Below are 69755 nucleotides of genomic sequence, written 5' to 3'. Positions count from 1 at the left end.
TTATATGTATAATTAGTTTTTTAATATAATTTGTATTTGGTAAATTGAAAAATATTGCACATTAATTTTCTCAATTTTTTATTTAGTTGGTGTAAAAGTATGTGGAATTTTTTTGTACGAAGTGACTTTATGAGAATACAAATCTAATTTATCGGACAATACTAGTTATGAAGCATAAATATCATATAACTCGGCACAAAGTTTATATACACTAATAAACATTACATGGGACATGAGATTTTTCATCGCTGCACAAATGAACCATAACCGTAAAGAGATGACAACAAATGTTGGTATGTATGGTACGCCTAAAGACTAGTATAATAGCATGTTGCTGTTAAACCTAACATGTCTTAAGGAATAAAAACAAGTCAGGGTATAATACATGCTCTCTACTGAGTCCACCTAGAATATTTGCCCTTTCTAATTACTAAAATATACGTATAAACATGATCTAATTGTTGAACTACATCTAATCCTAATTCTAAACCTAGATCTATATTTTATACTACTTCTAGTGGCTATATTACCAGTTATATAAAACAAAATCTAGATATAACATCTAACCTATATCAAAATCTAATACTAATTGCTATCCTACCGGATTTGTAAAAAAAAAATTACCTCTTTTTTCAGCAGGGTTTAATCGTACAAATCTCCCTCCCCTCCCACCCCTCTCCTCTCTCGACTGAATGAGTGTCTAATGAAGTGTTGACGTCGGCAGAGCCGGTCAGGCTGGCCTAAATACTTAAAAGGTCTCGACTGCTCAACGGACGAGACTTTTTAGTGAGCCCGCACGACGTCGCAGCCACGAAGGTCTCATCTGTTCAGCGTGCGAGTGTCTTGTCCACTGAATGAGCGAGACATTCTTCTCCCTGATTATTAAATGTACTGCCAACCGGGGCCCATAAGATGTCACTCGTTCAACGGGTGAAACCTTATTCTCGCACGTTAAATGAGCGACGGTAGGGTAGACTTTATTATTTTTAAAATAGATATGTAATCTTGAATTTTTTTAAAATAAAAATAAAAAAAAATCTATGTTTTCTAGTGTGTTTTCAGCATGGAGCGTCTTCCATGATGGGCTGGAAGCCTCGAGCCCGGAACACTGGACCCCACTTTTTGTGCTATTTCTTTTGCCAATGAATGGTGTAGTTAAAAGCATCTTCAAAAGGCTCTTTAAAATATATCTCTATATAAAAATAAAGGGAGATTTCTTAATAATATTTCTCTTCTAAATCTATTTCATCTCTAACATACTCTGGATACTCATTTCTTATATTTTCTCTTATATCACTAATAAAATAGGCCCCACCTGCTATCTTTCCCCTCCCCCCCCCCCCCCCCCCCCTTCTTTTCTTTTCACGAGCAAAAGAGAACACTCGATTCTTGGTGCTCATGATCGTCCGTGTTGTCGAAGAAGCCGACTTTGTGTCGTTGTTCCGCTCAGCTTCCGAGCTCACCGGGGCCTAGTGTGGCTGGGGCCCGGATCTGGACTGCGTCCACGAGTCCCGAGATAGCATAACGGGCGACATGGCCACGTCCTCCTCCGGTGTCACGTCAGAGACGCTGCTCGCCGGCTGCTCAGGATCCAGGGCCGTCGGTGGTGGCGCACGCTGACGTGCCCACTTCAATCAACGGCGGCTCATGGCGAACCGAGCGCCACTGCGCCGGGATCTGGTAGATGCACGAGGTAGTCGTCGTCGGTGACGCTATAGTTGTGGTGGCATGACTCCTCCTGCGTGATGGACACGACATTGGCCAGGATTCGAAAGACGCCCCTGGGCTCGATGACGATGCCGCTGGCCTGTGCCGTGCGCTACGGAGAGCGTCCCGACAACCTGTAACACCACCGCATCACCAGAACGGGCGGGGCCGAGCTCCAACGGGTGGACCTGGGGTCAGGCGTTTTGGGAGCGAGGTAGGTGTTCCCTACAAATAGATAGCAAGATGGATGATTTTAAGGCTCGATCAAGATAGAGTGTCGTATTAGGAATTTGTTAGAGTAATTTTTTAATTAAATTCTCAATATATAGCTATAGAAAGTTGGATAGAATTTCTCTTAAAGATGCTCTTAGTAGTTACTGGTTAGAAATGACGAGCATCCATGTTAAATTGAAAAATCATATGGTTCTTACTTCTTAGCAATCGAATCATTAAGCTTCTGTTACAAATCATATGGTTTTTACTTAGCCGCCTGCTGACTCGTTTCGTCATGGCTGTTCTTATCCGTCGAATCGATCATTGCACTGAAACGGGTATATAAACTGGGTGTGAAGCTCAGTGATGAGATAGTTACCATCCGGAGATGAGGTCTTACAGAGCTGTGTTGATTTAAGTAGATTAAGATAAAATAGGTTGAGGAGAGTCATATTTATTGAATTTTTTTTTATTGATTGTATTTATCTAGATAGGTTAAACTGAGTTTCTATTTGGTTCACTGAATCTGACGTTAAAAAAATAGCGTAGACAAAAAAAAAGTAGGACCAGATCATGCTAAGAGCTCAATCTTTTTTTTTTCCAAAAAAGATTGAGCCGAATGTCAATAGATCTTGAGGTACTGAAAAAAAGAACTGCAAAATCCTCCTATTCTTTTTTCTTTCAAAAGAGTAATAAGCGGATGTAAGAGTTAAGATTATAATTGATTATTTGTATGAAAATATTTTTTGATACTACTAAATGAGCTCGTCTGCATGAGCCTATATTCATTGGGCTAGACTGTTGAGTGAAGTTTGAATCAAGTTTTACTCTCGGGTTAGGATAAGATGTATATTTGTATCTGTCGAATCAGCTACTGAAACAATGATTATGAATAACTAAATATGTTTCTTCATAAAATTACACGTATTCACCGAATTAAATTGAAAGGGATTTATACAACTAATTACACTCTATTTATATGCTTCCTTTTTTCAGAGAACGACTACTCCACGTGAATGACTTCCTCTGCTGCCTACACGTACTTGAAGCGTCAGTTTTTCAGATTGTAATTCTTTGGTGTGTTTGATTTGTTAGATGAGATTTTATAGAGCTATTGAATGAAGTGATATTTTTTAAAAAAAGAAGAGTATTTGATTGGTTGCATATATTTAAACAGACTAAGCTGAGTTTTTATCTAGTTGACTGATCTGATGCTGCATAAACAGTTACAAAAAATTAAAATTATAATTAGTTACTCATACGAAAATAATTTTACGACACTAATAAGTAAACCCACTTATATAAGTGGATGTAAAATGTGTATCCACTTAAATAAGATGAGATTATATATTTACTACTATCGAACTAAACTGCAATAATGTAATACAGACAAATAAATATATTATATTCGTAATTGTACGCATCCGTTAGAGCATAATAAGAAAGATACGGGTAACTAAACCCACTCCAAGTTTATCCGATGGTACGGTTCAGGGCCAACAGCGCAGCACCCGAGCACCAGTTAGGCGGTGACACCGTGCATCCGCATGAGTCCTACCTGTCGTCCTCCTGGTTCATGCAGTCACTCGCAGAGTGGCTTTTGCTTCAGCAAATTCAGGGTCGAGACGTCAAAGGTAATCTGTGGGTGGACGGTATCTCGATACGACCCCTCCTCGCGTCGACGTCGTCATTAATTAGTTGACTCGGTTTTGACATGGATGGAGTTCTCCTCAAGTTTGGGTGACCGCAACCGCATCCGATGGCGAAAATTCGTTGCAACAACATGGTGGACCTGACCTGCCCTGGATCTTGGCGAGAAGAGACTATCGAAGCGTCGAACCAGTTTCGTTTTCCCTTGTCACTCACATAGGTTACTTGCTTTTTAAAAAAAAATAAAAACTTTATTAACTTTTATGATTATATTAAAATGATACAACTACATGCTAATAGTTTACTCTTAATTTCTACGTAGCTAAGATACACCTATCTCAAAATACATCAACATCATAAAAAGTAAGTAAAAAAATTATTAGTAGAAAAATGGAACAATAGAAACTAAGATAGACCATATCCATGGCGGGTAAATAATTTTCTAATTACCTATTTTAATCATGTGCACTCCCTTGGTACTATCTCTGAAGACTCTAGCTGCAGAAATACATATTAAATACAGAGCTATTATGCATATATATATATAAATAATCTCTATAAAAGAAGAAAATATTAATACTATATAGCTATAAGTAACAATAACATGGCTACTTGGGTTAGCGCTCCGGCATCTGATGGTGAATTCTTCGCATCAGCATGGTGGATTGGTGGACCTGACCCTAGATCTTGGTTAAAAGAGAATAGCGAGCATCCGGACGTTAGCCTGTTTGGTAAGGATAGCGCTTAAGATAATCCACGTTCAAATCCGAGCGCTCGTATAAGTATACACAAAACGATCGCGCAAAAAAGGTCTCACTCAACCCTATCTTAAAGAAAACCATACAAATAGATCTCACTATTTAAAAAATAATAGGAACCATGAACCGGTCTCGTCTTCCCTGTCACTCACAGAGGCTACTTGCTCGCGGCGAGGACGAGAGAAACGGCTACTGTATCCGCCGGTCCGCACAGCGGAGGAGAGCCGAACATGTGGCAGAGGCCGGGAGGAGGGAGTCCGTCCTACTCTACCGGAAAGCTATCTGCTCCGCCTTGCATGTCTCGCCAAACCGGTCACCACACATGCGACATGCCATTTCACAACGCTCCTCAACTGTTTCATCTGCCCGTTGCTTATCTGCATGGCTCTTGCAACTTGGTCCATCACCATTAGGCCCGAAGCTTCTTTATTGACACTGCAAACTTACTGCTGCTGTATTGCTCACCTGCGCATGTTGATTTATACAAGCACTACTTCACTAGTGACTGGTGCAGATTAAAATGCCTCAAATGCGCATATCTGGATAAAGTTAAAAGGTGTCGTCGATCAATGCCGAAGTCAAATCCACCACTGACTCCGGCTAAGGTGCACATCTCCACGCTCAAGCTAAAGAACTAAACTAGTTTTAAAACATGACGTTTTGATATCGTTCGATCAAAATTTTAAAATTTTAACTAACAATAACTTCTAAAATATTTAGTTTATAAATATTAAAAATATATGTATAAATTTATCTCGAAAAATTGATTTCATAATATCATAAGTTTATTAAATTTTATAAATAAATATTAAAAAATAATAGTTAAATGTATGCCATCTTATCTAAAACAACAAGTATCTATATTGGAGGAAATATGATTATTGCGAGTATCATCAGTCTCCCATCTTGATTAGCGTTCGAGGTAGGTCCTCCCCGGGAGATGGCACCACTATCGATCACTGACACCGTAGAATGAATGGCACGATTCCAGTCACCAGCCAAGTTTATATATACACATCAAACTCCCTTTGCGAGTTGCGACCTGCAAACCATTTCGTGCCACCCTAACACGACCTCTCTCTGCTCAGCTCACACCGATGTACTCCTGCGAACAACCAGACCACACGGCAACACGTACCACGTTCAACTCGAATTACCAGCAGCCGTGTGCCACGGCCCGCTCGCTCCACCTCTCCGCTCATCAGCCCGGACAAGCACTCCCGGCCGCCGTCGGTCCCGTGGCCACCGTGCAGCCACGGCGCGCCAAGAAGAAGCCCGCGGCTCGGCCGCCGTCGTCGCGCCACTCGTCAACCACCGTGGTGCCTACCGACGTGGCCAATTTCCGGGCCATGGTGCAGGAGCTCACCGGCTTCCCGCAGGCCGCCATCTTCCGGCCGCTGCCGCGCAGGGTGCACGCGGCCAACCCCTTCGTCGTCGCCTCGGGGCAAGGCTGTGGCGGTGAAGGGCATGGGCGTGGCTCGGAGGCGGCCAACAGTACTGCCGGCGGCAACAGCAGCCCCGACGCCCCGGCCGTGCAGCCTGTGATAGCGCAGAGCGCGCCGCCGGGCGTGTTCGACGGGCTGTCGGACCTCGGGTCGCCGGAGTTCGACTCGTGGGCCGATTTGTCCATCGAATAAGTACTTGTTGGCTGGCTAGATTAATGGATCCAAAGATGGTGAACGGTTTGGTGATTTCTTTCTGATCATGTGTTATATGCGTGTATAGGCATAGCTACACGATGGCAGCTGTGCTTGCAATTTCTTTCTGATACATGCTCATGTAATACGTATCAAATCAAGTAACTTACTCGATTTTTGTAATTGCGAAATGATCACAGTGGGCGGCCTATTCTATTGATCTCAATTATATGCCGACTGACACTTGATTTCATAGTACGACTGGACTGATGAAACTGACCAAATGTGCTGCTCAAAGTTGTCCAAATAAAGAGGCGTCCAAGAGCCTGATGCCCTCAATAGACAGCTTGTGCTACAAATGTCCGGTACTCAGGCTGCAAGATTCTTGTGATCTCTTGATGTAAACCTGTAGGTGCGCCACGCAAGAGACGTGAGTAACAAGTTGCACTGTAGTAAGTCTTGGTCATCGCGCTTGACATTGACAAGCTCGGTTGAAAATGAAACACACCACTGAAGAAGTTTTTCGTCACCAGATTGCGTCATGAGATGAATATACCATGACATTCTAGTTGTAAACTCTAGTACTAGGATTAACAGTCATGTTCATATCAAGAGGATTTTTGCACCGATTCTTACGGTCAAAATTGAATTTCCTTGCCAGAAAGGTCGAATGCTGACAGACATCCGCTGACCTAATTTGATTGTATCTTCTTTATGGTAAGATGTGCTATCTATCGACGTGTCTTTTTGTTCTACTGCCGCATGGAACCGACGTGTCTTTTTCTTTCTTTTGATGCTTGTTAAGAGAAGCAGTGTGACTGTGTTGAGTGCACAACATACGAGAAAGGACAAACAAGACAGCCACTGACGCGTGAAGATTCGTATAATTTGATAGTAGAAAATGGACTGATGAAACTAGCCAGCCCAAATGTGCTGCTCAAATTTGTCCAAATAAGAGGAGTACAAGAGCCTGACTAGACAGTTTGTGTAACAACTTTCCGGGACTCAGGTTACCCCCTTCCTGTGATCTCTCGATGTAAGCTTCTACGTGGCAGGTTGTGCTGCAGCAAGTCTTCGTCATGACACCAAAAAAAATGAATAGTCTTGATCATGACACTTGACAGGCTAGGCTGAACATGTAAAACACCTCTGAATATTCTTTTTTTTTTCATCACCGAATTGCGTCATGAGTTGAATATACTCTTACTAAGAGGTTCTTTCCAGTGATCTTATTGTGGTCAAACTAGAAATTGACTTGCCCGAAAGCTTGAATATTGGCATACATCCTCTACCACATTTCTTGTTACCAGAACAATTGATTTGGTTCGCACTACTTTTGATGACAAATGTTTGGTTGATTGACCATCATCTGGCTATTTCATGACCGTCCTAAATTACCAGGGGAACAAAAAAAAAAAAAAAATGCTGTCCCGGATGTGAGCATTTTAGAATTATGATCCAGTTTGGATGTCCTCATTAGTCAACAGGACAATCATAGTGAACCAACAGTGTTGGTTGCAGCTAAAAAATTGATAAGCCAATAAATAAAATTTATTTGACGAGCACTGTCGTGCAGGCTAGGTTACAACTTATTATTATCCAGAAACAACCACGCATTTTGCTGTTCTATGCAGCTTTATTTCGCATCAAACAAGAACGAACAGAGAGTAGAAGCTTCACTCTGCCCCTAGGAGGGCAAGGAGCATATCCTCATAATCTCTGGTTGTATCTTTAGCAACAGCGCGCTCCAGTGGCACACTGTTCCTCTTCTGGTAGGCCTCCTTTATCAGTTTCAGGTCGACCTCGGCGCGAGTAGTTATGACCCTGGTGAGAGAGTTCTCATCTGTGCCCATTCCTCCAAGAGCCAACCGAATGATTTTCTCGAAGTATCTGTCAGGGCAAGTGAAGCACCGGATGATCGCCCGCAGTGTTGCGAGGAATTCATCCTCGGGATCAGCTTTCAGATCCTATGAGAAGCAAGCACCAGACAATATTATGAACAATCTAACAATTTATCACCAAACTGTATGCAATATTATGAACAATCCCTCTTCAAGCAATATATAAAATGCACTGAATTCCAACAGATACACGAACGCACGGCAAACAATAATAGTGGCAGTGTTAATTAATGAACCAAAGTTGTACAGGCAGTAATTCCTTGCATCTCGGTTGTTGCCGGACCAAATTCATTGTTGGCGCTATACAATGCAACTCAAGGGAATACAATTTTTTCGATCATGAAAGGAGGGGCATAGGTAATAATACAGATGTTTTTGAGGTGTGTGTGTGTGTGTGTGTGTGTGTGTGTGTGTGTGTGTGTGTGCCTTCATATTTGAATGGAGAAAGGAACTTTACTAACAAGAGCTCACTTACTATTATTTACCTTAGTGATTGGATGACTGAACTGATCATTGTAGTTATTGAATGTTGCAAGTAGCTGAGCTTTGCTCCGTGTGGTGAGAATCCTTATGATCTCATCGTCACTGTAAGCCTTCTTATGGATCTTCTCATGAAGTATTTTGGCTTCAGAATGAGCCAGTGAAGTGTTCACCTCTGGGCCATCATAGCGGTATGCACTTACAAGAGGCACTAAAAGCTGAAACGAAAAAAATCATTATTCATAACTCTCTTTAACAATTTTCATGTCCAGTCTACCCGAAAAAGGATGTTCCGAATCAGTAGTTATCCAAAAAACAGAAAGCACGTCCAGCTTAATTGAAGAGTAACGTGTTGACAAACACTAAATGGTCCAATTTTCAGTGAAAGAACGAGATAAAGGAAATCAGAATCTCATTTTGACAGATATCAACCGCATAAATTCCTCATATGGGATCATCTAATATCACACTCATGCATCTAAATCACACTAGACTAGTTAAATGTATCAACAGGATCATCAGATTTGTAACATCTAGCATCTAATCTTCAGGATGTATGCACTAGACTAGTAATGGGACCAAGAGCATAACGATTTTCTACCAAAACGAAATAGTATTAAAATAAAATGTATGAACCAAGGTATCACAATCGAACATCAATACACATAGCGATCCTGTTACGAGATGAGACATAACAAGCACTGCATTTAGCAATCTGTATAACTTCGAAATGGAAAAAAAAAGAGATCAAGATAACATTTTGACAAGCGCAGATGGGATCTCCATATATGAAAACAGCAATACGTCGTGATAAGTGATGAGATCCAGAGCCGTCACCTTGCGGAAGTCGCCGGTGACGTGCGCAGCGACGTCCTCCTCGAGCGAGCGCTTGAAGCGGTCGTGGTACGCCTGCTTGGCCGCGAAGAGCTGCGCTGGCGCGCGCGCGCACGCGATCTCCACCAGCGCGCGACCCCCGGGGTGCCACTTCCTCGCCTCCTCGTTCGCCAGTACCGCGTCCCTCTCCGCGGGGTCCAGCGTCCACTGGATCACCGCCCTCTGGGAGGAAAAAACCGAATCAGACAGTCCCAATCGTAATCGGTCAACGCTCGACCGCCGCGCGCGTGCTTGTTTCCATCGACCAGTTAGTTACCTCGAACTTTCCGTGGATCTCGTCGTTAAGGGCGCGGAGCAGCTCCTCCCCGTAGGCATCGGCGTACCAGCGGCGGATCGCGCGGCGCTGCACGGCGTCGCGGTGCGCCAGGATGGAGATGATCAGCTTCTCGTTCGTGCCCCACCCTGCGATCGAAATGCAGAACGCGTCAGTTGCCAGCGCGTGCAGCGAAAACGCTGGCTCGTGCCAGTGGGGATGCGGGAGCGCGACCTTGGAAGGCCTTGCGGAGCTGCTCGCAGTCCTCTTCGACGGGCGGCACGGCGGCGGGGACGGTGAGCGTCGCCATCGCTCGGGCTCGGGCTCGGGTCTCGGTCTCTGTGTTTGCGCCGGAGGGATCTGGGAATGGGCTGGGGAAGATGCGTAGCGTTCGGGCTATGGCCGAGGCGAGCGGAGCGGTGCGCGCGGGGAGCAGACACCGTGAGGCGAGGGGGGTTTTGTGGGGGCGGGGAGGGGCTCGCGGAGCGAGATTGCCGCGCGGGTGTGTCCGCCCGGGCAGCAACGAAGCGACGTGGAGGAGTGGTTGGCATTTGGGACCCGTGGTGAAGTGTCACTACGCGTGTGTGCCCATGGCTCCGTGATGAGGGTGGCCACGCCACGACGTCTGGATACAGACGCGCAGTGATGGCAATGGTACGACTTTGAGCAGAGGCAGAGCGACGGGCACAGATGAAACCAACAGTTGCAGACATCTTGATTAGGATTCGTGGATTAGGTGTTACCAAAAGGCAGCACCATGTGTGGCAATGGTGTACTAGCTTTGATCGATGACAGCGCGATCATAGCTGCTAACTTTACGAGGGTTCGGTGCCACATGATGTGCACCTGGTCAAGCGTTGATACGACTTTATTGTTTCAAGTCTGAAGAATGCAGAAACCCAACTCAGTGAGGATCAATCGAGCCACGTAACGCGGGTCATACGTGCTCGCCTCTCCTTCACGTTCCTAACAACCCGGCAGCTTGCACGAACCAGCTCGATCGCCCAGCTGTACGAGTACCAACTTGTAAAAGTGTCTATGCCCCGGACGCGCACGCCTTCGTAGCTTGAAAAAGGCACGGTGCGCGACCACGGCGGGGCACGCCCACACGGTCAGGCCGGCGAGCGCCACGCACCGCCTGATCACCGCGCGCAGCGGACGACGGTGCTTGGAAATCGCGCTGCGCGTCGACGGGGACCGGGGGACGCTGTAGCATTTTGCCCGGCCGGCTATTTTGCTTTCTCGGACTTGCCGAATCGATCTCGGCGTCATCAGAACGAGCAAGCTATGCTCGAAAACGTTTTGCTCGCCGCATGTTACCACTAGCATTTTCCCCTCTTGGAAACCAAGTTGTGGGGTACAGGCAAAAGAGACTGGTATCTATGCTCTCTAGGCTTGACAGCTCCAGTCATCCAAGGACAAATTAACTTCTTCGAACAAGTGGCTCGTCTACATGACTAAGCTCTAGCTGGCTACCGAAGCGACAAGCAATTAGGCAGAGCTAAAAGGCCAACTCTACCCGGCCCAAAGCTCCAAACGTCTCAGTTCAATGAGATATTGTCCTGTGCCTGTACGTGCACGGCACGACGGTGGCGTCCCAAAGAGAGGATTCAAGTGATCGTGTATTGCCGTTGCCGCCTTGGAGGCCACCTGCTTCGGGTTGAACTGAACCCGTGCCGAAAATTTCCACCACACGGCAATTGCATCGCACACGTTCTAATTTTCGCATGTACGTCATGTATCGACGTCATGGCTTCCATACGATTCAGTTCGTGATCATGTTACGTAGAACAACATTCTCTACGCAACATGATCCTCCGCTATCGCTCGTCGCCACACTGGACTATCTCTGCTCGTCCTTACCCTAGTACTATTCATCGGTTGTCCTCTATCGCCTACAGTCGGCGACGTCCCGTTGCTCTGCCCCCCATGCCCGTCTCCTCCGTCGGGCTAGCCTGTCGCTGCCAATCATCATCTAAACCTACCGCCCACTGGGAATCCAATACCACCAACCCAAAACCCAACCCCGTCACTAACATGTCTGATTCATGCTCCTAATTCCAGCGTCTAAAATTTAGAAAACGTGAAAAAAAACATACAAACATTGACAACAAGTACTACGAATCACATCCAATCCACGCTAGTGGCAAGCAGATTTACACGCTCATGAGTTAGCCTGTGCACCGCCTTCCGTTCCCTGCTACGGCGCTGCAACTCACCCCAATCGCCGTATGTGAAATGCCAATTCGCACGTCAAAAGCATTGGCCAAACCGCCCGAACGAAGCACGTCGACACGTCCGCCCTCGAAAGCTCGGAACGGAGAGGCGTCCAAGCGTCAAGGCCACCACCCCAGTACCGAGTCGTCATCGTCACCGCCTCACCAGTCACCACCACTTGCCGTTCTCACGAAAGGCGCGGGAGCCAGTTCGGCGTAGGCAGCAAGCGCAAAGGCAACGGCGCAGACCAGGCGAGTGGGTAGGCTGGGCCGCCGTACGCAAAACCGGTCTGATCCGGAGCCGATTTGACGCCACATCGGCCGATCCGAGCACGTTAGCGTCCGCGCGCCCCACTTCCGTTTCTGGCGCGCACGCGCGCGTCACGTCGGCGTCGGGGCGCGGCCCAGCTGTGCCGAACAGCCATTCTCGGACAGGGAGGGGAAGAGTCTCCTCCTCCTCGCCATCGATCGCATCTAGACAAGCGTTCCGGCACTTCGGCACGCCTAAATCTCGTCCACCGAATGGTTCGGCCTTCGGCGTCCGCTCCTATTTATGCCATCACTGTACCATCAGATTCCCAGCTCTTCAAGTGCAGCGCCGCCGAACCCACGCCGTACTTCAAATCCGGCCCTGCAAGCGTCGCGCCGACAAGGTATTTCTTCGGTTCTCTGGCTTGCTGTTGTTTGCGTGGTGTGTTTTTCACTTATGATCTTGATCAACTCTGGCACTCGATAGCTCTGTAAGAACAAACTGAATGCAATCATGGAAGTGGTCGTATAATAATAGTGCATAGACTACGTTATTACCGATGTTTGTCTAAGATGTTGCATCCCTTTTCCTTTTCTTTTTTTCGAACGGTGTCCTTTTCCTTTTCAGGTTATAAGCGTCGCGATGGATGAGTTTTCTCTGATCAGTGACCACAGTGTGCTACTTCAAGGCCGTGGCATGTTCTCTGCAGGCACAGAGGCTAGCACGTTCTCTGCTGATAGATACCTTGGTCTGGGCAATTCTTCATCAGGAGGCTATACAGTCCGAACACAAGATGAACGCAAGAACAAGGGAAAAGATGTGTTTGACTGTGACTGGCTTGAGCTGGGTGGCTTCGATGATTTCGAAACAAACCTCAGGTAATCTCCTAGTTACCTTGTACCCAGCAATGGCACCTTTTTGTGAAGCCTTATTTTTTTCCTTTTATTTTTCTTTAGAAATTTCGATCCCACGTTTGAGATAGGGAGCAATTACTTTGAGGATCCACATATATGGTCTTCAATTTGCTCACCAGAAGCTCAACTTGTACCGAGCAGCTATTTTGACAATATCGATTTCTCGATTGATCGAAATGAGAGCATGGCTGATCATATATTACAGTCATCAGTTTCAGTTCCTGATGCTACTAGTGCTAAACATTCATTCATTCATCAGGTACTTCCAAAATCCATCTTCCTAATTTGTTTTCTCTCCCCCCTTTTGAAGGTCATATGATGAAAAGTATTTCCTCCCGAAGGTAGCTTCTCTTGTCAATTTGTCATGCCAGGAGTCAAGACCTTTGCCCTGTTGAATATGCATCATATCTCCAGATTCTAGGCCATATTTTCCTGCAAACAATATAGGTCCCATTAGAGAAATATTTTATTTTTTCTCTAATGGGACATGGAGTCCGATGGCAAAGCCGTCTGGTTCGGCCGCGCCCACCGGAATTCGAGTCCCGTGTGTCGCACACCCCATCAAAAAGGCTCCAACGAAACCTTCGAAAAGAGGGGCCGGTATTAAAAAAAAAAGGAGAAACATTTTAATTTTTCTCTTCACCTTCTGCAGATCAATATGAAAAATCCGACCAACACACAGCAACAATCCAGGAATGAAGTGAGGGATACACCTTTGAACTGTGAGGCACATGCCAGTTCTTCTTCCGGGGAAATCGAGCAATTCTCACACCATTCAGATGCTGAACTTTTCTGCCCCTTAGACGATATTGCAAGCGCGAACCAAATCGGTGGCTGCGAGGAGCTAGAGGCTATTCTTTGCTCGAATCGGGAAATGCGAGTCCCAACGGCATCTAGCACCATGTGCAATGATGGAACGGTACCTTCATCTACTTTCTCAGGGCCAGATCTTGTTGCTGCTCATATTCCTCGCTCTAAGAAGAAGCCGCATGTTCTGTTTCATGGGACTCCAGATATGATCCTCGAGGGAATGGCTGAAAATCCACTGGATATGTACTTTCCTCTACTGTCAGCATATGAACAGCCTGAAATGCTTATGAGTGACACAGCAGCACAAACCTATCAGTTTCCAGGCAGCGATGTTCAGAACTGTGCAGGCTCGCAGTTTTGTTCGAAGGAGATGACTTCTGCAGAGTTACATGAGCAGCCTAGCTCAACATTGATCCTGGAAGCGGTGCCAGTAAAGGATCTTGGCTTCCAGAAGCTTCAGGAAGGCATGAATCAGGTAGGCAATTTACGGTAATTGGCATAGCATTTCGTAATCATTCTCGTGATGTAATCTCTGTCATTTCTTGATGTGATAATTAGTACTTACATCACATTTTGTATCCTTTTATGTACCTTGCAGATGGATGTTGCAACCAAAGGACGCATAAGGGATGCCTTATACCGGTTGGCCAACGGTGTCGAACAAAAGCATTGTGTCGCTAGTACAAGTGGAGCAGTGGGATCATCAGGTTCAAAGAGGTATGCATGGCATATCCATGTTATCTTTTGCTGCTTTCTTGGGTGCGATGTTCAAATGTGCTTGGAAATGTTGTACTCCGATCCAGCATTTGAAGTCCTGAATTAATGTATTTTATAACATGTCAAGCAGGTTCAAATCAAGCAGATGGACCGAGACGCAGACGAACCCCGTGGATCAGTCAGTAGCGCAGCTGCTTCTGCAGAAACCGTTGTACCAAAAGACTGCCTTGCCGCACCGTGTGGCATAGATAGTCTCCAACAGACTCGTCTCTTGCATTGCATTAGTTACAGAATTGTAATCCTTCTGTATTCTCATATTTTTTTCGAGAATGTATTTGTCTTCTAATCTGAAGTACGTCATATCTGATGCAGTATGATCCTTGTCGGTGGATGAACACCGTAAGTGGGGATCCTGAGGGACCCCCTTTGAGATTCGGCCGGAGGATTAATTCTGGATCTACCTCGTACGTAGATTTAATACGAAAATATAAGATCTAGGCGGGACGGATGATCGTCAGTTAGTAGGAGTAAATGCACAAGATATTTTAGACAGGTTCGGGCCGCACGGAGCGTAATACCCTACTCCTGTGTATCTGATGTGCTATTAATGCTCTTGAAATGCCTTTCTCTGGATCTCTGTGTTACAAGATTTTTTGTCTAAGTCTTGAGCTTCGGTCTTGCTTCTTGCTTGTTGAACCTCAGCTTGGCTTCACCTTGTCTCTTCGACCCAAGTTAGCCCGACCTTCTACAAAGTGCTCCTCCCTTTTATCCTATCAGGAGTGCTCCTCCCTTTTATCCTATCAGGGGAGGCTCGGCGTGCACAGAACGGGAGCACGAGTTCCCATAAACCATAAATGGAAAACAACCATTATGGGTCTACAGTTTGATGTTACAGGGGTTTAAAATGCGCCCTTCGGCTGGTCCCGTCACTCATTACGCCCCAACTTTAGCAGGTGCAGAGGGGCCCACCCGGCAGCCGCTGAATATCCCCGCATGCCCGTCCGGTCAGAGCAGATCTGACACAGTCTGACGCGGCAGGGTGGCAGTTGATACGCCTCGAGCCCAGCGACGATATCTTCAAGTCGTTTCCTTTATGGGCCCCGCAGGGTGATGTGCGATGGGACCTGTCGCATTAATTATCCCCACGCCTTCCTGTCAGGCGGTGGCAGGGACTGACGTACTCAGTACGACAGGCGGGGGGGGGGGGGAGTGGTTGGATGTGACACGCCACGCTCCCTCTTAAATGTAGCATCGGGCCTCCCACCGATTGACACCTCACCGTGGAGCCCTTTGTGGGGTCCACCGGCAAGAGGCTTCTCAGGTTCTTAGGGAACTCTGGGTGCTCGAGGACCAACTGTTCTTGGCCCCGAGCACCCTCTCCCGGATTCGTCTCTTCTCGGGTCCTCGGGGAACACCGGGTACTCGGGGGCCAACTGTTCATGGCTCCGAGCACCCCTCCCGGAACTGGCTCTTCTTGGGTCATTGGGGAACTTCAGGTACTCGGAGGTCAACTGTTCATGGCCCCGAGCACCTCTCCCGGAACTGGCTCTTCTCGGGTCCTCGGGGAACTCTAGGTACTCGGGGACCAACTGTTTATGACCTCGAGCACCCCCTCCCGGAACTGTCTTTTCTCAGACCCTCGGGGAGATGGTCCCCGAGGGATAGTACCACGTGGCACTTTGCTGTCCTGGCCTCGGGACTTGGAAACCCTCGGTTCCCATATCACCAACAGTCCTCGACCGTTTTGATTTGAGTACACATATCTGATGCGGTATGGCCGACCTAGTAAATACTAGCGGATTGGCGCTACGCTGCGTCCGTTTTTTTTTTTTTTTTGACAGAGCATGATAAAAAAGATAAAAATAGTTTCATCAATTTTAGGCATCTCAATATTTATTTATAAGTTTATCAATATTTAAGATATTCATTTAATTATGAAAAAACAGTGATACTTTCATGTATGTACATAATTTTAACATGTAGATGACAGTAATACGTAACTAACTAAATTCGTTTCATATTCTTTTGAGTTTTAGATATTTTCTATGTATTTTAGATTATTTCAACTAATTTATCAATATAACTATTATTACTTACGCTATTTTCTGGAACTTTGCAAAAATATTATGTACACATACGCATACATATATGCATGTGCATATGTATATGTACATATAAGTATATACATGTATACGTATATGTATACACACATATAGTATGTGCACATACGTGTGACATACATCAACAGTAGCTACAATACCTTATCCTAGAATTGCTCTACATCTTAGCACTTTAATATATGTAATAGACTAGTAAATAGCGTACAGTTCCGTTGTGCTGCTTGTGCATGAAATGTTATAGCACTGCACTTCTAAGTAGATAGTAAATACTAGCAGCATGTTTTACCATCAAGGGAACTGTTATATACTAGCAGCGTGTATTGTTCGGAGACAAGGCTAAAGCTCATTGAAGTTTCAGTGTGAACATTTGTATTTACTTCACCTTTCTCTTCCTTTTATTTTCGATATGCCGATTCCATTTGAGTGAGATTTTTTTTGGATGTTGTTCCTCTTTTTTTTAGACTAAGGGCCTGTTTGGTAGAGCTCTTCAAAGCCCTGATTCTGTGGTGGGAGTGATTCTGTGGTGGGAGTGATTCTGTGACTGAAAGTGATTCTCTAGTGATTCTCTAAAAAAAATTTGCCAGAGAAAATGATTCTCAACAGAATCAGAATCAGGAGAAGCTACTTTTTTCAGCTCCCCAGAATCAGCAGAATCAGAGAATCACTCCCACGGATTCCAGCCAGGGAGCTAAAGCTTGATTCTGCTGTTTGGCAGAGCTCCCCCTGATTCCAGCTGGGAATCAGCTCTGGGAGCTCTACCAAACAGCCCCTAAGATATTTTACCCTGACTTTTATTGAAAGCAAGAGTACCAGGATACAATGGGGAAAGGTTCACTCTGAAAGTCAGTAGCATCAGCCTGGGAGACACCAAGAGGGCAGAAGCTCCAAACAGACCTCACAAAAAAAAAAACTAGTACAAGACTAAACCTCCTGAAAATACTTAATCAAGAGTGTGTATAATGGGATGTTTAGAGGTTCTTATAGAAAAAAAACATTTTTTTTCTCAATTGCACTCGTACAGGTGCTTAGTCGAAGGGCAAGGTGCTTGCTTAAGCATCACTATTTATATTAGTGCTAACAAGATAGTTAATTATATTTAAACACATGTAGTTTTTGTTTGTATTGAAAATTATAATTTTTATATAGGTGCTTAACACTTTATTTTCTTAAAGATCTCACCATAAGCATCTAGCATTGTTGTTCACACCCTAAGAAACATCTCTGATGCAAAGTGACAGCTTCAGGAATTCGCATCACTAGGGCAGCAAAGTGGCAGCTTCAGGCGGGCATGACAACTCACGTTCGTTCCTGGGGCTCTGGAGGAATCCAACGTTGTAAACCAAGGGATTTAGCGAAGGGATTCAACGATTCTCCGGGCAACGGCGACACCACCTTCTTCTATAGGTCATACACATGGAGCAGGAGATTCTTCAAGCACTTTGGAACCCGCCTCTATAGCATCTAGGCCCTTAGATAAGTGTCAAGTGTTTCTGTGATTAATGACAACCGTATTATTGTGACTAACAATTTATTTTGAAGGGTATCAAAAATTTAGTTCATAATGATAATTAGGTATTCTTGGTCCCTAAGGCAATTCTGTGGATGATCAAAGGACTTGTGCATTAAGATTAAGGATCTTCTATTTCTAAGTGTCACAAAGGAGATGAAGAAAACTTAGAGTAGTATATGTCATTTTTTTAATCTTTTGACCGTACTATAAAGAGAGACTAAGAGTAGTAGCTTGATCTACTTAAGTCTAGACTTGTTTTGATGCATATTTATGAAATTATAGCACTAGGTAGCTCATAGAAGCCTATGGTTGAGATGTCAAGAAGTTAGAGCTCAAAAAAGTTTAAATTGGACGAGCTCAGAAAAAGTTTAATTCACCGGATGATCCGGCGTCTGAAAAAGGAACCCATCGGAGCTTTATTTGTTTAGCAAGACAAAAAGTAGCTGAATATACTGGATGATCCGATGTATAAGTTGATGGATCACCGGATGATTTTTTTTTGACACGTGTCCAAAAAATTTAGAAGTGTTACACCTGATGGTTCGGTGTTAATATGGTGAAATCATTGGACTAAGTTCAGCATAAGTGAACTTGCTCAGGAAAATGGAGTTGATCTCACCGGATAATCTGGTGATGAAAGTGTGGGATCACCGGACTAATTTTTCATAGGCAAATTGAAGATGTTATACTCACAAAATGGTTCAGTGAGTTGATTAGAGACTACACTGGAGTAATATTTTCAGAGAGGGTTGTTTCGGGTGTTTTGGATTTGAACTGCTCATCGGATGGTCCGGTGAGAGTCATATATGTACACTGGAGCATTTTCTCGAGAGGAGACTATGATGGTAGAAGCAGCTCAACCCATCAGATAGTCCGGTGTTGGCTTGATGAGAGTCATTGGACTAATATTTTCAGAGAGGGTTGCACCGAATAGTTTTTGGCTGAGTTACACTCACATGATAGTCCGGTGTTGAGTGTGTGTTCACCAGATGCATACACCAGACTATTAACAGTACAACGGCTATTGACAGCTGGCGCAATGGAGGATTGAAGTTTGAACTCACCGGATTGTCTGGTGTGAGTAAGAGGATACTCACCGGATCATCCGGTGTTAACAGAAAAATTGAGTGGTTAGGCAACGGCTATAATTTGGATCTCTAGCCTATAAATACGCATCCACTTGGTTTCATTTGGTGTTCTTGCGATCCAGAGGAGTTAATACACTATGTGTATCATCAAGAAGCAAGAGAGAGAGCACATGAGTTGATTTCCAAGTTCCTAATTGAAGATTAAGGACATCATTAGTGCTTGGAGAGTAGTAAGTGTGCATCTAGCTGTAGTCTAGGTTTGATCTTGATTAAGTGAAGCTATTGGCTTGTTACTCTTGGTGGTTGGCAATACCTAGCCGGTCTTTGGTGTTTGGTGGTGTCTCGGTGATCTATTGTAGTTCTTGTGGGAGCCTCAAAAGAGATATGTACTTGGTTTGATGCTCACCAATCTGGAGATGGAAAAGATGCAATCATGAGGGAGCACTTGAGTCTTGGTAACTCAAGGGGGAACGATATCCTTGGTGGATGCTCCAACGATGACTAGGTGGAGTGCCAACTTCTCGATACCTCAGGGTAAAATTCAGTGTTCTCTTGCCCATCTCTTCACTATTCTGCAATTCAATTTGACTATTTACATTCTTGCAAGCTTTTAATTCCGTATTATTCTTAGTGTCTTTACTTGCTTGTTTAGTTCCCTTCTCCTAACTTGTTCATGTAGTCGTATTTCCTTTCTTTCACGCTAAGGTTGCTATTTGTTCTAGATTTCGGTATAAGTTTTTAATTGCCCAGTTCACCCCCCCCCCGCGCGCTCTTGGGCCATTCGATCATTTCAGCCTCCAAAGTCGCAGTGGATGATTGATGAGGAGAGGAATGAATTTGCGAGAGAAATTCGGTCGAAGTTGTTCATTCATTCATCAAGGGAGGTGGAGGGGATCGAATTGGATAAGGATGCTGATGAATTAGATCACACCATTGGGCATATTCCTAATTCGGATGCAAAATTTGATAGGATTTTGATTAGGAGGGATTATGTAACGCCCTGAATTTTAGCATATAAAAATATAGCAAAATTCGCTCCAAATTAAAACTTTTTCTAATTATTAAACTAGTATAAAATCAAGGAAGTATATATTTGATGTATATATACTCGTATGTATATATTCAAATATATTATTTTGGGCTAAGTATTTCAGAAAGCACCAAGTTAATTTCTAAATTAATCGTTGCATTGAATTGATCATGTGCATTTTGGTTTATTGGTTCTTATGGTTCTTTGCGTAGCAATTCGAATTGAATGCTTCTCAATTCGAATCTATTCTAGTTCCTTTCGGCAAACTTCTAATCTAAACCCAACCGAGAAAATCGAGCTTCCAATCCAGCTAAAATCTATAATTCAATTATTCCATTGAATTATCCCCAAATAGCTTTGGTCAACTCGAATTTGAATGTCTCTAAAGTTCGAATCCCAATCTTGATTCAATTCTTTCGAAATTCATTAAATTCAATTCTCCTGAATTCAAACGTTTCTCGAATCCCGAAGCTTCAAGTATGAATCTTTCTCCTAATTCAAATACCCTTATTTGAATTAATGCCAAACTCAGATTCGAATACTCCTATTTGAGTTTAATCCTATATATCTCAAATCCAGATTCATCAACATGCGATTCGAATCCTCGTTGCAAAGTCTTGTCAATTTCTAATTCAAATACAATTGAATTACACCACTTCAATTCAATTCGAATCTCATATCAAATCCATTTCTAATTCAAATCTAATTTGAATTATGCTAATCCAATTTAATTCAAATACAATCGTTTGAATCTTTCCAAACCCGGTTACCAATTCAAATTATACAAATTGAATTACACAATCCACTTCAAATTCAATATATTTAATTGAATTATCACAAATCCATTTGATTCAATTGCATTCAAATTGAATCAATATTCATACGCAAATATCTCTCTCTCTCACATCTCTCCTTCTCTCCAGCACCCATGCCGGCCACCACCCTTTCCAGCTCCTTCCTCTATCTCCCTGCAAAGATCACACCGACCACCGCAAGCCCATCCCCATGCCCTGCTCTCTCCCGTTCCTTCCACTGCATGGCAAACTCCATCTTCTCCTCTCCTTGCTTCACCAGTAAGCTTCCCCACACAGGCACAAGCATACATACACACAAACATGCATACATACACACAGGCAAACACGCACCAACACAGCACAGCAGCAGCACATCACACAGCCGAGCGCAGCTCCTCTACCCGCGTGCACGCCGCTGCTGAGCCTCCACCGCGCTGTCAGCTAGCTGTGCCGCGCCGCTCCCTTCACTGCCCGTGCATGCGCCGTTTCGCGCGAGCCGTCGCTGGCCAGCTCGCGCTGCCGCCCGTGCGCCCCTTCGCGCCGGCGCCATACATGCCGCTGCTCACCGGCACGTAGTCGCTCACCCGAGCCATTCCGCCGAGCCGAGCCCACCATGGCGTGCCGTCGTGCCTGCGCGCCTCGTCGTGCCGCACCGCCGCCGTCGCTCAGCCGCGTCGCGCCGTGCGCCGTCCAGGTGAGCTCCCTGCTCGGTTCGCCTTCCCCCCCCCCCTCTCTGTTCAGGGCAGCCGCCCGCGCGTCTTCCGCGCCATCGCCTTGCGCCGCTTGCGCCGCACCGTAGCGCCGCTTGCGCCTTCGTGCGCCGCGTCGCCATCCCGTGCGCGCCGTCCGCCCATGCCACCGTGCTGCTCCCTTCCTGAGCGCTGTCCGCGCGCCGCGTTCCACCACGCCGCGTGCTCGCGCCGACCCGCCCCGCCCTGCCGGCCGCTCGGTCACCGCTCCTGCGCGCCTGTCGCGCTGCTCGGCCGCGCCCAGCTGAGCCGCGCTGCGCACAGCCGCCGCCCGTGTGCGCCGTGCCGCCTGGCCACCGCGCCGTCCCCGCCGGTCACCGCCTCCCTCCGCTCCCTTCACCATCTCTCCGCCGCGCCGACCCGCATGTCCTCCGAGCCGCCGCCCTCTGCACCATCCCGACCGTCGCCGCGCTCTGCGTCCCGCGCGCGCCGCGCCGCTGGCCGCCACGCCGGTCCGCGTCGTACTGCGCCACCAGCCTGAGCCTCGCTCGGCTTGAGGCTGTCGCCGCCGGTGAGCTCCTCGCCCCGGCCAGCGAGCCTTCTCCGATCCCGGCGCTACTCCTTCTCCCTCGGCTGCGCCGCCCGCGCTGATGGCCGCCGCACCGTCGCCGCCGCCGTCGCCGCGCCGGCTACTCTTCTCCCTTCGGCGAGCTCCGGCGTCCATCCCCTCTGGCCGGTGTCTTCCTCTCTCCCGGCGCCGCCCAACTCGAGCAGCCGCGCAGCGCCGCCTTCATCGCCCCGGTCACCCCTCTTCCTCTCAGCACCGCCGCTTCTTCTCCGTCGGCCACCCCCCTCCGGTGAGCTCCGGCTCCCCCTCCTTTTTCCGGCGCCGCCGCTCGTCCCCTCTCCTCCGGAGCCGGCCGTGCCTTATCCCTTCATCCCCCCCTGCCGAGTGGGCCCACAGGCCAGTCCACCCGAGCCGGTCCATGGTGGACTAGCCGCTAGCCACCCAAGGCGGCCCCGGTCCACAGCCCATGAGCCGAGTCCACCTGAGCTCGGTCCACGGTGAACCACCCTCATTCTCCCTCCGGTTCACGAATCCCGTAGACCAAGTCTATAAAATAGTACTCCTTTTTAATTTCCAGATTTATCTTTTCGGTAAATCTTCCGATAGCCATATCTCCTCCAATTCAACTCCGATTTTGGCGATTCTTTCGTCGATATTCCTCTAAAATCATAATTTTCATCCATGCCAAATTTTGTAATTTTTGGAGTTCATTTAATTTCTCATTCAATAATTATTTCGTGTCGCAACGCTTAATCTAGATTTAGATTATCTCCTTTAATAAATAAAGTCGAGTTTAGATAATTCCATAAATGTGTTTGAGATATAATCATATTTAAGTTGCTTATATTAATCTCGCTTAAGTGTAAGTTAATCATCATATGAGTTAAAAGGTAGGTTTTAGATTAATCTTTTAATCAATGTTGCAATGTATTGTTATCTCATGTGATATTTCATGTGATGGCTTACAATTAATCTTAGCTCAATTAAGGTAATCAATTAACCCGTGTAAATGATAGATAAATAGATATTAGTCATTAGAATGTGATAGAATAATTTAATATTGGTAATTAATTAATTGAATAACCTTTTGATAATTAATTAATTAGATTCAAAGAATAGATTAGCCAAATTATTAATTGCATGTATGCTTTTATGATAGCAATAAAATATGACTTAGGTAGTGTGGCAATTAAGCAATACTAGGTAATTAAGGTTAGTTGCTAAACGACCATGTTTTAGTGCTATAGATTAGAATATTAATCTCCACACTTAAGCACAGATAATCGTTTAGAGTTATACTTACGTATATATGTATACATGCTCACATACATATAGACATGAGTATTACACATATATTCATGCATGTACACGTGTACTCACCTACACGTAGAATCTCTAGCTGTCGTCCTTCGACAGTTAATCTAATAAGAGTTCACCTAGTTAATCGTGATTTGTTCAGGTTTTCTCTTAAGTTGATAAAACAACTAGGTTAATAGCTTAGCCTAGCTTCGCTAGATTATCCCGTTATTCTCTGTGTATTAGTTTCGTATTGATTAGAGTTGTCGATTGTCTCTTCCGCTAGGTTTACCTTTCATCGTTTTCTCCGTCGTTCTTTTTTTTCGCTTTGGTATTTCTTGGTTTTGTCCTGGTGTTCATTTGCTTAGTCGTTGTGCACTTTTTGTCGTTAATATGCGTAGACTCGAAGTCAAGGTTCTAAGCAAGAACGCGAGGAAGGAACTGAAGGCAAGGTCCAACGATGAAGAAGAACCCTGGGAAACTCAAGAGACAAGACCAATCTTGAACTGACCGTTCAAGAAGGCAAGTCCTATTTTCTTGATCATATTGAACCTATGTTTTCGAATAATATATATGATCAACTAAAATCGGACTTATTATCGCATGTGCTATATATTGCATTTTCTTTCAAACTATTTGTAGTAGTTAACCCTATCAACACTGCCATGCCATACATGTCATCATCCAGAATACATATCACCTTAGGAATACCTGTTGTTAAATATATTAACGATGGACGACGTCTTGATATCTAGCATGCTTAGGATTGAATACATCTCCTCGGAGATGTCGCTTTTAAAATACGTCTCCTCGGAGATATTGCTTTTAAAACACTTCTCTTCGGAGACAAGATTTACTGTTATCAACAATAACTCATATACCATGATTCCTTGATGGTTGTGAATTCCGTGATTGTGATAAAATCCTTGATGTCGGGTGGGACATGGAAGGTGATGTGTAAAAATGGGTGAAAACTGTTTTGGCGCGGGCAGGTAGAGTGGTCCTCCGGGGAGGATGCTCATGGGGGCTTGAGTTACATGATGGTATTCATTGCCCATGAAGATGCCTAGCCCGGCCGCTTAAGGACCGAGTCTTGCGCCGTCATGCTTAGCCACCCCGTGCAACCATGCGTCCTGTATGGGCAGGACTTGATTTTCCTTCACTGGACTGAGTTGGGCATCATACCAGGAGGCTGAGAGCAACGAGCAGCCAGGGGTCTATCTGTCCCGCTGTTTGGAGGTTCAGGGACCGGCTTAGGCTTAAAAATGGAGGCTGACCTTCGGAACATGCAGCTCTGGAACTTGGCGTGTCTTGTGGAAAAGCCCGGCAGGAAAGGTGTTTGGAGAGTCTCGGTATGATTCGCTCCTCCACTTGCAACGGTTGGAGGCTGAGCATATCGTATGGGTAAAGCTGTACAACCTCTGCAGAGTGTAAACCTATTCGAATAGCCGTGTCCACGGTCATGGACATGCAAAGCATTGACCTCACTTGAATAGACTCTGGGTGTGTGAGTTTTGATGAGTGAGTGTGTGGACTAGATGTCCGTGTGATGTGGTTCCTGGCGCACTCCGCCAGAAGCTGTGTGGTACTAGAGGTACACCAGATGTGATAAAAGGGACTGCGGAGTGAGGTATAGCCCCTCCCAGGACTGAAAACCCCCCAGATACAACTTGTTACCCTGGTTTTGGTTTTAAAACTATTTCGACAGGTTTGCTATCAGGTCACCTTCTAATACGTTGGGGACTTGAGGTGATACTCAGTACCAACAGAAGATGCCTGAACCGTTTTACTTCTAAACCGTTTTGAAAGCTTTGTTATCAGGTTACCTTCTAATGCGTTGGGCACTTGAGGTGATACTCAGTACCAACAGAAGATGCCTGCCTTTGTTTTCAAAAGCTTTGTTACATTTATTCCAAAAAGGTTAACGGTGGAGAATATAACTGGATATCTGCATAAAACCTGTTTTACGCTTAAAACTATGCCGTAAAACCTTATCCTTCAAATATCCATTATGCATCTATCAACCCCCTTGAAGTAGTATAGGACTTGTTGAGTACCTTCCGTACTCAGTCTTGTTGCTTTCAGATTATTGAGTTGGAGATCAACCTCAACCCAGATGAATTCGAAGAGAAGAAGTCTAAGGTCGTGTCCGCACCTGAGTTGCCTGTGGCATTGGGTTGCATCGTCGTTTCGCTCCGCAGCGCTGTAGGCTCTTCTGCCTGGCTGGTCTGCTGTGGATTCTTGTCCACCAGACCATCTTTTCTCTTTTCAGGTATTTATTTTACTTATTTGTATTCGAAGTATGTATTTGATATCATTTTGTTGAATTCTGTGCGTATCAGCTACTTGATCCAGGGACTGATACAGGAGGCACAGGGGAACCCGGGTCCGGGGTCCTGACAGATTACGCGCAACAATCTATGGTGAGGAGTCCGGTACGGTTGCTGTCAAGGAAGACAATTGGGGTCAAAAATTCTGGAGCACAAATGAGGTTTCCGAGTATGGGCCAGGATGGATTAGGGCGAATGGGCCAAAATTTTGCTTCCAGGCCGATGACCCATTCATATGCTAGTATATATGCTCACTCCAGTCGATCGCTATCAGCGGTGTGGGTGTGGATATCCAAAGTGAGCGCATTGCAAGGGTTAGGGTTTCCCGTGAGGCCAAGCGAGATACGGCAGTTTGGGTCGCTTGCGTGTAAGGTGCGCCGCATTAGTCCTCCTCCCCCTCTCGCCCTCTCGTTTGCTCAAGTGGTTCGTGGAGAGGATATGGTCAATCGACCTGAGCACGGTCAGGGTTGTGGCCGGGGGAAGAGGAGACAAGAGGATGAGTCGTGGATGGATGAGGATGACCTACTTAGAGGTGACTCCATTTGGGAGAGGGATCTTCGCCAGAAGCTACAGAGGAGATCAAGCTCCATGGTGAGAAGGGGAAACAAGATCTATGCGTGGGAAGGTCCATAGCAAAGAGACCAAGGTGGCCATTGGAGCTCTGCTCAAGAGGGCAGAAACTTGATTCTGCAAAGTGGGTGAAGTGGTAGGCATACATCTCAAGATGCTCATGGAGGAGCCAGATTCCAGAAGGTAGAGGACCATTCGAGGCAAGACTTTGTAGATCTACGTCGAGATCCAACTCGAGGTAAGGCTCCTAAGTCGAAACAATATGACGTTATCATGTGCTTTTGATGTCAGCAAGAAGGACATCATCAGATTGATTACAGTAATGATCATGTGTTTTATAAGTGTAAGAAGTATGGGCATATGGTTGCAGAGTGTAGATCTTTATCTGCTAAGGGGAAGAAACTTAAGATGCATGGGTTTAGTATTCCAGAGCAAGATTTTTATTGTCTCAATATTCATGAATCTAAAACTAAGACTTTCTTAACCACTAGGGTGATTTCTGCCATCTAGGGCGATGCTAACGAGGAAAAGTTAGAAGCTGAACTTAAAAGGCTTATTGATCCTAATTGGAAATGGAATATTAGGATGATTGACAGCAATTAATTTCTTGTTGTTTTTTCTACAAAAGAATATTTGGAAACTCTTTCAAGGCTCTCAATGGTTGAGTTAGCTTTACATTCTCTTGTTGTTAAGATCTCAAAAATAAATATTGATCCTAGTGTGACTAACTTGCTTCAAATAGCTTGGATTAAGATTTTTGGTATACCTGATTATGCTAAAGAGGAGGAACTAGTCAAGGAGATCACCTCTCTATTGGCTGAACCTGTTGTTGTTGATGAGTTAAGTCTCATGAGAGAAGGGTCAGTTAGAGTGAAAGTGAATTGTAGAAATCCTTTGAAGATAAGGACTACTATTGAGATCTTCTTCAACAAAATAGGTAAAGAGATCACATATGTTGTTAAAACTTTTGAGGGGTAAAAGACAGGAGGATGGGCCCTTCAAACATGATCCCAAAGATCATGAGGATGATGATGAGGATAATAAGATAGCAATCCTATGAGAGGATATAAAGGAGGCTCTAACTCATGGCAAGAGGAGGCTTCTAAGGATGAAAATGTATCTAAAGTCAAGAAATGCCAATATATTGTAGCTTCAGAGGAATCAATTCCATATGAGGAGGTGAATCCCATTGCAGCCTTTGATCCCAGGGAAGGATCTATAATGGAATTTTCAGACTTTAAGAGGCACTTTGTTGGGGGTGAAATACATTTATCTATGAAGGTTGATATGAATAGTGAGAACTTAGGGTCCAAGAGTATATAGCTACATGAGGGTGAGACCTTTGATATAACCAAAATGTCACAGGATAATACAGTTGTTGTTTCTGATAGTTAGAAGGATTTGGCTCAGGTAGTCAGTGCGATTCCCAATGATAAAGAAGAACTAAAGTCTGATAAGACTGACCAAGCAAGATTGCCTAATGGTCAAATTGTGGTCCACATCTTAGAGGGTCCTTATCTGATATAGGCTGCAAGATGGCCTTCTATGATTCAGCAATATGAGAAAATTGTTGGTTTGGGAGAGGGTCAGACTGCTGTTATATCTAGGATTGAGGCTCAAAGCATACATAAATGCTCCACTCAAAGCATAAGCAAGATCATGCCTGAGTATAATGATGGTTTGAAGGGTTTGTGTTGGGGGTAATTTCATGACAATGATTCCAGGGTATATCGGACGATGGGTGTGTGATCCTTATTTGGTAAGCGTATGTTGGATTCGGCTATGTGTGTGTGTGTGTGACTCAAAATTACCGGGGTTTATCCAGGTTCAGGTCCTCTTAGGGTAATAGCCCTACATCCTGTGTATTCTTCTTCTTGTTGTCTAAGTGAGGTACGAATGATGTTCTTGATCAGCTTTCTTCTCCACCTCTTTCACCTCTAGGCCTCTTTTCCTTCTAGCCTCCATTTTTCTCCACCTCTTACAAGCCTGGTACTCCTCCCTTTATATAACAGAGGGAGGAACAATTTACATTTGAGTCAAGACATAGACTCAAGCCTAGCTAGAGCTTCCCACCTAAGCCCATCATTATTAAGAGCAGACATATCCATTTGCTTTACAGCGCTACAAAGTCTATCCCATCGTTCCACCGCCTGCGTCATCTTGGTCGCGTGGACTGCCTTGTCCTGTCCCACGCGTCGCTTGCGCACCTGTAAAAAGACCTCCTGCCACACCCATCAGGCCGTCCCGTAGCTTTTAATGCTACGGGACGGGATACGGCAGCCCTGCACCGGTCATGCTTTGGACGATCTAAAAGAGGACCTGGGGAAGAGAAATACTCGAGTGAAAAGGTATTTATTCTGATTTAGACTGTTCGGACACATACCTGCCCCGCGACCAGAGGGGATTGGTCGCAGGGATTGTTCCTGTGACCTGGGGACTGGTTGCGGAGCTTGGTCGGAGAGCTTGGTTGCATGGTTGTAGGCTGGTCGCGCGGGGCAGCTATGGTCCAGGACAAAACATGACACACGACACCTGCCGATATCGTACCGAAGTGGATCTGTCCGCGAGGGGATCCTACTATCCTTTACACCGACAGTTTGGATTTTGAGTCTCAGCCTGATGATACCTATATTGGTGATGATGATGGAGTCAATGATAATAAAGATCAAGGGTGGTCTATTCCTGTTGTTAAGAAAACAAGAAAAAAGGGTAAACATGATTTAGTTGCTATTAGATTTAGTACAAGAGCCCCTCGAGATGGTATTCCAATTCAAGAGAAGGCCATGGCTAGGGTGAACATAAAAAAACTTAGAGGATAGAGGTAATTCTTTATCTATAAATCCTTTTACCATTCTTAATAATGTTTCTAATGAACATATTAGTTCTATTATAGATCAATTAGATATAGAAGTAGAAGATGTGAATAGTACTATTTCTGCTTTTAGAACTGAGGAATATGCTAGAGATGCTATTGCTGAAGCTAATTACAAAGCTTATCTTCAATCTTTAGTTGATAAAGATATTAGGGATGAAGAGAATTTTTTGTCTGATATGACTATGGTGGTCATTGATAATAGAAATAGGGGTGTTTCTGTGGGTGATCAGTCTGGTAACACAAGGTGTGTTCCAGATAGAGCTAAAAAGAAGGGGCCAGGTAATAAAGAGATTTTAAAATGAGATTCCTTTTCTGGAATGTTAGGGGGCTGGCTAAAAAGGCTAGAAGAGGTCAGGTTAAAGAGATCATTAAATAAGAGAATTTAGATAGGATTGGGTTGCAAGAAACCATGAAATTTGAATTTGATAGCAAGGAGCTATCGCAACTGGTTAGTGGGGTAGATTTTTTTTCTGGATCTGCTTACCATCTAGAGGTCTTTCTGGGGGTATTTTGGTGGGCATCAAGGGGGATGTTCTGGAAGTTGAGAACCACTGGGTAGGGGAGTTCTATATTCGGGTAACTTTGAGAAATAGAAGGTCTAATGTTAGATGGAGTTTGGTTATAGTCTATGGTCCTGCAAATCATGATTTATCATATGACTTTATTAAAGAGCTACATGATATTTGTGACAAGGTTTCTTTCCCTATAGTTCTTGGGGTGATTTTAACTTGATTACATTTAAGGAGGATATTAATACAGGACATGTTAATCCTAAGCTGGTTGATTTGTTCGATGGTTTTATTGACCTTCATCACCTTATTGAGCTGAAGAGGAAAGGGGGAAGGTTTATTTGGGCAAATAAACAGGATAATTTGGTCATGGTGAACTTGAATAGGGTTTTGGTTTCTTGTGATTGGGATATTATTTTTCCCCTTAGCACTGTAACAAGTCTGACCAGAGTTGGTTCAGACCATACTCCCATAGTGTTATATTTAGAGGTAAAAAATTGTTCAGACAAAAGTACTTTTTTGAAAAACAGTTGTTGCTAATTGAAGGTTTCAGAGATAAAGTCTCAAAAATGGGTTGAGTGTAAGGAAAGAATGCCCGATCAGATCTATTCCTTGGATAAGTAGCATAGGTGCATGTCCAAGGCTAGACAATTCCTTTAAAGGCTGACATTTGACTTAGATTGGTGAGAATAAAAAGAGGAGAAAAGAAATTAGGATTCTTTTAAATGATTTTGACTAGAGAGCAGAGTATGTTGGTATTAGTGTTGAAGAATGGAAGCTTAGATCTAAGTTGGAGTAAGAGATGAAGCAATTTTCTCATGGATGAAACCTATTGGAAGAAGAGAGGCGGTCAGGACTGGATCCTTCAGGGGGACAATAATAATGGGTTTTTTTCATCGTTGTGCTAATGGTAGAAGAAGTAAATATCACATTATTTCTCTGGAATCTGAACATGGCCTAATTTCCAAGCAAGTTGATTTACAGAAACATGTGGTGGGTTTTTACAAAACCCTGTTTGGTTCTAATACAGAAAATCACAAAATATCAAGGAAAACTTTTGGAGCATCAATAGATCCAAAATCAAGATAGGGAATCCTTGATCAAGGCGATAACTGAAGATGATATGAAGGGTGTGGTGTTTAATATGAAGTTAGACATTGCATCTGGACCAAATGGTTTTAGGGTATCTTTCTTCAGAAATTACTAGGATGTGATAAAAAAAGATATTATGGATATGGTGAGAGATTTTCAAAAGGGGAGTCTTGATCTTAAGAGATTAAACTATAGGGTTATCATTTGGTTCCTAAAGTTAAAGATGAAATCAACATAAAATAATTTAGGCCTATTTGTTTGTTGAATGTGGACTATAAGTTGTTCACCAAGATGATGACAGATAGGATTAGCTCTTTGACTGACCAACTGATTAAGCAGCAGCAAACAACCTTCATCAAAGGAAGAAACATTTTAGAAGGGGTTGTGATCTTGCATGAAGTTGTGCATGAACTCAAACATAGTAAAAGACAAGGTGTTATTTTAAAAATTGATTTTGAGAAAGCTTATGATAAAGTCAAATAGAACTTTCTTCAGGAGGTGTTGGAGAGAAAATGTTTTCCTGTCTTATGGATCAAATGGGTTATACAATATGTCCAAGGAGATCAAATTTGTATAAATATAAATAGGCAAATGAGCACATATTTTAAGACTTAACAAGATTTAAGACAAGGAGATCCTTTATCTCCCATTCTGTTCAATTTGGTGGCTGATATTGTTGGAGAATTGATTTATAAGGTAGCGGATAAAGGGCTTATTACTCGGGTGGTGGATCACTTATTATCAAAAGGGTTGTCTCACATTCAATATATTGATGATACTATTATTATGTTTGATAGAAGTGACTAGTCAATTCTTAATTTGAAGGTGATCCTTTACTGCTTTGAGTGGTTATCAGGTCTTAAGATTAATTTCCACAAAAAGTGAAGTTTTGGTTTTTGGGTGTGATCAAGAAGGCAAAGAAAAAATTGTAATATGCTGAATTGTAAATTGTATGTCTTTCCTATCAGTTATCTGGGTATTCCCATATCTAATCAGTACCTTGGTGTGAGAGATTTTGATCCTGCAAATATAAGGTTGTATAAAAGGTTAGCCCCTTGGAGAGAGAAGACTATGTCTTTAGGAGGTAGGTTGACTTTAACTAACTCATGCTTAAGTAGTATCCCCGTCTATAATATGGATTTCTACCTATTGCCAGCAGGGGTGCATGACAAGATGGACTCCACTAGAGCAAATTTTTTTAGCAAGGTGGAGATGACAAGTTTAAATATCATATGGTGATATAGGAGACAGTTTGTAGACCTAAGGAGTTTGGTGGGCTAGGTATTGCAAACACTAAGATTCGAAATGAGTGACTGCTGGTGAAATGGATCTGGAAGATCATTAGGAACAATGAGGAGATATGGTGTCAAATTCTAAAATCTAAATACATGCCTAATGATCTGTTCTTTAGTTCTAAGAAGAGAGGAATATCCCAATTTGGCAGGAGCTTTATAAAGTCAAGCATCTCTTTAAGTAGGGTGTTTATTATAAAGTCAATCGGAGGGCAAGGTTGTCTTCTGGAAAGATATTTGATTAGGGGAGACTCCACTCTATATTCAATATCTTGACTTGTATAAACTCTACAATAATCCTAATATTTTAGTTGAGGATTGTGTCATGGATAATAACTTGAGTGTCCTATTTAGAAGGTCTAAAACCTGAGTGAGCAGGAAAATTTAAAGAAGCTTTATGAGAGACTTCATAAGGTGGATTTGAATGGTAATGATGATGAGGTGTTGTGGGCTCTAGAAAAAACTAGAAACTTTATAACTATATCTCTATATAGGTTTACCACCTTTGAAGGTGTTATCAGCAAGGGGGCTGATGTGATCTGGAATAGCAAACTGTCTCTGAAAATCAAGATTTTCCTGTGGCAGGCTTTCCACAACAGATCAATCTGTTGATCTGTTGTGTCACTGGGAAAAAAAGGGATTGGAAAGGAACTAAGAATTGCTGTCTTTATGGGTAGTTGGAAAATACTAATCATATTCTTTTTTATTGTCCCTTAGCTCATTTTGTTTGGTGTTGTCTCATGGAGTGTTTTGATCGGAGGACTTAGCCCAAATCTATTGTAGATTTTCTGTCCATTTGGCTTGGTTTGTTTTTTAAAGGCTCGAAAAAACTAGGTGTATTTCTTTTTACAGGTTTAGTTTGGGCGGTTTAGAGAGCTCGCAATAGGATGACGATAGAAAAGAAATTTCCTACGCTTCCCATTAATATGATTTTTTCTGGGATTTCGTATTTGCAGAAATAGAAGATTTTTCTCACTTTAGAGAATAGAAAGTCTTCGTAGGCAGTATTATCCAAGGTACTCCAGTGGATTTCGACGTCCAATATGAACCAGTCTCGTCTCTAGTTTATGACATAGTGGAATTTTAAAATCCGGCTTTATTATCATTTTAGTTTGATGTCTGTGTCTTTACTGTATCTAACTCATGGGTGAGCTGTTTAGTCAGTTGGATATTTGATTCTGATGGTCTCCTGTTAGCTAGGTCTCTCTAGTTTTGTGTTTTGTTTTTTTTCTTTTTTATTATGAACTATATGGCTGTAAGACTCTATATTAGTTTTTAATAAAAACTGAGTAAATCTCGTTTCTAAAAACAAGTGTCAGCTTCAGGAATTCGCATCAGAAGAGCAGCTCCGGCCTGCGCTCCTGGTCCCGCAATCTCCAGGAGCCAGCATTGGTTTTCTACTATCATTGCGCTTTCCATTCCGTATAATCGCACAAGGTACGACGTTTCCATCCTCTTTTCTTCGTGGGACGTTCAAAAGTGTGCATACGTTTCTGACAAGTGGGGCCGCCGACTTGTACCTGTCGTCTCCCCCGGGCGCCCTGCCCGCGCACGGTGCTTCAGGTGTCGCTGCCCGCCAACCGCCGCGGGCAACGCCACAACGCTGCTGAATCCAGCAGACTCGCCACCAAACAGCACAAGCGTCTCCAGCCTCGAAGCCGCTCCGATCCGCCGTCTCCGCATTCCCCCACCCGAGCAGAAACCCCGAACCCAACCCAAGGGGGCTCCAGAAGCATCAGGGGCTCGCGGCGGCGCCTTCCACATTCAGCAGCCACGCGGGGCGCGGGGCGCGCCCCCCGGAAGCGTAGCCGCGTGGCGTGGCGTGGCGTGGCGTGGACCGATGGGGTACCTGCCGTCCCTTGGCAGCAAGGCGGCGCACTTCGTGTCCGACCTCACCACCGTCATCCTCAACCCCGTCTCCGAGCGCGAGACTTCACACCTCCCCGTGAGACCCGGGATCCCCCTCCCTGGCGTCGCGTCCCCTCTCACGTAGGCGATTCGGTCCGGTTTTGAATTTGGGTGTCGCTTGCGTTCTCGATTCGTGCGATTGGGCGAGGCCGGTGGAGACATTCGCTTGGGTTGGAGTGATTTCGCAGCTGGGGCGTGCTACCGTTAGGGTTTGGTGTCCGATTCCTGGGGTTTTTAGGGTTGTTCGCTGTTGCGTGCTGCTAGTTAGAACCTGCTTTGGTTGGTGAAAACTGTACGTAGCTTGTCAAGCCCTCTTGTTTTGTTCGTGCAGAGGATTTGCCTCATCGGGGATGAATTTATGCATACTGGGGAGCTCCAAGACAGATAGGGCTCTTCACTTGGTCGGGTAATTTTTTGTGTTTTCGAGATATAGGTTTAGTCTGAGTGTTCGGACGCCTACGATGTTAGGAGAGAACACTGAATTAGGCTGATTTCGTCAACGTGTCTTGCATTTCCTGTGTTCACATGCCATGCTGGAAACTTCTGATGGAATCCGAGTTCTATGCAATTTTGATTGTTAGCTGCAGTGGAGTTAGTGTTTTTTCAGGATGTGATTAACTGATAGTTGTAGCTGCAATGGTTAAGTTAATTAGGTGACCCTTGGAAGCTTTCCGATGCTTGATTCTTTGTCTTTCATTGTAATACGTTGCATTCGGCCAAATTTTAGGGATGGTTCTACACATGTGTTTGATTCCAGTTGGTGATAGCACTTACATGTTCATTTCAATCACCAGCCTGTGTTCTGGAAAGTTTACTTTTGTTCATTTGCATGTTGCAGGAGGTAGACGAAGTGCAAGAAAGTTCAGAGAATGATGAAGACTCTGAACACAATTCTGACATTCTTGATGGCCCTGACACATCTTCCTTCAGAGCATTCTTGATCTCATTTTTGTCGTCATCTAGCTCTAATAACGATTCAATGGAGATGATTCCTGAGCAGAATGGGGACATGGGATACCCAACTTTAACACCATTGGGGAAGGGAAGCAAGGGAAGGACAGGTCTGCTAAGTAGAGGGAAGCATTCCATTGGAAAAATCATTAACAAGGCTGCTAGGATTGGTGGTTTCAAACAAACTACTGCAGAGCCTAAAGTTGACAGAGAGACAGTAAATCATACTGAATCAGTTGCACCTGTATTGGAGCCTGAGGAATCAAAGGAAGTTGCTTCCTTCAGTAGTTTGCCAATTATGTCGGAACCATCTGTTCTATTGTCAGAAATGATGCAATCGATTCTTTATGCCTCTCTCCCTGTTCTTGCCCAGGGAAGGAACTGGGTCTTGCTATACAGGTTTAAGAAGCCTCTTATTCTGATATGTTCTGACCTTCAATCATGTGTGCCTACTGCTATCTAATGTTTTGTGCAGCACATGGAGGCATGGCATATCTTTATCTACTTTATATAGAAGGAGCATGCTTTGCCCTGGTTACTCACTTTTGGTATGTTCATGTTTCCTAAGTAGCTCGATGATGTTCTGTTTGTTATGATTTCACTACTACTTAAAAGATGGCAGCCCATTTTAATGCTCAGTATCGTTATTATATAGTTCCAAACACTATGTTCATACTTTTAAGTGATAAATCTTATTTCACTCCAACAAGTTGCTATGTTGTTGTCGATGGGGATTTTTATGGGCCTATATAATCTCACTTCTTTTTAGTTTTTTGCCATTTCATGCTAATTGATAACTTTCCATTCGTCCTTTATTGATGTGTTATGTTACAGGTAGTTGGGGATAAAAAAGGGACTGTTTTTGGTGGTTTAGTAGAGGCCCCATTGCAGCCAACCAGTGCCAAGAAGTATCAGGTTTCGCCTACACATCCTGATTTTTTTTTGGTTACATATTTACCTATTGATTATTAATTTGGAAATTAATCTTGCAGGGGACCAATAATTGCTTTGTTTTCACTAATCTGCACAACCGCCCTGTTATATATCGGCCAACCGGTAATGTTCGCTTTATTCATTTTATGGTGCTTGCTTGAGAATATCAAAATAGGGGGAAATAACTTTTGCGTTATTTTCCATGCTTATATATACAGTTGCCAGCGCTGTAATGACTTTTTTGGTTTTTCCCAATAATAATGCAATATTAGAATAATTTATATGTAAGTTGTGATTAATCCTTTTGCCGCATATGTTCTTGTTAGGATCCATTTGCGTTGTGACCGTAAGCAACAAAAGAGGGCTCCAAAATGTGCATTCTTAGATCTTTTTTGTTTGTGTTGCCTCGTGCTTGTAAGCTATTGAAAACGCTTGTTGTAGGTGCAAATAACTATTTCACCATGTGCGCCACCGACTATTTGGCTCTCGGAGGAGGAGGTCATTTCGCACTTTATCTAGATGGAGACCTGTAATATCTCTCTCTCGGCCTTTTACCGCTACTAAGTCATTGTTAATGCCCCTCAGACCCTCATCTTTTTGTACACCACGCTACTCTTTGCAGTTTGAGTGGTTCAAGTTCCAATTCAGAGACTTTTAACAACGAGTGCTTATCACATTCCCCGGACTTCGCAGTGAAAAATGTTGAGGTATTTGGAAATACTGTGGCAGTATGTTCTCTGCTTTGTTTCCTTGTGAACATAATTATGTCCATGTTGAATGTAGCAACGCCCGACTGTAGCTTAACCGCTTAACTCAAGAAATTGGGCTATCTGGGTTGGCGGCCTTGCAACTGTAACAATAACAGCTTAGTTGGGATTTCTTAGCCTTTTAAGATCGATCAACAAATTTTTGCAAGTCCATAAAAGATTCATTTGTGTGGACGTCACGCTTCTGCAAATTAGGGAGAGAGATAATTTAACTGTTCCTTTCTTGTTTAATGCAGCTGTGGGGCTTCGTCTATCCGTCCAAGTACGAGGAAATGCTTACACTCTGCCGAACTGAGAAGCAGGGAATTTGTCGATGGTGATCGTCCGATAGTTTGAGCTGCCGACCATAGGCATGTTACATCTGTACAGTTTTATTAGGCTTTGTGAGTTGACATAATTTTTGTGAGCAGGACCCAAGTAGTGCAGTGCTGGGAGATGCTTTTCTCAAGCGAGTTCGCTCAGATTTGTAAATACTGTAATTTTGTTGCTGCCACTTAGCGGAACATGGACGTAGCGGTGTTTTTTTTCTCCCAGTGTTGTCATTTTAAGTTTAACTGTCACAGGCCGATCAGGCCTCCGCTAGGGTGCAACCGGCGTCATCCGGTTCACGGCCGTCCTGGCTCTGTACCAGTTACCACAAGCTCAGTCAGACTGGTGAGTGATGAGTAACGGGAATTCTGAAGTGCTTGTACACCCTCGCGATTCGCTCCCTTCGCCTAAGGTATCACACTTCAGTAGAAAGATGCATATTAGTGCCTAGTTCTGAACTTCCAATCGCTAGATTTGGATACAATCAAACTCAAATTTCGCAAATGAAACTGGACCGGTTCAAGGGTCAGGAAACTGGCCATGTTCCGGTTTTGGCGTCCATTTTGTGAATGCCTTGCTCGGGAGACACTGCATATCCATTTACGACGAATTCAAGTGCAAAACCACACAAAGCTAAAATCTGGTGCAGTTATTAACTATTCGAGAGCTGAAAGCTGAGATTTAGTGATCACGCCAGCATCAAGCGGTATAACCGAATTATCTAATATAAGCAATTTTCCTTCTCCAGAAAGAGAGGCCTCCATATTCCCTGCACAAAACGGACAAATCCTACAAAAAGAGGAACTGCACCATCTCTCTTGTCCTCGAGAAATACGTCAAGGACATAAACGGCACCAGTGGACAGTCATAAAGAGAGCTTTTATTTCAAGTAACAAAGCAACAGATTGAACATCAGAGTGAACCCACCAGTAAAAAAACTGTAGGTGGTTTCACACAGTAGAACAAAAATATTAAAGAGACTAACCAATACATCACTGATGTAGAGTCACTCTTCGGCCAGTCTGGTACCTGGTCAAGCAGCCTGGTAATAAAAACAAAAGCCACTTGACTTTGCGCCTGAAACGTCGCAGGGAGGTAAACAACGGAGAAGGGTAGCTAATTAGCTATACCTGAATGAAATATCTACAGCACTATGTTGGCTTATGCCTACCGTCATTTTATTACTTTTGTTCAGCTGAGAAAATGTTAAAATTGACTTAATATTTCCTGTCATAATGGGATGCTTCCTATCACTTGAAGTATGACGACATGTACAATCTTACTCCAATGTCCACCGCACTATCCTCACCACCAGTTGCATGAAGAACCACAGGAATGTCGCTCAGGTAATGTATCACCAGGGGCAGAAAGGCCGGGGCAGCCTGAGCTTTCACTGCGTCGTCACTCATCAAAACTGACTTGGCAGAGCGGCCGCCAGCTTCTGTTGATCCTGATTCCTCATCTTCTTCAGGTAAAATTGACTCTGAAGGGTTCACCAGCATCGCGACTTCCTCAATTGACCTGCACCTCACCTGAGTTCCCCTCCTTTGAGGAGGCTTGTTCCTCCATGCATCAAGCACTAACGTTCCAGTGGCTTCCAGCCACTCAACGGATAAGCCCTCAACTTCATCATAATATATCCTCCGTTCCATCTGCAACATAAAAAATCAGATTAAGGTGAGGGAGGAAGCAAAATGAAGCAGGTGCTTCAATTAGAGGATAGGCAAATTCGTACCACAAGCTTCGGCACATAAACTGACATGAATCTTGGCCCAAGCCCCAGAACTCTAGCATTGCAGACCACAATCTGCAAAAATAAAAACAGCATTACTTCAAAATAAAGCCTACAGAAAAAAATTGTTTCGAAGCTGGAAATGATGATGCGGCATTTTTTACCTCTTTGTTCTTTATCAGAGCCCACATGTAGAGCTTCTGTCCAGCTTCTTCTGCACGACGACCGGCACACTTTCTTTCATTACAGTGTGCAGCAACCTCCCCAAGATTTTCAGAGGAAGGGACCTTAAACTTCTTAGCTGCAGCAGAAAGTGCCTTTTTCCCTTCTTCAGATTCAGCAGCGTCCTTACTAAATTGGAGGCCTGTAAAACATCTGTCCATTTCACAAGATGCTGCTTTGACTCCATTCTGTCCCGTGGAAGATTTCTTTTGCTTCAGATACTCTTCTTCGGCCTCAATTACCGCATTCAGCATCCTGTGAACAATTATATCAGGATATCTTCGAAGCGGTGAAGTGAAGTGTGTGTATAAAGGGACAGATAACGCATAGTGAGCCCAATCATCCTTCCTGCTTATCAGGTCCCCTGTGCAAAAGTATTCTGCTGACTGCATCTGCTTTGACGCATAAAACATAAGAATATCAAACAGAACAGGATCATCTTGCAACTTTTCCTTTATTCTAGAAAGTGAAAGGTGAAGTTGACCAGATGATGAAGCATCCAATTCAAAACCATTCTTAGCACAAAACGCCTCAAACTCTCTGAACTTCCGCAAATTAGGTTCAGGGTGCCTACGAAGTAGGGCACAATCAGGGAATGCATTAGATATAACTTCTGCAGCTGACATATTCGCCAACAACATTAGCTCCTCAACAATGAAGCATGGATCATTCCTCACATAGCGATAGCTATCACATGGAGCCCCAGCTTCATCAAACAAGATCATAAGCTTTGCAGTGTCAAGTGAAAGAGCTCCACCCTTGAATCTAATTTCCTTCAGATTTTTTGAGACCTCATATAGGCATGCAACGGACTTGATAACATCCTCTCGCTCAAATCTACCATGTACTTGAAGAGAAGAGACAGCAACTTTAGACTGACTGGCGTCACTACAAATCAAATCCTGCACAAGGTCATATGACAGCTTGCAGCATGAAAAGATGATGCTTCGACCAATCCAACGACTAATTATGCTCCCATGAGGATCAATGTCCCAAATAATTGAAAAGGCGAGCCTGTCTACACCTGGATTAAGCGAAACCAACTCTTCTGAAAGTCTTGAAGGCAACATCGATATTTTACGTTGCAAGGCGTAAACACTAGTAGATCGACTCTGAGCTTCAGCATCTAATGCAGTCTCTGGATGGACAAAGTAAGAAACATCTGCAATGTGAACCCCAATACGGACAATTCCTCCTGAAAGTGTCTCAATTGATATAGCATCATCAAGATCAAATGCAGTAGGAGGGTCTATTGTAAAGGTCAAGACATTTCTCAAATCTTTTCTTGCTTCAAGTTCTTCCTGAGGAATCTTCCAACAAATATCAGGAAGGCATTCCATGGACTTAGGGGGAAACTCAGCATCAGATATCGCATTCTCAAATAATATAGCATTCATGTGTGTTTTAACATGTCCACCCTTCCCCAAGAACTGTATGACATGAGCACAGGGATAGAGACTTTCCTCATTCCATTCATCAATACGTGCAGCAACCAATTCCTTCTCTATAGCTGCATCACCTTCTTTGAGGCTCTGTCTGACACTATCTGGCAAAGTGCTAACGCTAACAACCATCTGAGGGAATTTGGGGTCAGTAGGCAAGAGATGAATCAAACCTGTAGAAACTGATTGTGCTCTGTGGTTCATCCTCTTTACACTCATCTGATATTTCTGCTGCTCCCCATCTGGAAACTCTGAGAAAGGAGCAAGGAAACCTACAACAGCATCACGGCGCGGGGACTTCTTTATAACTGATAATACTTTCCCAGTAGGACGTCTGCTTGGGTGAGAGTATATCATGGCACAGATCCTTTGTACTGCTGCTCTTGTAGCCTCACTCTTTCCATCATTCAAGTATCTCTCGTAACTTTCTGGGACACTAGCATTCCCATTTTCACAATTAACAGCTTGACTAAAACCACTGTTCTTGTGATGGAGATGCATCCTGTCCAAGATAGGTACGCCATTATTGCAATTTTCAAACCTGCAGCTGGCATCTGCCTGTCCTTTCTTCCAACCATGATTCCCATTCGTTTCACCAACCTCGCGAACCACAGAATCTCCTCCCATCGGAGGGTTGCATGCAACATTGGGTCCTTTCATTCTAGTCCAGTGAACAACAGGATCCAGTGTAATTGCAACAATATCACCTTCAACCTGCAATGTAGTTCATAAGATAACTTGATGTTGTAAGTTCAAAAATACATGTAGCGTTGATACATAAATGGTACAGGCATAGTTAGTGAGCACAATGGTACAAGCACAGCAAGTGAGCAGAACTCACCCACCTATACCAAATCATATGGTACCACATCAAGATAAAAAAAAAATGTGCTTAGAGACATATACGTATTACATAAAATATCTACAGCATTAGTTGTTTCTACCATAGAACACGTACTTGAGGATGCTTTGTTAGGATTATAGGCAAAGAAACAGACAAGACAAAACTTGACAGTTAATGATGCTAGGTCATGGGAAATAAAGCCCTAACAGCATCGCACGGAATTTTGTCCTGATGCTCCTTCCGTGCCAAAATGACAATAACTGGTGTTTCCTGACTCCTAGCAAAGTAACAAGCAACACACAGTTAACACATTCCAGCTCCTAATATGCCTAACCAATTATCGAGACACATACACGAGCTTAACGTGACATGTGGGCAGTGGCCTTGCATTATCCAGTATCCACTAATATGTCCTTACGGGGCACCTTTGTAATACACCCGATCAGTTAGTGCAGGCATGAAGACCTCAACTTACCGCTCTGTTTTGTGCCAACCCTGTAATGAGAATATCCACCGGAATCCCATCAATCGTGCAGTACGCCTACAAAATCACACGAATCAAACGTTACCACGCAGTTGCTGGGGAACAGTACTATAGTAGTAATCAAACTGCGGGGCGGTTGCCCACACTTACCTCATTTCGGTTGTGTGCATTCACACGGAGCTTCCCCACAAACGCATTCCCTCTCTGTGTGACAAAGGAAGCAAATCAGTGTGCCGGTTCACGCAAAATCACTACCACGAAGCTGGAAACCTCCCATGGTACCAGCAAATACCTTGATGGCCTCCTCCACGTCCTGCTCAGGCCAGTGAGCCTGGAAGTACCGCCTCCCCGCAGCTCCCCCGCCCACCCTCGCCACCGGCGCCTCCGCACGGTTCGGCGTGGGCAGAAGGGGGCAGGACTGGCTCGTCCCCGCTGCGGACGCCTCCACCTCGGCGGCGTCGAGCCGGGTGCCGCCCACGTGCATGCACGTGGGCGGCATCGATCTGCACGACCTCGGCCCTGCCGCGTCCACGTGCGTGCCCTGCGGCGCGGCGACGAGGGGCTGCCTGAGGCGCCGCGCGGGTCGGCGACGGTTCCTCCTCCTCTCCTTCTCGGCGTCCTCCGCCGCGAACGCCGCCGCCGGCGGAGAAGGTGGCGGGGCAGGGATGGGCACGGCGGCCGTGTGCTCTCCGGTAGCCCTCATGGCGTAGCCTCTCTTTCTCTCTCTCCTCGAAGGGCGCGCGGGAGGTGGCGAGGCTTCTGGAAGGCACAGCGTGGCCGCGAAACCCTAGATCTGGGGGGCGGCGTCTGCGTCCTCCGCTTCGTCGCTCTCCTCGCTGACACCGATGGGAAAAAACGAGGTGCCGGGGTGCGGGGAGAGGAGAAGAGGAGAGTGGAAGGAATGGAGGGAGAGAGAGGAGGGGGGGAGGGGAGGAGGAGGCTGAGGAGGAGATGCTTCTCCGCGAAGCGGATGGATTAGTAAAACAGAGCCGGTTTTGGTATATTGCTGTGGCTTGCGGAGGGGGGAGTACGTTGTTGGCGCTTGCGGGCCGAGGACGGCAGAGGGCGACGGGGGTGGTCGGCGGCGGGTGGGGCTGCCCGAGCGCCGACTATTGCCTTGCTTTCTGGCTTTTCCAAGGGACCGTGCGTCGCTTTCACCCGGCATCAGGTGTGCCCGTGCGTGTATGGGCATCGAGTGGGGGCACCGGCGGTTGCAGAGGGGATCCGGTTCCTCTGCCGACAGGAACAGTAGTTTGATTTGCTGTTACATGGTTACCGTAGTTTATAAGCATATGGATGTTCATAGAAATTATGTATTGGATTTACTGTAACATGGTTACTATAGTTTATATGAGAGCGTGGATGTTCTAGAAATCATGTACTGGATTTGCTATAACATAGTTACTGTAGTAACTCTGTATCACTAGATCTTGGCTATCTATTTCTAATCCAATAGCTGGTAAAGTCATGACATTGTTCTTCTCTGACAAGCAATATCAGAGTATCTTGTCCTTGCAGAGGATCACTTTCTTTTCTCTTCCTCTTTCTCATATCTTATGTTGGATGGATGATACGTAATGGACTCCTGTTCATTGACTTTGTCATAATGATCAATCTTAAAACTAAAGTAACGACACTAACGTCGAGAAATTTTCCTTTACGCTCTATAGGAGTTAGACTTAAAAAGGTATAGCGAAGTCTAAGGGACAAAGTTCAAAGATGAGGCCTGAAGGATGAAGGGGCATGGTGAAGCTCTGAGGCACAAGAGAGGCGACACGAGAACCTTTGACGACAGAGCGAAGGCTCGCCTAAAAAAAAGTCTGCGTGTTAGTCAGAACCCGACAAGGAAAATGCTAGAGGGAGATTGTCAGTGGCCCTAGTGGAGGGTTCAATGTGGATTCGTCTAGGACGTGTGTTGGAATTTGGTTGCATAAGGTACTGTAGGTAGATAATGACGATAATACCCTGAGAATATTCTGAGATATTATCTAGTGTTAGAAAAAATATTTCTGCAAATAATAGATATAAGTGTAATGATGATGAGAGTAGTTGAGGTGTGCTTATAAATACCCCACTTATATGTTACAATAATAAGAGATGAATATCGAGTATTGTTTACTGTTTACTGTGTTACGATCATGATCATAACATAAGGCAAAAAATTGTTAGAAGAGACTCAAAACGGTTTTCATTGACTGCAAAACAATAAGAGGCTGTAACCCTGGATGGGGTTGATCCTTGCTTTTTTTACTGTGGGGTGTGAGTTCTTGCACGGACACTAATGGTGTGCGCACCTGAGGTCGTCTTGTATTAACAATTTTCCAATGCAATTTGACATATATAGTATGTTTGGTTTTCGCCGTAGCTCGCCCTGCTAAAGCGTGGGCTCGTTAAATATTTGATGTAGCTTTTTCATCACCTACATTCACCTAGCATCAGTGAGAAAATGAACTAGCATGCTAACACTGAGTGGGAGCCCCAACGATTTGGCCAGCAACCAAACGCACGCGTAGGTGCGGTCAACGCCAAAAAAATGCCTGAGCGACTCGGTTTGTAAACCACACACGCCCATACTCCTAACAAAATAGCCCCAAGTAACTTGGATTTTGATTTTTTTTTTCCTTCACATTCACGCTTGTTGCATAGGACTTATGAAAAATAGACTTTTATTGGAGATCCTCACTGATGGCTTTTCTTCTGTTGACATGGGCAATTTTTCGTTTTTCTTGGTGAAGTAGTTTGTGATTTCAGACATCTGGGCCTCGAGCACCAGGTGCATGACCAGACTCGGAGAGTACCTATAGGAAAGGATTATATCTTTTAGGTGGGCAGAAAGTTGGATGAAAGAGATTTAAAATTATTCATGTTTATCTTGTTCATAGAGCACCTTCTACATTTTTTTCTATTTACGTAACCAATGATATAATAATACTTTTTATTTTGATTCATTATTCTATCTGATTATCAGATGCTCTAAGTAATACATTCATATAAAAAATATTGAATTGTATTCATCCCTTACGCACATAGACGACTACCATTCAAAGAGGTTGGTAGATATTCATGACATGTGACTTTGCTATGTATAATTATTGTTTTAATTTTTATGATAAAACACATAATAAGTGAACATGATTCTTTTTATAATTTAGTTTTCCTAAAGTCATATCAATCCATGTTAATCCTTAGCATGCTTTCCTCTCTCGATTCCAACTCTCTTCTCACAAGTCTCTTTGACGTTAACATTTCTCTCGGAACGGCGATTTTTGTCACTTGCCACCTCCAGGATTAAAGTGGGTGGTCCATATGTGTCTATTTGAACAGTTACTTAGAGGAGATAAAATTTATTAGAGACACAAGTTAAAAATTGTAGTTTTGGGATCACGCATCACGCTTCAAGATTCGGGCCGCCAAGCCCAGCAGGGCAACCAGATAAACCACACCATCTGTTTCAAAAAAAAAGATAAACCACACCATCATCGAGCGGTCGAGCCCAAACTACGATAGCGCAAACGCGAGCGCAGCGGAAGAACAATGGCGACGATGTCACTCGCCGCGGCATCACCCCTCGCCTCCACTCCCGGAGGCGTCGCCGCCCCCGCGCCTCGCACGGCCTTCCTCGGCCTCCGCGCAGGTGGCGCGCCGGCGACGCGGTTCTTCCCTGCACTGGCGGCGGCGCCGCAGCCGGCGGCTGGAAGGGGCGCCGCGGCCGCGGTGGTGCAGATGGCGAAGAGGGAGCAGGAGCTGGAGGAGATCCGGGATATGTCTACGGAGCGGCTGGAGGAGGAGGTGGTGGACCTCAAGGGGGAGCTCTTCCTGCTTCGCCTCAAGCGCTCCGCGCGCCAGGAGTTTAAGAACAGCGAGTTCGGCCGCATGCGCAAGAGGGTATATTACTCACTCCATTGGTTTACTATTTCTGTTTTGGTTATGATGTTGTCGGCTTCATTTGGAAAGTAGAGCTTTTTGGTGGAAATGTGGTGAACTTATGAAGTTTTATTTGCCAAACAATGGGTGCTTATAGAGTCGTATGGTTTGCTCGATATGTTCACTTTACCGTCTTTTTCATTGAATTCTAATATATGCTTCAATGCTAAAGAGCTTAAAATAAATTGATTGCTGGCTGGAGCAGTGACTCTGGTATCAAGTAGATAGAGCAGACTTGCAGTTAGATAGAACTTAAAATATGGTTTGACAACTCCAAGGCACGTTTTTTTTTTTAATAAGTTGATTTCACGGACATATTTCACATATCAAATCTTTGTCGGCTTACGTTTATACACCTTTATTTGTTCGTTGGATTTCAGCGAATATAAAACACATATAGTCATATAGCTTTCGTAAATGTTACTACAATATGCATTGAAAATGGGCCAGAACTTCTGTTTCCGAGGACATCCAAATGCAGATAGAAGAATTTTGCTAGCCAGAACATGATATGGACATAGTTCATAAATACTTGCACAGCATAGAAACAATGTTTCTGCTTAAGAACTTACAATAAGATGATTAGAAATCATACTTATCACCTGCTTGAAACCTTCATCACTGCACTAGACACTAGTTGACCTAGAAAAAACAGTTTGTTGCAGATTAATCCAAACCTTTGTTTCTGCAATGTGGCCATTGTGTTGACAATTTCAGAAAGGAATGTATCGAATTAATATTGTTTTTGCACTTCCTACTAATCTTTTTTCAATGGAAACATGCCTCTAGAATTGTTTGTTTGCTGATTTTTTTTATCTTTACATCAGATTGCTCGTATGCTGACTGTGAAAAGAGAGCGGGAAATTGAACAAGGAATCAACAAGAGATTGTCTAGGAAGCTTGACAGGAAATGGAAGCAGAGCATTGTGGTTAGACCACCTCCATCTCTAAGGGAGAACAAGGAAGAGTAGAAAGCAAAAGAGGGGAACCCACAAAAGTAGTTTCATGCGAGTGTTGCAGGAAGGTTTCTTTCTGCCTGTAATTTCAACCCTTCATTTTGTTTTGTGTCCCAGATGAACATTTTGCTACACATTTTTATAAAACCTGAAGTTCAGTCATTAGTCTCTTTTGTAAATTTCAGTTTCTTTAATTTATGCTTCTCTCTGTGTCCTACCAGTAGTTTATACCATACGAAACTGCACTTTAGACGTGTATTCTATCCAGTAATTGAGAATGGGCAGCTATTTGTACCTGAAATATGTGCTTCTTGTCATGCTAAGTCAAATTAAATTAACGTCATCTGAGGGCTTTCTTACATTGATTTTAGTGGGCAGAAAAAGTAGCTTACAATATAAATTATGTGTCCTACCAGTAGTTTACACCATTGTCATGTAACTCTATTGCTGGACTACAAGAATGAACTTCCCATCTCCAACATCCTAGAACATCCATTGATGAGACTGACCATAAGGCCATCAGTGGTGCAGTGTGATCAGTGAAGCTTCAGACACTAGATACCGGGAATGAGCAATGTAGGAAGTGAGATATTCATCTGTACCATCAATTGTTAGTGACCAGTAATAGTTATGACCGACAGCAGTGGTCCAAAAGCATTCTTTTTATAAAAAAATGTCAACAGAAAACATAAGGAAATAATTGTGTGTATGCTTACCTAACACCATCAAAATAATAAAAGAATGTTAATAAAAGAAAATGAGAAAAGAGAATCATGTATAGTTTGCTCTAAATTGGTACCTTAACCTTTTAAGCAGGTAAGTTGTTGCCTTTTCAGTCTGCTTAAACATCCAGATGCCCCTCAAGATTTATTAATTCATTCACTTTCTCTCTCAGAGAATGCTCTTACTAGTTAAGAAGCTACTGAAGCACCTTTGTGAACATTGATCATATTAGACACTGTCCAGCTGTCCAGATTGCTCACTTTATTTGGACTCTTTTCTCGATGCTATGGAAAGTTGTTAACCCAAATGAAGAATATAATTGAATCTAAAGCATTAAACCAGATAACTAGACTTAATATAATAGTTTTGTTGGAATTCCGGTACCTTTTTCACCCAATTTCACTATCTTATCAAACATTTGAAACTGTGTTCTTGTGCCTCCTTGTGCTGGCGACTTAGATTTCTGTTACTATCCACCAGTTTTGCTGTGTGTCCGGGTAGAACTGCCCCAAAGCATGTTGGACATATAGGTCTCTCCCCTAGACTCCAGTGTGTGTTGCAGTCTTGCAGATGGTGTTGGATAGAGCTACCAAGCTGGATCTGTCATCAGTTTTATGAGTAGGCCTATGACCTTTAGCGAAAACATGTAGCCCTGCTCTCCTTCCTAATATCTTTATTTTTTTGTAAAATGGAACTTTATTAACTCTCATCGTTACACATAACTATGATGCATAGCTTAAGATGTTAGAGGGGATGGCTTCGATCACAAGTCAAGGTGTTATTTAGTCAATCCTTGGTTCCTATTTCCCATTGTGTGTCTAGTCAGCACTAGAATTGTAGTTGGAGTGTTGGACCTTGATTATTTGAGATGCCGATAACTGAAGATAACAAACGTTCAAGTCTTATGAGAAAAGTTCTACGTCATGTCTTCATCACATTTCACTAGCGATGTGTGGTACTGTGGTAGTAATGAATTTCTTGGGTAGATGAGAAATGAAGGGGTCTAGTTAATTTGTCCTTGTATGGTCACCTCTTACGTAGTTTAATTATTCATGCAGAAAAAGTATTTTGTTCTGTACAAATCAGTCATAATTAACGATAGACATATCCCAAAAAAATTGTCAATGACTTCTATTTCCTGTGCTACACAAATTTTCCTAGGTAACATCAAAACTTTAGAAATAATTATACCGAACTACTTTAAGTAATATGGCAGTGATAAAAAAGACAGGTTTAGAGGTTGTTGAATGTCAGATCAATAGAACAAAACAACTCCATTACCTTCGGACTGATGCAAATCAAAAGCCCCTTTTTTGTACTGGTCAGTGTTAAAACAGAACTCCCAAATATATCTGGTCCGCTTAGAGCAATTTGGACTCTGGTGTCAAAACCAATATCCAGTGCAGTCGCAAATCGCTAGAGCTATGCAAAACTCTCTGCTTGGCGTTGGTTTTTTACCCATCTTCTGTTCTATATTTCTTTACACTGATTCCAACTGCACAACTAGAAAATATCTTTTTTTTTAGAAAATGGAATTCGTTCTGGCTTTTTCATCTTGGATGCATACAGCCTACATCATTATTACAAAGTTTTGGCTAGTAGCCCGTAACAAATCAAGAGCAAAGCATGGTAAATTATGTCATGCATGTATTCTATAGCTACAACGCCACCCATAATTTGCAAAGATGTCCGTTGCCACCATCTCCAGAGTGTGGCACACCTTCAAAACATCTTCCCTTTGGTCCTCCTTTTGTAGTAATCTCCAGAACCTTAGCCAATAGGTTCCCCTGAATATAGCCTGCATGAATGACATATTTGTTTTTTTTATTAAACACGATATCATTGCGACAAAGCCAAATAGCCCAAAAAATAGCGGCAACCCCGACCAAAATTCTTTTCTTTATCTTTGATCCCAACCCCTGTAGCCAATTGCCCACAATATGAGATATGTTCCTTGGTCTTTTTATTCCCAAGGCTATTGTGACAATGCGCCAAATGGTATTAGCTATGGAACATTCCAAAAAGAGGTGTTGTATGCTTTCATTGTGATTACAAAAGCAGCACTTAAGACTACCCTCCCACTTTCTTTTTGCCAAATTATCTTTGGTCAAAATAACCCCACGGCCTATATACCATAGGAAAATTTTTATTTTTAAAGGGAGTTTTAGCTGCCATAACCACTTGTGGGAGTGCGTAATGGGTTGATGCATCATTTGCTTATACATGGATTTGACTGTATATAATCCACTTACATTAAGAACCCACCTGAATGTATCTTTCTCATTAGAGAGGTCTATGTGGACTAATTGTAAGGTTAACATTTGCCATTCAATTAGTTTATCACCCACAATTGGTCGCCGGAAAGATAAGTTAAGCGGTATGCTTCGCATTACTTCCGCGACTGTGGCCTGCTTATGCCGCACAACCTTATAAAGATTTGGGAATTGCGAGCTTAATGGACTATTGCCCAGCCAAATATCATTCCAGAATCGAATCTGGCATCCATCCTATACCTGAAAAGAACCCCATCTTAGGAATTCTTTTTTAATCTTCATAAGGCCAGACCAGAAATGAGAATCATCTGGTTTTCCTTGTGCTTGTGTGAGTGCCTTGGAACCAAGATACTTGTTTCTGAGTATTTTTTGCCAAACCCCGTCCTCATTAAGGAGCTTGAACAGCCATTTGCTGAGAAGGCAAATATTGTTGACTGAGAGGTTAGTAATTCCCAAACCACCCAGGTCCTTTGGTTGGCATAGTATATCCCAGCGAGTTAATCGATATTTCTTTTTATGATTATCACCTTGCCAAAAGAATCTAGATCGTAAATAATCCAGTCTCTTTAGGATACCACGAGGGATCTCGAAGAAGGACATCATAAACACTGGAAGGCTGCTCAAAACTGAATTAAGGAGGACTAATCTGCCCCCAGCTGACATCATCTTCCCTTTCCAACTGCTCAATTTACGCTCAAATCTTTCCTCCACCCCTTCCAGTCGCTATTTCGAAGCTTTCTATGATGCATTGGAATGCCAAGATATTTAAATGGATGTGTACCAATATCACACCCAAATAACTATGCATATTGTTCTTCACATTCATTTGCTTCTCCATAACAAAACAAATCACTTTTATAGAAGTTTATTTTCAACCCCGAAAGTTGTTCGAAAACACATAGAATTAGTTTCATGTTCTTTGCCTGTTCCATATTATGGTCCATAAAAATGATAGTGTCATCTGCGTATTGTAAAATTGATAGTCCATCATCTACCAAATGTGGAACCACACCTGTTATTTGACCATCATTTTTGGCTCTTGATATTAATATTGCAAGCATATCTGCTACAATATTAAAAAGGATAGGAGAAAGGGGGTCTCCTTGTCTCAGTCCTTTATTTGTTTGAAAATAGGGGCCAATGTCATCATTTATCTTGATTCCAACATGACCCCCTGAAACAAAATCATGGATCCATCCACACCATTGTGTCGAGAAACCCTTCATTCGAAGAGATTGTTGTAAGAACGACCATTTAATTTTATCATAGGCTTTTTCAAAGTCAATCTTCAAAATTAAGCCGTTTTGCTTCTTCCTATGCAATTCATGGATTGTTTCATGTAAAATTATTACTCCCTCCATGATGTTGCGACCCGGCATAAAAGCGGTCTGTGTGGGCCTTATAATTTTCTCCGCAACAGTACTTATTCTGTTAGTACCAACTTTGGTGAATATTTTAAAGCTGACATTTAACAGACAAATAGGGCGGTACTCTTGAATTTTCAGCGCTTCCTTTTTTTATCGGGATAAGCGTGATAACGCCAAAATTAAGGCTGTATATAGCCAGTCGCCCTTGATGGAAATCAACGAACAGATTCAGGAGTTCACCCTTGATCACCTCCCAGAATGCTTGATAAAATTCAGCCGGGAAGCCATCTGGACCAGGAGCTTTATTATGCTCCATCTGGAAGATTGCTTGTCGCACCTTGTCTTCAGTGAAGGGTGCAGTGAGTATTGTATTTTCTTGTTCACTCACTTAGGGTATGTCATTTGTAATTGATTCATCTAAAGCAAAAGTATTAAACTCTGGCTTGCTGAATAAACCCTTGTAGTATTTGGTGATATGCTTTTTGAGTTCAGGTTCCCTGATATGGGAGCCATGCTCATCCTCTAATTTGTATATCCGTTGTTTTCGGTGTTTACCACTAGCTACCAATTGGAAATATTTGGTATTATTATCACCCTCAAGTAGCTCTTTCATTTTAGCCCGCTGATACCATTTGAGCTCTTCTTCTCGCAGCAAATGTGCAAGCCTCTCATTGAGGTAGTGTTTGAGAGCCACCTCATTTAGTGATAAGGGTGTTGTTTCCGGCTTCTTATCGAGCTCATCAATTGTATTGGCCAGCTGCTCCTTTTCTTTCTTCAAGATTCCAGCAGTGTGTTTGGCCCAACCCCTCAAATATTGCCTGAGAGCTCTAATTTTATTTTGCCATATCTCAATGGCGTTGTTTCCCCGATGGTCCTTTTGCCAAATATTAGCAACCATCTCATAAAAGCCCTCTCTAATTAACCATCCCAATTCGAATTTGAACGGAGTTCGACCTCCGTAATGAGAGGAAGCTCCTGTATTGAGCAATAACGGAGTATGGTCCGATCTTACCCTATCCATAGTCTCAACAGAGACCATCGGATATTTACCTTCCCACTCAGTACTCATTAGCACCCTATCAAGTTTCTCGAAGGTAGGAGGATCAAGATTATTAGCCCATGTATACTGACGCCCTTTCATCTCGATCTCCCGTAAATCCAATGTTTCAATTACAGCATTGAATAAACGGGGCCAGCGTGGATCAAAGTTGTCATTATTTTTATCCTCCGGTCTGCGCATAATATTGAAATCCCCCCCCCCCCCCCCCGATCAAAATTGGGTGAGTTTCAGCACTACAAACATTAGCCATTTCTGTTAAGAATTCAGATTTGAACTCATCTTGGGCTGGTCCATATACCGTATATAGAGCCCATGTGAAGCCATCCTCTTTATTTTTCAGAAGGAACTTAGAATGGAAATCTCCTTCAACGATAGAGCCAATATCAAATATAGATGTATTGACTCCGATGAGAATTCCACCAGATCGTCCTCACGGAGGCATAGTATGCCACAAGAACTCTAGCCCACCGCATAGGTGTCGAAGTGTTGAATCATGGAAAACACTTCTTCCTGTCTCCATAATGGCAAGGAAATCTAGGTGGTGTTCTTTTACCGTATCCGAGATAAAATTATGTTTAGCCAAGTCTCCCAGACCTCTGCTATTCCAGAATATTCCTTTCGTTGGATAACTAATTTCGAAGGGGTGATTGGCTTTTTGCTAGGGCGTTCTATTTTGCCCTGCTTTTTTATAGAATTAGACTTTTTCTTCCTTGGCACAGCGTCTAGATCATAACATATTTGATCTAGACCCTCATCATTGAGGACCTCAGTTAAATCACGACATTTGTGAGTGAGGTGCGCATCAAGGGCATCCATATCATCTTCATTCTCAATATTATCAAGGCAAAGATGAGACTTAGCATTACCTTTTGAATTAAGTTTTTTAGCAGCAACTAGAAAATATCTGATTCCTAAATAACGTTAAATAGGAAAATGCTCGTATGACACAGATCAAAATCAGATTACTACTGCAATACTACTTTCATATTCCATGATTATTTTATATCTAAACTATGTTAGCACATGTTGATAATTCACATCAGGGAAGGAGATTACTGTTTAAAAATCATCTCTATTTAAATCATGATCCTGAGAAAAAGCAAAGGCAGCCCTAGGAGGACATTGCACCCTATATCCACCATCGAGTATGCACTCGGATGCATGCTGCACCATTTGAAATTCAGTTTTGAACAAAAACATGGCGTACCACGTCTCAGTGCATCCTAAATGGTGTGGATATAGGGTGCATGTACGCCTAATTGGGGCACGAAATGCATATTCATGATCCTGTGATTAAATTCAATATAGGTGGGATATTCAATCAAACATGAAGATCGTAGGAATACTAACAGCAGGAATATTTGAAATATTGAAGCATGGTACGGACTGACTAGGATGGGTTTGTCTTCTGTGCATTTTTCTTTCCAAGTTCCAACTACTCTGTAATATGATCTGTTTACCTTCATGTTGTTGTTTTTGTCGGCGAGATGGGAAGCTTAACGCATTCTCCAACCTATTACCTATGGCATCGTAAATTAGTTAGTGCCTTGATTTGCTTCCTTGATCCAAATGTCCTCAACTGTATGAAAATTGGACTGCACTCTATTCACAACTTTATGTACGAAAAGGTTAAGCAGTGATCTTATATAGCAAAAAACCTGTACATCGACACTTGTCAGTGTCAGATAAAGCTGTGCTGTTATTGTTAGAGATTTAAATTGAGTTTGTTAATACTAGCCGTCAATGTCTTGGAGGAAAAGCCATCAACTCTTACCTGCTCATAAGAAAGCATGGCATTTGAAAAGAAAACTAATCTGTAAATAGTCAAGCTTCAAGATGTTTGATCTACGACAAGGACATAGTGACAACTGACTAAGGGAAAACTCTAGTAGTGCTTCAGAAAAGCTCATGATTGATGCATGATTAGTATAATTAAATATTACTAGTGACAGTAGCATGTTTTAGCTGTTTGGATCCTTCCTATCAGTGTTACTTGCTTTCTGTCACTCTTTTGACACAACAGATTTCAGTCAACTCCCTCAACTGCCTGAGAAGACAAATTTCTTTCTCATAATAGTAGTATATAGAAGTTTTCTTTTATTGTGGATCACTTCATAGCATTTCTTCAAGAAAACATTCACAACATGGTCATGGATAGAACACAAGCTTTTCTTCGGAAAGGAAGGCCACACAGCTTTCTATTCTGTATATTCTGGCATCGCACATATAAGAAGCTTCACTGATCTGCTAGTCTGTTGTTTGCTGGTAACTGGCAATATCTTAATGATTTTTAGTCTGGTTTAGAATATGATTGCTGAATTTTATATTATTTAAATTCCGTTTATTCTGACTTTTAAAAATATGTAGGTGCACACATCTTCAACTAATATGCGCTGAACATTCTGAAAATGATCACCATGCCGCATACAATTATATACTATCCTCATGCCTAGCACTCATATGACACAATATTGATATAATATATTATTTAGGATTTACTGAGCACTTGAGCGGGGTTCTAGAGAAGAATTAGGACATTGCAAAACAGAAAGAAGGCCTGGAGAATCCAAGCCTGGAAAATTCATATAGGAGAACTCGCATATTTACAAGTGTTTGGTTTATGCATAGGATAGGGGCATGCATTTGCACTCTCTGAGTTACCAATGCACGCAGAAACTATAGCTCTAAAATGAAACTCACACCAGAACATGGCACGAAAACGGAGGTAAGAACGAAGGGAAGAAACTAAAACTGAAAAGCAAATCAGAGAATAACACACTCCACAGACTATATTTCACTCAAACTCGCTCAAGAACGGTTCGTCAAACAACACAGGCCAACTTGGGAACTGACTGTTGCTGCCGTCACAGCTTGAGATGCTGCAAGCGTCGCCGAGGTTGGAAATTGGGAGGTCGGTGAGAGGCGGAAGGGAGTTTTCTGACAGCAGCAGCGTTTTAGGTGTGCCATTGTCCCCCTCAACGCTACCCTTTGCAGTGTAATCCGCGTTGTGGTTGGCATCCATGCTGATGTGCTGCTCGAAGAAAGAGCTAGGCATTTGGATGTCTGGCACCTGTCCAGTCACTATGTCTAGACCACTGATACTCTCCAGGAGTCTTGGTGAAGGCAACGAAGACAAGGAAGACATCTGTGGAGGACTCAGGAGGCCAATTTGCTCCAGGTCACTGGGGATGGTGTTGATGCTGCTGGAGCTGGGACTAGTGGCAATGGACGCTGCAGACTGAAGCAGGCTCTGCAAGTACTGGAGCTTTGCAGCCTGGACTGCCTCAGCTTGCAGCTTGGCCGCGTGGTCGTCCCATGGCCGCTGCTCCGCAAGCTGGCGGAGGTTGGCGAGCGCAATAAGTTGAGGCAGGGCGGCAAAGAAGTCGGTTCTTGGCTGGTGCGTCATCGGGTCGAAGCCCATCTGGATTAGCTTCTTCTTCAGGTGGGTGTTCCAGAAATTCTTGATCTCGTTGTCAGTCCGTCCGGGGAGGTGCTTCGCAATGGCTGACCACCTGGTTTGATCAAGTTTGCGTAGATTAGCAAGAGCTCTACATGCTAAATATGACTTTCTGAAGATTAGATTGACATACACTTAGTTGATGCCAGGCATATGCAAGAGATTTTACTAGTTAGAGTAGTTGATGCCAGGCATATGCAAGAGATATTAGCTGGTGCATTCTTCAAAAAAAAAAAGTGCAGTGCAGTACTTGTTGCCAAGGACGGAGTGGAGCCGGAGGATGGTTTGTTCTTCCTCTTGGGTGAACTTTCCTCTCTTGATATCTGGCCTCAGGTAGTTAGTCCATCTTAGCCTGCAGCTCTTGCCACACCTGTTTAGCCCTGCAAGAAAAAATCAGATGAGCTACATTTCGCAAGAAATCAGATGACGGAGAAAGGGAGATGTGTGCTGCATACCGGCAAGCTTAGGCAGTGCTCTCCAGCTTCCATAGCCGTGCTTCTGGATGTATTCGGTGAGCTTCTGGTCTTCTTCAGGGGTCCAAGGGCCTTTCTTGAGGCCCTTCTCATCACAGCAAGGAGACCTTCCCATTGATAGGTGAGATGGGACTCAGGTAGGGTAATGCAGGTGGGAAGGAGGGAGACAACCTGCCTCTCAACCTTCCTTTGATGGCTGGTCACCAGAACATAGCTTCCTCTATATAAAGACTCGGGTATCCCTGTTTCTTGAACCCAGGTTAGACATAATTTATTTAAGTAGAAATGACTAATCTGCCCTTTGATCATTTGAGAATGCCCTGGTACATGTCCATCGTAGAAAGGCAGGGGTCTTGGTGTCCACTCTAGAATAAGGGCCCTTGATCCTTGTTGTTAACTTGTTCTCAAGGTGTTTGCTAGGCTGCTATATATTACTCCTACCACTTGGCCAATCAATCTCACGGCCTCGCATGTTTTCTTTCAGCCTTATTAGTTTTATTATAATATCTCGTGTCCCTTTTTGTGATGATTTTCTTGTAATATTGGATTCCTTTTGCAATACTTAACAAAACATCATTAGGTCATTGCTTCCAAGATCACTATTATTTCAGTACAGCATGTCTTGAGATATATGTCTCTCTTGGCAGACACACCTTGCTGGGGCTGTTATTGCATATAAAATGATCACATAGATTCCTGGTAATTGCTACGCTATTCCAGATAAAAATGCATGGTGCATTTCAATGACTGTTAATTAGTACATGGGAGTCTTAGATTATTAAGTATTAGATGGTTTTCGTTTTGTTATGGTTATATAGATCTGCTTAAAAAAATTCATACAGATTGTACTATTTGGTAGCACACCAAATTAACAGTACAAGCCGTACATTCATGCCATTTGCATGCCAACTTGTAGATTCATGGGTACATCCTACAAGCCGTATATTCTTTTCTCAAGTATAGGGACCTGAAGATGATGAAGCCGCCTATGCATACATTGCATCTCGACAAAGAACCTAAGAAAAATATCGTGGGAGTATACCAAATGACAGTTGACAGCTGGAATTGCGTATGCAGAAATTTGACTTCAAATTAAATGCCGCCTGATTAGGTAGGTACTGTGTTCTTTGATTGCTACAATTCTTGGTTCTGATGGGAATTGAACATAGTTCGGAGAAGAGAAACCGCAAAAGAGATACATGCATGACCCAGTTTCTGCTCATATGGGCAAAGGTTAGTGAAGAAACAAACATCAGATTTTTTTTTTTTTTTGCTTGGTGTGTTTTCCTATTTCTGCAACGCGTATCTGCAAATTTATCAGGTGGGCGTCCTGACTTCTGTCGCTTCATCGAAGGAAGAAAAGAAATCTGCAAAATTACAACATGAGGCAGCGTCATGAGGGAGTAGACATATATATGATCTAGCTTCAGTGCAAGCGTTTCGAAGAGAGAATGCATGCATGGGGCAACTTCACAGCATACATGCACTTGCCGAGACATATATGATTGACTAGACAGGTCGCTGAGCTGCACTCTCTATCTATATCCATCCAACGTCCAACGCAAGGTGAGCTCCAGATATTGCCATAGATTCTCTCGTCGTTCTAACAACTACACGGAGTTGTTGATCAAGGCCATCCTCGATGTGTTCGCTGCCGCATCAGGCATATACAGCATATACACCAACCTGACCAAATGCTAACTTTCGTCTATTCGTTGCCGGATCATTCCCTTACCAAGTTGCCACCTTCCTAGTTCCTAGTCAAGTAGCTTGGCATCCCTCTATCGCTGAAGAAGCTCGAAAATGTGACGTCCAGCCGATCGCTGATGCCGTGGCGGACAGGCTGCTGACCTGGAAGTCAGAGCTTCTGACCACTGCCGGATGCGTTGTGCTCACCAAGGTTACATTCATAGCTATCCCTATATACATTTCCAATGCCTCTTGCCTCGTGCCTTGGGCGCCGGAGGCCATTAACAAGTTAAGGCGTGCATTTCTCTGGAGCGGCACGAACATGGTGCGAGGTGGCCATTGTCTAGTTTGGCCACGCATTTGTCGGCCTCTCTCACTCGAGGGCCTGGGAGCTCTCAACCTTTCGCTTATTGGTTTCGCCCTCCGCCTCCGTTGGGAGTGGTTGCGCCGAGTCGATGACACGTGCACCTAGGTTGCTCTACCATTAAAATCTGGGCGCATCATACGTTCCATGTTTGATGTGTCTTTCTCGATTGAAATCGGGAATGGCGGCGAAACATTCTTCTGGACAAACAAGTGGTTGGCGGGAGTTTCCATCCAGCAAATGGCGCCACATCTTTCTCGGGCTATCAACAAGCGCGCCTTGCGTTCGTGTCTAGTGATAGACGCTATCTGCAACAGGAGGTGGGTTCGCGACATCACTGGATCCCTCACGGTGCCGGTTCTCATCGAGTATCTTCGGGTTTGGGACGCCGTGGATTAGGTCCATTTGACGGATGCTCCGGACAAATTCATTTGGAAATGGTCGATAAATCAACAATACTCCTTGTCGGCAACTTATAGAGCTTTCTTTCATGGGAAGACTGAGCTCCCCGGAGCCAAACAATTATGGTAGACGAAGGCGTCGGTGAAATGCAAATTCTTCTTTTGTCTAGCGCTCTTTGGTTGATGCTGGACGAACGGCCGTTTGCAGCGACACAGTCTGAGGAATGGAGGCCCTTGTTCTCTCTGTCATCATGCGCCTGAGATAATCCAACACTTAATTCTCGGATGTGTTTACAGCCGTGAGGTTTGGTTTCACCTCTTGCGAACATCAAGGCTCCAATGACTCACCCGCGAGTGGAAATAGACCTTGCTAATTGGTGGCTCCCAACTTGCAAACGGATTCCTAAAGATGGCTCTGATTCCCCCTTCATCCTTGGAAGCTAGTGTTTGGAATGAGAGAAACCAGCGCACCTTCAACAATTCGACATCGTTGGCCAGTGACCTGAGCAGGAAGATTTTGGAAGAAGGGCGATGCTGGGTGCGCGTAGTAACAAGCGCTACCTAAGCTTCTCCAAGCTTAGCTCAGTTTTTTCTTTCTCTTGTAGGTCGCCGAAGTTTTCTCAGTGTAAGTTTGTAGCGTGTGTGCGTGCGCTCCATGTTGCAGGATGTGTCGCAGGGTCGTGTGATGTTCAGAACGTGCTCTATTCTCGTTCTATTTCTGCTCGCGTTCTAAAAAAACAACTACACGGAGATCAGCAAAATACTCTGCAACTAGGCTTCAAAGACACTCACAGTACTTGCTAGAGTACTAGCTAGCTAGTCCTCTACTGTACTATACAACAACATGGAGTAGTAGTTAGCCAATGTCTGAAACTCTTGAGACCATCGTCATCTTGACCTCGCTTCCAACGCCATGGAGATTATCTTTTTCTGCACATTTGCAAGTTGTTTCCAGGCAGGTACGTCAGGCAGGTTTGAGGGGATGAATTCCACGTGCTCGGCGACGTGGGGCCGGGAAACATGCCTCCCCATGCACGCAACGTGAACGACGTTAGCATGGAAGGGGAAAAGCTAGCGCCCTTGTCGTCGTCTCCCGCAGTCGTCATACACCTTCCTCCTCCTGCCTGCTCCCCGCGGTAGCTCATAAACAAACTCACGGTGGCAAAAAAATTCGGCTTGCATATCCGGTTTACCGGGTCTAAGAGTTTCCATGTTGCTTTCAGGGTCCCTTGAGCTCGTCAGTAGAGAAAAAATTTCAGCCTGATATATTCAGTTTACTGAGTCCATCAGTGATCCTCAGTAAAAAAATTTATCATGTTTACTAATATTTTGTTTGAATTTTATTAAATTTTGTTTGAATTTTGGCTCAATATATCTGATAAATCATGTTATTGATGACCTATGGTAAATTTTATTTACCGGTAAAAAAAATCATGTTCATGACAGCGCCTTAATCAGTTTACCATATCAGCTCGATCGGGTCCTAGTAAATGGATGTCGAATTTCTCTGGGGAATAAACTGTTTCGATTTATGGTACGTGTGTGGAATTTCATTTTTTAAGAAATGTTTGTGAGGAAGTATTGGCTGATCGAGATGAACGGGGAATCAATTTCCAGGCTTCAGAAGTTTTTCGTATGTTTCATAGATAGCCTGATCTGCTAGGTTTGATTTAGTTTCTAGAGACATGCAGAGTGGGGTTTGATTGTGACGACTACTGTTTTTACAGGTTCCCTGAATTCTAAATGCAGCGAATCCTAGTCGAGGTTGTTTGGTCCTGGCAACTTTTTCTGTCTGTCGTGTTCGGATGCCATCCACTTGTCTAATTTAGTTTTATGTCATGAGGTGATTGTTAATCTGTTTGTTCGTACGTGCTGCCATTTGCACGTCGTCGATCGTAAGCCGGTAGTATACATACGTACATGAGATCGTTCGTCTGTAGTCGCTTCTACGTACTCATGCATGTCATATGCATATGCATCTACCTGACATTTCTGCGTTGGCAAGCCGTTATTATTAGCAGTGTAAAATATATATCGACGACAATTTGATAACTTACATGCTACCTTTTTACATCACGGAGCTGAAATACGTAGTACGATATATATAGCCGTATAGATGTTTCCCAAGCTAGTAAACATTATGAACAGAGATGCAAAATTCTTTTGTACTAATATTTTCTCACACAAAAGAATTTTAGCAGATACTTTCCAAGGTGATCAATATCCAGAGCTGTGATGGAGTATGGCTGCAGAATACAAACACCATTTTCTGAATATTTTTTTGCAGCATGTATTAGCATTAGTGTAGCCAAGGTTGAAAAAGAACGGCATCAATGTAGACAGGGTTAACCAGATGATAGCAGCCATGTCTAGATGTATGGCTCTAAGCTCATATAGACGCTAAAGATTCTTAGATCTTGCATGAGTCATGCACAAAGGGCAGCCTCAATTTCTCACCAACTCGTTCTTCTATAGGCTACATATTATAACCCGTGATCTTCTGCGATCTTTGCTGACGCTGGGTCGACGGCTAGTAGATGAATTCCAACCATGTAGTGCTTAAAAAACAAGGACAACTAAAGCCGACACATTGAGTTTTCATGCATGTATTGAAAGCCTAGGATTCACTCTGCTGCAAATTAACGAACTAGGATCTAAGATAGGAGCAGCTAGATGAGAGTTGGGACCTGATTGTGAGAGATAGGGAATTTTGTGGATACAGAGTTTCAGATCATGGCATTGAAAAAGTTCAGAAATGAAAGCTCAGAGTTTCAGATCATGTCATAGCCAAATTTCAGAGACCTGAAGTTCAGAGTTTCAGACAATGTCATTGCCAAATTCAGAAATGGAAATTCAAACTTCTAGATACTACAAGGCACATTCATAATGCTGACTTCTAGCTTGAATATCAGACTCAAAACCTAAGTAGCCTCATTACAGCTATAGCTGTACAAGCCACGGACGGGTAACTGAACATTTGGACAATGTTCGAAGACAAGGCTTGCAATGCACACCTATTTCATGGCGGTAGAAAAGGTAGTTTCACCGTGTAAACTGGAGCAAGCAAGTGATGACACCCTCTTTGACATATGTGCGGGGGAGTTTGGTGCAGGCAGCGACCAAGAACCTCCATGTATTTATTTGCTCCCATCCGGAACATCCTTTTGCTGATGACGAGCTTTGCCCACCTCGACACTCTTGAAGCTAGCGGTCTCGTCATCGCCAGAACAAGCCAAATGCCTGAGACCATGCTCACTTTGAGGCTAAACCACAACGAGTAAACGTGTGTGTTCACCCAAAAGGGTATCGAAATGCTATCGTTGATAGTTAGAGACACATGTACTAGCCTTCCTTTATTAAATCTTTGAGCCTTGTGTCTCCTACTTCTGCTTATCTCAGGGTTGAATTCTGCATAGTTCTTTGTCCTCTGATTACTGACTTACCAAGGATCATTTATTCATCAGACTTGCCAAGTATTTTGATCAAATCACCTGCATTTTGAAGGCATTAATTGCTAGTCAAAAGTATAATCTTATATCTTATATTTACTAATTGGAGGCTCCTTTTGTTACCTCCACGTTAATCCTAGAAAAATTCTAAAAATTCCTATAAAAAAGCAAAGCATCCAACTGTCAAATTGATTGATTGACTAACTATAACCATAGATCAACAACCAGATAAAACAACATAGAAGATTAAAAAATAAATCATAGAGTCCAACCACAACACTACTTTTCTCTTACCTTTTCTACTTTTCTTTTTGTTGTAGATACCCTTTGTCCAATAAGGTTATTTTCTTTTTGTTGTAGATACCCTTTGTCCAATAAGGTTACGTTAGCAAACTCCAACTTAGTTGCGTTAGCAATCAACACACTTTTCCAAATCAATTAAAATATACCAATTAAATATGCGTGTAATCAAATATTACAAAATTAAAATAACAGAACGCAAACATATTATGTATTATCACATAAAAATAATATCAAAGAATTTATAGTGTATTTTAAAAAATAATATGAGATACGGTGGCGAGATTAAAAATAATAATAATTTCAAAAATCAAGAAACAAATAAAAATCAATTTGCATAACACATAAAATGAAAATTATAAATTAGATCTATTCACAAATAATAAACATGATTCTAATATTATGAACAAAAATTACATTTATATTTTACATTCCAATATTTAAATATAAATAGCTGATGTATCTTAGCATACAACCATTATTAACACAAATATCTACAATTCAGCTGTAAACTAATTTTTTAGCCTGTGCAGTCGCACGGGTTGATGTGCTAGTTAATTCAAATAACGCACAAACTTGGATACATGCCATTAAAAAGAAAAAAAATCTATGTTTGCACATCATGTAGTCCTACATAAGTAGAAAGAAGACGCGTTATCTTAAAAAAAAAACAGAGGCAGATGGAACAGCACAAGGGGACAAACACAATGAGATGGAGGATTCTTGGTCCTTAATCTTCCTCAACTGATGTCTTGTGCGACTTGTCTCCTTTGCTCACTGTACAATTGCATCACTTGCCATTGACAACAAGTTAAGCAATAGGATAAGGCTGCTTCTGATACTTTTTCCTGCTCCTCAATAGAGAATCTGCATTCCTTGTTGAAGGTTGAAGCTACTGCCCCATGCAAGAAACTATTAACATGTAGACAATTGTAGGGAATGCTTATCTATGTCCACTTGCAGGTATTCTTATGTCACCGATCTTCGGTGATAGGGGGTCTTCTCATTAAGTCCAACTGAAAGATGTTTCCTTATGGACATGGGTTTCTAACTGTGCCGTTAGTTCTTATTTCAGTAAACCATATGTCTCAGCGCTCATATGTCTCTGCGCTGTCTGTTGAGTCAATCAGGTTAAATGAAGTGCAGGGACAGATCAACTATTGTTTCATTCTGTTGTCAAGAGAAATCCTTTTATTTACAGCATCGCCTCGAACTTTGCTTACGGTTATCGTTCAACAAAGCACAACATCATAATATGAAGTATTTATATGACCAAGTCTTAATTCTATGACCATTTGCAACCTTCTAAGGATCAATATGTAAATTAGCGCCAGTGTGCTGCATTTTGTAGTGTGCTTCCTGAATTTTACCTGAGCCCTTATCTTTTTTCGAGTACTGCAAAAAACGTATATGAAGAACGTGAGACCATATCACACTCATCCATCAGGGATAAACAAGCTCAGCAAATTATTGTGTCCAAGAACTGTCTAATGGTATAATATAATGCTAATTTCATCTGATCTGTACTACTTTCACACTGACAATAACAGGTGAAGTTAAGGGCAGCTTTCCTTCATGATTAGTTCAACTCCAGCTTCCCTAGTGGTTGTGACTTAAGCCTTCACATTCCAAATTCCTAGTTGAGTCATGAACACGAGTCATCGCATTACTGACAAGGATATCGAGACGCAGATTATAAGAGCTTCAGTGTCCTATGTGTACTAGAGACAATTGAACAAGGACATATCTCTGTCTGCATACAAGTGAAGGCATGGATGAGTATTTCTCTTACTACTCTAGAAATTTTTTGGTGACTCTGAGTAGTAGAGCAACCCAAATTGCTTGTTTTTGTAAGCTCGCTTTGTGGGATGACTGTAAAGAAGCCACATGTGCTTCTATGCTATTTCTTTTTTTACTGGATATGAATTCTATAAATGTTACAGTTTAGTGAGAGTTGAAGCACATAGCATTCAGTTTTTTTTTTTTTTGATAAAGGAAGTTTTATTAAACCTTAGCGTTACGTCATGATGATATAAACACTAGTTTCTGCATAGCCCAGATGCTCACAATCACATAAAAAAATACAAAGAAAAGGACAAAAAGAAAGATGGCCAGCTAGCGGTCTATGATGAGCCTTCAATCCGAAATCTAGATTATCATCCAAACCGGGTAAAGATTCTCTTGAGTGTCTACATCATAAGACTATATACCACGACCATCATATGCCGATGCTCCTGCCATTGTAATGCAGCTCATGTACGGAGCAAATACATATATGTAAAGATAACCTGTAAAGGAGAGTTAATTTTTCTTTTGTTAAAAGCACATCATTTATGCATAGCCACAAAGATCAACAAAACGCTACCGTCGCTATCATTATGTTGTCTTTTCATTGTTTAATAACCCCATGAAGCCAATTGTCAAACATATTTAGAACATATCTTGGTGAGTAAAGATTGAAAGCTACTTAAATGATAAACCATATAGATCATGCAAAACGATAATAAAAAAAGATATGTTTAATCATCTTATTTTTATGATAAAAGCAACACTTTTAACTACCCTGTTATTATCTCTTGATTAGATTATCTTTCGATAACATTTTCAGTTGTGCCTCATTTCAATATCAAGCCAAATTAATTCACAGAATTAGTGCACATTATCTTGAAAAAAGCATGCAGAGCACTCACCCATCCTTAGCTGTTTAAGTGGTGCTTTCCTATATAGCTCTAGAAATGCAAATAGGCCCTAACATTCAGAGATGTGTGCCCCTTGTGTGATGGACAGGTTGCTCGACGCCAGTGTTTTCCCCAACTGTTACGTCCAACTTTGTAGGAAAGTGATTCTGCGTGCCTGCTACTGGTTTCACTCGCTGTTGATAGTGCCCAGTGTCCACATTGACACTGCTGTCTTTTTAATAAATTAGTCATTGGACCCGCCTATATATGGGTGTCAGCCAGGAGCTATAGAAGATGGTCGACGTGCATGACGTGCAAACATGGGAGCAGGATTTTCGGGAGCGGAACATATGCGAGCAAAGTAGTAGAGATTGAGTGGCATGAGATAAGTAATTTCTGTGAAGTTTAGAGGTAGTCTGCAGGACTAGAGGCAAGACGTCCTGCCTGATACAAGAATCATTACTTATTTTTTAAGTAGTAGAGATTCCAGTCATTTTCCTCACTACAACTGCTACTCTCTGAATCGCAGCCCAATTGCTGCAGTTGACAATCAATTGAACCTAACTCTTGTCAATGTTGCTGCTTTCTTCAGCAATTAAGTCTAATTAGATCTAATATTTGGTATCATAGCCAATCTAGCCTAATCATGAACCCTAAGTCCCGTTTAATGATGATCATGCCTCAATTTATCTCTAATTGTCATGTTTTATGTCTCGAATTAATGATATTTAATGTTAATTACTCATGATTTGCCCCAAAATGTTGTCACTGGTCATGGATTTAGGGTTAATTTTAGTCGTTTCTTTGAGTGCATATCGGATCTGCGGGCTTAGCATCAAGAAGGAGGGGAAAATGAGTCAACTTATGAAGCCATAGCTTCAGAATTCCTCTATTCCAAACCCCCTAAAGACCCCTTCTTACCCCAAATCCGAAGCATTACGGCAAAATCCCCATATGCCCAAGAAACCCCCCAAAATCCTAAAACCCTAGCTATCGATTTGGAGCCAAAATCAATGTGAATTAGTATCTATGCCGAGTTATTGCACACGGCCTCATGCGCTCGCCGTCGTTCCAAACTACGTGTGTCACTACCTTGCACGTGCCGTTGTTGTTGTCACGGACCATGCGTAGCATCAACTCACCTGCACGTGCACACTGTACCACCTCGCCGGAGTTGTGTCTAGCATGCCTTAGCCTCCGCCGCACGCCGCCGCTCCATCGCACACGTGCTGCCATGAATCCACTCGACAGAGCAGCGTGCGACACAAGTTTGCTGCATGCATGCGCCGATAAGGGGACTCACGACGTCGCTGTCTCCGCCACTCCATGCACTATCACGCCTCCGCCGTCGTCCTCTCTCTCTCTCACGCGCGTGAAAATCAAGAAGAGGAGAGGAGAAATGAGATTAGGGTTAGGTCGAGAGGCCACCGCCATTTTGTTTCGCGCAGGTGTGATGTGTGCCGTCGATCCAGATCCGATGGCTACGGTGCCTCACATGTTCACAGGCCTATGGGCGATTAAGGCATCACGGGGGCCATAAGTGGGTCGGACCTAATGCATCTGCCCATGGGAGGTTTTCTTGGATCATCTTGTAGTGGGTTGGCTTACGCGAGGTTGTGGGCAGTTTTGTCGGGCTTTTAATTAACTTTGGATCTAATTAATTTTTAGTGCATTTACTTACTGTTTTTCAGTTTTATGCACTATTTTGTTTAATTGCCCAAAATGATGCAATCACCATTTGATAATTATGGAATGCACAAATTTAGTTAATGTTGGTTAATGTTAAGTAAATGTTTGGCCACTGATGATCAAGTCTGTCTCGAATTAAAATGGAACCAACATAAAATTTTAATTTGGGACTAGAACTATTTTGGAGCATTAATGTAATTAATTTTGACGGTCCATGGTTGTATTCTGACTAAAATCATTTATATCCATGAATTGTAAGATGATTGCTCACTAATGAAATAATATTTGTTCTTAGGCCTTGCATAATCAATGGGCCCAATTTTTTGGTATAAGTTTAAGGCTGGCTTTTAGACATTTCTCAAGTAGACCATAAATAATATTTAAGTACATTTCAATGATAAACTAAGATGGATTTAATTAATTAAGTATTATGTATTTCATATATGTTTATGATGTCAATAATTTTCAATGATTTTATTATGTCCTAAATTATGTCTTGGCATTTATTCACTACCCATTAATTAAGATATTGTTTTAACCATGTTTACATTTCTGTATTAAAGAAATTTATATTTGATGTTTACAAATCATGATCATGTGATTAAGCTTGCTTTTTACTAACGTATTTTGCTTAGAGACTTAATACACCTTATGATTATGATTAATTTTATGGTTCATGGCTATATGCTGATCAACTTCGTTTATGGTCATGTGTCATTTAATTAAATCTCAGATTAATTAAGTTCTTGAATCATCTTGTCTCAAGTATTTATGTGATTATGACTGTGTAATGATTAAGTTTTTTCTAATTAAGATGGAACCAATGAGGATATTAAAGTTTTTTTGCTGTTCATAGTACTTTAATAAAGTAATAATGTAACTTATGATTGTTAGTACATGGTCGTTCCTGAGGTTCTTTATATTGATTACGCATATAAACATAACGATATGTTATGCTCTCATTAGAGAAGCATTTAACTAGACATCGATGAGAATTCAATATTCTAATGACTAGTATGACCAATTTAAGCAAATGGCCCTTATGATTACAAAATTTAGGATCTAGGGGAGCAATCCTCTGGTTAAATTATAATTATCTGGTAATAATGGAAAAGCAATATGAAGCTCTAAAAAAAGGTTCTTGCTCGTACACTGATCATAAGAGTGCTCAAAGGTTAATGAACTAGGATATAAAGAATTATTGCAACCTTTCTGATTCACTTCATTGCGTCATTCTTTTCTAAAAGGATCAACAACACAGAATAAGAATTGAACTATGATTGTGCCCATAAATATATACATTCATAAATAAAGTTGGCGAGATACTAAAATAAAACACTATATTTATACTGCTAACATCACTTAAGACCATCAAAGTTTTAAAACGAAGTCTTAGAGAATGGATATGAGGCTAATGTTGAATCTGTTAGAAGATTTCTATTAGTACTAAATTATGTTTTTACCCTACATCCTAATAATGTAATTTATGTACCCATTATCAGAAATAATTTCCTTATGTTTCTCTATGTTACACTCTTATGAATTATTTAGTGAACATTAAACAAATTGTTACTCTATTGACTTCACTTAAAATCAAATATTTATGAGAGTTAATCAAAATTATGGCATTGATACTTATGCCACATTTCGAGTGGGAGAATGGAACGTCTTATTAAGAAAGAAATTGCTTCATTATGTGAGATATGCCCCATGATTAAATTTATTACTTATGCATACCTTATGGAAGTATTAAAGATAAATATGCATACATTTAGTCAGTATCTCAGCAAATCAGTATCAATATCTTATGTTTTAGGAAAATACCGAGCTTCGAGCTTAAGATACTTATGTGCATGAGATTGACAAGCTTCCATCTAGATTAAAAGGTGCTATTACTATTGTCAAAGCCATACCACTGAAATGTTGATTTCAGTGGGAGCTCTGAGGCAAGGAAAACTATATTTGACACAACCGGGCTTATGTTCCAATACCAAAAGTCCGAGTGATTAGCAATCCTTTGTCTCCAAAAGTTTTCCCTCTAGTTGATTCTAGATAATGTGAGCCTCACATAAATATACCTTAAGTTGTAACCTTAAGACCACATTAAGATTAATAAGGGTAAGTTTAACCTCTTAGCTATTTATATAGACGATGTCTTATTGACCATCCGCAGTAGAGATATTAATGTTTAAGACCTAAAGATTTCTTTTCTCTTGTGGGTATTAAGATTATCTTGGTGATGCTTCTTATATTTTTACTATTAAGATTTACCAAGATAGATCCAATATTAAGGGAGTTTACTCTAATTATTAAGGGTGATAAAAGTTTTTCTTACGCTACCGTTGTCATCAATATTATGTATACTTAAATTTGTATGCGCCTAATTAATGTTTGTAACCAGAAAAGTTAGTAGATATTGATCGAGGACTGGACTACTAGAAAACTACTAAAGATGACTCTGCGTTATACGCATGGTGCTAATGATTACATACTCACATATGAGAAGTCTCATAACTATAGAGTTGTGTATTATTCAGACGCCAATTTTGCATGGTGTATTAATGTTAAGAAATCCACATCAAGTCAAATCTTCACCCTTGCTGTAGGAGCCATATTGTGCAATGGTTTTAACCAATCTCTTAAAGCATCATTCACGATGCAAGCTAAGTTGTGGCATGTTGTAAGGCTGTTTGGATAGTAAAAATCCACATCAGGCTATTGTGGTTTAAGAACAAGAAATTATTTTGACTTAAGAATTTATCCCAAAACTTATTATGCAAGAGTGCAACTTTCTCTTTGAGTAACAATAAATCAAGTGGTGCTACCAATCACTTCAATATCATGTTGTGAAAGATGAAATCCAGAATAAAATAATTGATGTTCAATACATAAGTATTAAGATTATATTTAAAATAAATTAAGTTTACACTCTAATGTTCAGTCTATAAGAATTAGCTATCATGTTCAAGCTTATTGATTTCCTCACTAAAGGCTTGTCTCAAAATGTTGTCGATATAAGAATAATTGAAGTTTATAGTACTGGAATAATTGAGATCTTAAAGCTTTGATTATGGAAATATAAAGTTTGTTTTCCTTTTCAATGGTGCACAAAAGGAGAAATGAAAACAAACTGCACGAAAGGACCATAAGTGTATAAATCATCCTCCAAATAAGTACACGTGTATATCCTAACAAGA

The 69755-nt window shown here is 42.7% G+C and overlaps 8 protein-coding genes across 9 annotated transcripts; 5 read left to right on the top strand and 3 right to left on the bottom strand.

Moving 5' to 3' along the window:
• Window positions 1-5347: 5347 nt before the first annotated feature.
• On the top strand, window positions 5348-6191 carry LOC133917720 (uncharacterized). The gene has a single exon (XM_062361584.1). The coding sequence runs from the start codon at window positions 5426-5428 to the stop codon at window positions 5963-5965; it is 540 nt and encodes a 179-aa protein (XP_062217568.1). The 5' UTR covers window positions 5348-5425; the 3' UTR covers window positions 5966-6191.
• Window positions 6192-7494: 1303 nt separating this feature from the next.
• Window positions 7495-10012, bottom strand: LOC133919832 (annexin Gh1-like). Its single transcript, XM_062364364.1, has 5 exons — window positions 9728-10012; window positions 9497-9642; window positions 9184-9402; window positions 8352-8564; window positions 7495-7932 (listed from the first exon to the last, which is right to left on the bottom strand). The coding sequence occupies exons 1-5, from the start codon at window positions 9801-9803 to the stop codon at window positions 7642-7644; spliced, it is 945 nt and encodes a 314-aa protein (XP_062220348.1). The 5' UTR covers window positions 9804-10012; the 3' UTR covers window positions 7495-7641.
• Window positions 10013-12601: 2589 nt separating this feature from the next.
• Window positions 12602-14648, top strand: LOC133918101 (uncharacterized). The gene is made up of 5 exons (XM_062361851.1): window positions 12602-12837; window positions 12916-13132; window positions 13526-14158; window positions 14282-14400; window positions 14531-14648. The coding sequence occupies exons 1-5, from the start codon at window positions 12602-12604 to the stop codon at window positions 14646-14648; spliced, it is 1323 nt and encodes a 440-aa protein (XP_062217835.1).
• Window positions 14649-21555: 6907 nt separating this feature from the next.
• Window positions 21556-22172, top strand: LOC133918100 (uncharacterized). Its single transcript, XM_062361850.1, has 2 exons — window positions 21556-21636; window positions 21684-22172. Exons 1-2 carry the CDS (start codon window positions 21556-21558, stop codon window positions 22170-22172), a joined length of 570 nt encoding a protein of 189 aa, XP_062217834.1.
• Window positions 22173-33889: 11717 nt separating this feature from the next.
• Window positions 33890-37250, top strand: LOC133919831 (uncharacterized). 2 transcript variants are annotated; one of them, XM_062364362.1, is made up of 8 exons: window positions 33892-34108; window positions 34910-35421; window positions 35498-35570; window positions 35857-35937; window positions 36015-36078; window positions 36397-36484; window positions 36578-36662; window positions 36959-37250. In XM_062364362.1, the coding sequence occupies exons 1-8, from the start codon at window positions 34004-34006 to the stop codon at window positions 37040-37042; spliced, it is 1092 nt and encodes a 363-aa protein (XP_062220346.1). In that variant the 5' UTR covers window positions 33892-34003; the 3' UTR covers window positions 37043-37250. The 2 variants fall into 2 exon arrangements, with proteins under 2 accessions (XP_062220347.1, XP_062220346.1); XM_062364363.1 differs by lacking the exons at window positions 36397-36484; window positions 36578-36662 and having other exon boundaries at window positions 33890-34108.
• A 639-nt stretch (window positions 37251-37889) lies between these two features.
• LOC133919830 (DIS3-like exonuclease 2) lies at window positions 37890-42752 on the bottom strand. The gene is made up of 6 exons (XM_062364361.1): window positions 42048-42752; window positions 41906-41959; window positions 41747-41812; window positions 38928-41141; window positions 38767-38838; window positions 37890-38683 (listed from the first exon to the last, which is right to left on the bottom strand). The coding sequence occupies exons 1-6, from the start codon at window positions 42456-42458 to the stop codon at window positions 38282-38284; spliced, it is 3219 nt and encodes a 1072-aa protein (XP_062220345.1). The 5' UTR covers window positions 42459-42752; the 3' UTR covers window positions 37890-38281.
• Window positions 42753-45206: 2454 nt separating this feature from the next.
• Window positions 45207-46800, top strand: LOC133919829 (large ribosomal subunit protein uL29c-like). Its single transcript, XM_062364360.1, has 2 exons — window positions 45207-45640; window positions 46507-46800. The coding sequence occupies exons 1-2, from the start codon at window positions 45290-45292 to the stop codon at window positions 46648-46650; spliced, it is 495 nt and encodes a 164-aa protein (XP_062220344.1). The 5' UTR covers window positions 45207-45289; the 3' UTR covers window positions 46651-46800.
• A 7805-nt stretch (window positions 46801-54605) lies between these two features.
• Window positions 54606-56189, bottom strand: LOC133919828 (transcription factor MYB93-like). The gene is made up of 3 exons (XM_062364359.1): window positions 55971-56189; window positions 55766-55895; window positions 54606-55570 (listed from the first exon to the last, which is right to left on the bottom strand). Exons 1-3 carry the CDS (start codon window positions 56101-56103, stop codon window positions 54853-54855), a joined length of 981 nt encoding a protein of 326 aa, XP_062220343.1. The 5' UTR covers window positions 56104-56189; the 3' UTR covers window positions 54606-54852.
• Between the last annotated feature and the right edge of the window lie 13566 nt (window positions 56190-69755).

This window comes from Phragmites australis, chromosome 5 (genome assembly GCF_958298935.1).
Source record: "Phragmites australis chromosome 5, lpPhrAust1.1, whole genome shotgun sequence".
Taxonomy (NCBI): Eukaryota; Viridiplantae; Streptophyta; class Magnoliopsida; order Poales; family Poaceae; genus Phragmites; species Phragmites australis.
The sequence above is the reverse complement of the archived record's forward strand: the minus strand, read 5'-3'. Positions and strand labels throughout refer to the sequence as shown.

Coding starts and splice junctions, on each gene's coding strand:
- LOC133917720 (XM_062361584.1), top strand. CDS start 5,426: ATGTACTCCTGCGAACAACCAGACCACACGGCAACACGTACCACGTTC.
- LOC133919832 (XM_062364364.1), bottom strand. CDS start 9,803: ATGGCGACGCTCACCGTCCCCGCCGCCGTGCCGCCCGTCGAAGAGGAC. Junction 9,643..9,727: donor GCTCCGCAAGGCCTTCCAAG/GTCGCGCTCCCG, acceptor TTTCGATCGCAG/GGTGGGGCACGAACGAGAAG. Junction 8,565..9,183: donor TCACCGGCGACTTCCGCAAG/GTGACGGCTCTG, acceptor TTTTCGTTTCAG/CTTTTAGTGCCTCTTGTAAG.
- LOC133918101 (XM_062361851.1), top strand. CDS start 12,602: ATGGATGAGTTTTCTCTGATCAGTGACCACAGTGTGCTACTTCAAGGC. Junction 13,133..13,525: donor AACATTCATTCATTCATCAG/GTACTTCCAAAA, acceptor CACCTTCTGCAG/ATCAATATGAAAAATCCGAC. Junction 14,159..14,281: donor TTCAGGAAGGCATGAATCAG/GTAGGCAATTTA, acceptor TGTACCTTGCAG/ATGGATGTTGCAACCAAAGG.
- LOC133918100 (XM_062361850.1), top strand. CDS start 21,556: ATGGCGTGCCGTCGTGCCTGCGCGCCTCGTCGTGCCGCACCGCCGCCG. Junction 21,637..21,683: donor TCGCGCCGTGCGCCGTCCAG/GTGAGCTCCCTG, acceptor CTCTCTGTTCAG/GGCAGCCGCCCGCGCGTCTT.
- LOC133919831 (XM_062364362.1), top strand. CDS start 34,004: ATGGGGTACCTGCCGTCCCTTGGCAGCAAGGCGGCGCACTTCGTGTCC. Junction 34,109..34,909: donor GCGAGACTTCACACCTCCCC/GTGAGACCCGGG, acceptor TGCATGTTGCAG/GAGGTAGACGAAGTGCAAGA. Junction 35,422..35,497: donor AACTGGGTCTTGCTATACAG/GTTTAAGAAGCC, acceptor TGTTTTGTGCAG/CACATGGAGGCATGGCATAT.
- LOC133919830 (XM_062364361.1), bottom strand. CDS start 42,458: ATGAGGGCTACCGGAGAGCACACGGCCGCCGTGCCCATCCCTGCCCCG. Junction 41,813..41,905: donor ATGCACACAACCGAAATGAG/GTAAGTGTGGGC, acceptor GTGATTTTGTAG/GCGTACTGCACGATTGATGG. Junction 41,142..41,746: donor GGTTGGCACAAAACAGAGCG/GTAAGTTGAGGT, acceptor ACTACATTGCAG/GTTGAAGGTGATATTGTTGC.
- LOC133919829 (XM_062364360.1), top strand. CDS start 45,290: ATGGCGACGATGTCACTCGCCGCGGCATCACCCCTCGCCTCCACTCCC. Junction 45,641..46,506: donor TCGGCCGCATGCGCAAGAGG/GTATATTACTCA, acceptor TCTTTACATCAG/ATTGCTCGTATGCTGACTGT.
- LOC133919828 (XM_062364359.1), bottom strand. CDS start 56,103: ATGGGAAGGTCTCCTTGCTGTGATGAGAAGGGCCTCAAGAAAGGCCCT. Junction 55,896..55,970: donor AGCACTGCCTAAGCTTGCCG/GTATGCAGCACA, acceptor TTTTTCTTGCAG/GGCTAAACAGGTGTGGCAAG. Junction 55,571..55,765: donor CACTCCGTCCTTGGCAACAA/GTACTGCACTGC, acceptor TGATCAAACCAG/GTGGTCAGCCATTGCGAAGC.